Below are 62,807 nucleotides of genomic sequence, written 5' to 3' on the forward strand. Positions count from 1 at the left end.
CGCTAAACACTTAACATTCCGTTAGTACTTAGCCATGAGGGACATTGCATTTTGCATGGGAGAAAAGTCTTGGTAATTGACGTCAACATGTTATTCGTACTGGAAAGACACTGCCCAGCGAAACTGTCACGATTCTTATTACTCTGGTGAGTTGTTCTACTCAAATGTGGCCACTTCATTAATGCGTAAAAGAGTTAGGTGGGCATTTCTTATGAAAAATTTTGCTGCTACTTTCATTGCTCTCTGAAACAGGCCTCCAAAAACTAATATTGCTCATGGCTGCTAACACGACGGCGTGTCCTGTAGAGTATTTGCATAGTTAATTCACAAATACCATATAGTAGCAATCACTTGAAAGACAAGTTTCGTAGTTAACATAAAGAGCCAATCAATTTCAAGCGATGAAACGCTTCATGGAGGCCCTCAATAGCATTTATTGACAATATGGTACACCCCTCACACGACGGTAGCAACCGACTACGTTATGGAGAGGCACGCATTGTTCACGAAACCCATCAGTTCACTACAACTTTGAATTGAAACCATAAAGCAGTTTTTTATAGCGCCAATTGCAATGTCTAAAGTATTCTCGAGGTACTACAGCGAAGCTTAGGTTGCCTAGAAAAGTTAAATTCAAGCACATTCTGCGTCACTATATCTCAAAACAGCATTGTTTAATTATACAAACGAATAACTTTTCGCTTCGTCAGTACATAAAAGAGAACCTCGATCGCAAACTTTCATAAGGAAGAAACGTACCACAAGCCTTACATATTTCACTTGATTCTTGACCCTCCACCGGGGAGTTATATCTTCATTATGGCCCATACTTCTAATGAATGACGCTTCGGCTTCTTTCTGGCTGCAGCCATATGGTCCAAAAGGCATATTTCACTAAAATAATTGGGCCGAGCAGCCTGTGTCAGGGCGCCAAACAGATTCGCCACGTATATTCTTCAAGTAACAAGCACCAGCAAATTTCTCAAGTGAGTTGAACGTGTAGCAGGGAAAGGCAATATACAGTATGGTACATTCCTTTTCGTATTCTGCAAACAGCGTAAGCCTCAATTAGGTTTACTTCAAATTACCGCCACTTAAAATAAACACGTGACCGCCTAATTTTGAGAAGCAGTTAAAGAAGCAAGTGGCGCTGGTAGAATTTAAACTGCAGTGTTAAGTCCTGATGTTACTGCCGAGCGTTTCTGCGAAGAAATGCGAAACTTCAATATTATACCATGAACTACTCGCCGTGGGCAAGCCTGTTCTAGCGGATTAAAATCAAGGAAACTCTTGTAGAAGTCATATAGCCAGCGTTTGTGACATACTTGTTGCACCGCGGAAGGTATGGCACTATAACTTATATTTTCTTATATCCTTGTATGCCATGCTTTTGCGGTTGTCCATCCGCGCATGAAAAAACCGCAATGGGCTGGTCTGCGCTCCTTCGGCTGGCACTGTAGCGTTGCCTTTGAGAACTGCATTGTCGTCTAAGAAATAAGCGCTTTGAATAAATTTTCGCGAACGAAAACGTCGTAAAAATATATTTGAGACCACCGCCATAAGCATACAAGCATGCAGAGGGAACGTAGGCGAACAAACGAAAACACCGCAGAAGGCGCCCCGACACCACCCGAACTGCAGCAGACGACAGGCGATATTGATTGATTGATTGAACACTTTATTCCACCGAGCTGGGGTGCCCGCCTCTTAACCTACACGTAGGTAGCGGGGGAGGACGAAGCAGTCCCCGCGCGTTGAGGACGGTGAGCCTTCACGGCCTCAACGGCCAGGCGGATTGCTCGACGCTGGCCGTATTCAGCCTCGCTCTGGAGCAAGGCCTCCCAGGCTTCTCTCCTTGATGAACTTAGAAGAAATAAGAAAAACACATCGATCATGGGAGTCAGAAGACTTGGGGCGAAATCCAAATCTGTATTGATCATGTTTGAAGACTGGAAAGTGCCGATGCAAGTTTACCTCCGATGCTTCCACACACGCTGCTACCTATACAAGAAAAAATACGAAGTATGCGTCACCTGCGGAAAACTTGGACATCGGGCGGATGTTTGCTCGAACCCCGACGACGTCAGATGTCGGGGGTGCGGAGCTGAAAACCCCAAACCAAATCACAGCTGCGAGCCTCGATGCTTGCTATGCAAGAAAGCCCACTTCCTAGGCGACAAGTGCCGGGAGATATATCGCATGCCGTACATCATCAAGAAAAAAATTATGGGAGAAGAAGATAGAACAAGAGAAGCTCCAGGTGCAAGCCCTGACTCAAGGCAAGCCCCAGGCCACCACCTCGGCACCTAGAGAGGAGCACCGAGGCAGAGCAAGGGGAGCTACCAGAGACCAGGCGGGGCAGCAGTCGAGAGCGAGATCTAGCTCGAGTCCCGGAAGGAGGTCCAATTCGTGGTCCGGAGGAGGCCGCCAGCAGACTCCAGCCAAGTGGCCTGCTGACCAGGACCGGGGATCTGCTAACCAGGGCCGGGGACCCGGCTAGCCGCCCAGGGACCCCAAGGACCCGTGGGAAAAAAAGAAGAAGAAAATACCCACTTGGTAAGCTTTGGTAGCAAGGGCTCCCAGGCTGAAAAAGATTAGATTAGCTTACTTAAGAAAGAAATAGAGGAGCAGAAGAAAGCAAACATGAGGTTAGAACGATTGCTGAGGGAAACCCAAAATCAGCTGAGTGTGCTAAAAACAGAGAAGATACTTGCAGAGGCTCCCAAAAAATGCAACACCCACATCACTCCTCCTACTCCTGTGCCAGCTGCATCTGGTCAGGAGGAAGAGGATATGGATGTTGATTTTACGAGACAACCCCCTTCGAAACGTAAGGCGGGGGAGACCGACCCGCTGGCGAGCTGGAAAAAGAAAATTGAATCGTGGGTGATAAAAATGGACAAGGAGAACGAAATCATGAAAGCAGGACAGCTACAGAATGGAGGAGCGATTGCGCTAACAGGCGCAAGTGAACCAACAATCTTGCAAGATAGACGCCCTAAGCACGTCGATGGATACCTTAGGCACAATAGCTAGGCTGTGCGAGAAAATCGGCGCAATAGAAGCGATTTTTAATAGAAATGGATAAAAATTCGGTTAAGAAAAATGCCTCCACATTCTGGCAGTGGAATTGTAGGGAGTATCAGAGGAAAAGAGCGTTGCTGCAACAATACCTCGAGCTGCAACAGGAAGCACCCGTAGCCATAGTCGTGCAGGAAACGGGAAAGGCCCCTGTTAGATTATCTGGTTACCAAAGCTTTGACAGCGGCAAGGGGCATAAATGCCGAGTCGCCACCTTTGTAAAGCGAAACATTGCAACCATTGTCCATGATGTCTCCCCCAGCGAGGCAGAGGCTGTTCTCGTTGAGATTATCACAGGGAAGAAAAATAGAGATAGCATATTCCTGCTGAATGTGTACAGCACACCCAAGCAAAAGAAAATTAGATTCATTACTTTATTCCGCAAAGCACTCAAAGCCGCAGATGGGATACCTCGCATCATTATGGGAGACTTCAACGCGGCTCACAAGGAATGGGGATATACATACAGGGACCCCAAAGGTAGACGAATATGGGAAGATATACAAACGCTAGGGCTTACTCTACATACTGACCCATGCGTTCCTACGCGCACGGGCAGCAGTATAACCAGGGACACAGCACCCGACCTCACGATAAGCCATATGGCGGGAGCAGTAACATGGAAAAGCACAGGACAAAATCTAAACAGCGACCACTTCATTATTTCGCTCACGCTAGGAAAAGGCGTCAAAACTCGCCTCATCAAACAACCGAAAATAACGGAGTGGGCTAAATTCAGAGAGATAAGAAAGGAGGCCTCACTGCCGGACGATATCTACAATATCGACGAGTGGACACACCTCCTTAAAACGCACATAGGGGAAGCGACTACAACTGTACAGGATGAGGACGCACCCCCAGCACTAGACAGCAAACTGCTGAACATGTGGAGCAGAAAGAGTAACCTGGAGAAAAGACTCAAGGCACAAAGATGGAACAGGAATATCCGGCACGACAGGCGCGAGTCCGTGCCCTGACGTCACGCGAGCGGCGGTCGCAGCGCCCCTGTAGTTCGTTCGTGGGGCTAATAGTGGACCGTTATCAGTGCTGATAGTTATTATGACGGTGTAAGAAGAAGAGTTGCTCCGACGAAGTGGGGGCCGCTAAAGGGGCCGCTGGTGCGAAACGCGTCTCACTATTGGTGGTGTTTCACCTCTGCACCGCTGCATGGCAGCACACGTTCGGAGGATGAAAAAAAAAAACGGAAATTTTGAACATGTAAGCAATTGTAACTGCACCCAAAGTGCGTTGAAAGAAATTAAAACAATATTTTTCAGTGTTGCTGCCCTTCAATATAATCATAAAAAACCCTCAGGCGCTAATTACTCTAATAACAGACGATAACAACATACTAATAACAGACGATAATGATTCTGACAGTTCAGTCACGCCGCGTGCTCTAGAAGACGGCGTTTGTCGATCCTTCGAAGCGGTCGCCGACAAGCGCTGCGGGCAGACAATAAGCTATTAATTTAGCAATGTTCGCTTCACAATTGAGGAATCTATCATCGTCGTTTTTGGGAAGCACTTAAAAATTCAGACGAACAGTCTGAATCGCAAGTGATGGAAGTGTTGTCTTCATCTCGAGCTGTGACGTTGCCTGCTGGAGACGGATTGTAAGCGAGAAGTGATTCGCACCAATCTGCAACATCAGGTCTTGCATGTGCAAAGACAGAGTTTTTATGTTCATTGAAAAGAGTCGATTCCATGGTTCGTAGGATGCTCTCGAACATGGAAACCAAGAGTGTACGGGTGTGAGAAGCACTTTGACCCGGCGTAAGTCAGAAGTTCGTGGACAGCGGTACACAATAAAATTTATAAGGGTCTGCGGTCTGAAATTGAGCTTCTTGGTAAGGCTTCATTACGCTGAAACAACACGAAAAAAATAGGACAAGAAAGAGGGCAGGACAGGCGCTTTCCCGTTTGTCTTTCTTGTCTCACTTCTTTCTTTTTTTTTTCTGTTCACCCCGTAATGAAGCAGTGCACAATACATTTGTAACCGTCAGCATGTCCGGAAGAGCAAATTTGAGAAATATGGCTAAGCAAAGATGCACGTCAATGTAGCCCAGGCCTGCATAAATAATACGTATCGGAGTCACCCGCTACGGTGTACATCTTCACCAGAGTTTGGTGTTAGCAACCAAAAACCCTGAATTTATTTTTCAGCTTTAAAAATAATTCGTTCAAGAGCACGCACGTTGATATCATACCACGGCAGCATGGTTTTTAAGGAATTGGCTGTCTCGCAATTCCTGGCTTCTTGAATTTGGACCTTCTGCATAGAATCTGTATGCGAAACGTACTATGCATCATTTTTCTTCGTGTATAAACAGTGTATGAATGTTAGCTTATTTTATTAGGTGAAGGCGCTTCTATTTACTCAGAGATTAATCCTATGCTACTCTCCTCAGAACCCTGCTTCGTATGAAATGAGAGCGGGAACGCTGCGTATTGTGGAAAATAGTAGCGACCGTTTGTTGATGCAGAAGTGACGAAAGTAAATTAGGCTATTAGTGGATTCAGCAAAGGACGAACGGTGACTGCCGCATTGAGAGAAATACTATACACTTTTGTTTAGACAAAGTAAAAAAGCGCCTCAGCAATTATATATCACATTTTAAGATTTTGTAACGTAAAGACAGGGGCTTAAGGCTTGTCGCTCTATAAAAGGCACTCTAAAAGACACAGGCTGCCAAGCGCGCTCCCAGCGCGGTGGCCAGGGAATAGAGAGTCTTAGAATAGCGGCCCCAATAGTTCTGGGCCCCAAAGAGCTTTGCGGGTGTTAGCGTTGGGGCACGCAGGAGTGAAGAGTTTTAGAATAGGGCTTTTAGTTTGCGGATAGCGTCTTGCGCTGACAGCGCCACTACGGCGTCAAAGAAACGGTATTACAAATGATTAAATAAAATATACCATTTTATGATAGGAATAGTAAGTTTGACTTCCGTGTATTTGCGTTTAATTACAATTTAGCGGTTATTCTGTAAGCAGCAAACAATTAGTTGCGCTTAGTCTTGAGCAAACCAACTTTACGTGCCTTCATCAGCCAAGCTTAGCCGTGTTAGGCTTACGAGACATAAAATCCACAATCGAATTCGGAATCAGCCGTGTCTAATGAATCAATCTTCATAACACACGCTATAGTTGAGAGAATGCGATAACCGCAGTCACTTCTCCTAGCTTTAGAAGTTCACGCGTTACCACGAATCGAACTCAGTTTGGTGCTATGTTTAGGGCTGTCGATTCGATGGATGCCGCCATGTTTGCTGACGCAAAGCTTTTGGAACCGCTATTTGCGCTCCCGCTAAATCGGTGAAATAGCGTTCCCAACGCAAAACCCAAACGCAATTTGCGTCTCGCACATGCGCAGAGGCTTCGACGCTATTTCTTTGGGGCCCCAAAACGTTTGGGGTCCATATTCTAAAACTCTCTAATTCGGACACCGGCGCGCCAGCCCCATGCAGCCCCCTCCGGATGGATGGATGGATGGATGTTATGAGCGTCCCCTTTAGAACGGGGCGGTGTGTTGCGCCACCAAGCTCTTGCTATTATACTCTATTATACTGCCTAATGTCCTACCTAGGTTAAAAAAGAAATAAAGAAAAAATCACTATGAACTCCCACAACCAAATTTTCTGACCACCTAATGAGAACTTTGCTTTTGTACGTCTCCGTTTTCTGTCGTTTCCCTACTTTTCTTCCACCTTGCCAATCGCCTCTTCCAATCGCCTCTTACTAATCTCTATTGCGGACATGTTTACTTTTCCCCTGCTCTCGCTGAACCCAAGGGCTTCAAGGAGGCCAGTGGTGCCTAAATCGACCGCTAGGAAGATGTCTGCACATTCTAATAAAACATGCTCCATAGTTTCCCTAGCTTTACCGCAACAAGCACATGCTTCTTCTTCCTTCTTTTATCTCGCTTTATAGGTGCGTGTTCTAAGGCATCTCGATATCGCTTCGAAAAGTAGTGAGCTTCCCTTTGAGTTATCATAAATGGTTTCTTTCCTGATTTCGTTTTTTTTCTCTTAAATAGTTACATATGGCAGGTTTCTTTTCCATTGCCGCCGCCCATGAGATTATTTCAGCCTCCCTGTCTTTCCGCTTGACGTTCTTTGTTGCTTTGTTGCCCACCCTGCAGGCCGCATACTTGCTGGTACGCTTCCTAGTTCTTTTCCTCCACTGTGAATCAATGTTTTTCCTGTAAATATACCTGAACACTCTCCCAGCCCATTTACTTTCTTCCATATTCCTCAGTCGTTCTTCATAATCAATTTTACTGCGAGCTTCCCTCACTTCAAAACTAGTACAGCCCATATCACCCTGCACAGCTTCATTTATAGTCTTCCCGGGAGCGCCCAATGCGAGGCGTCCCACTGACCTTTGGTTCCCATCGAGTCCTGATTGTATCCCTGATTTCAAGCAAACAACCGCGTTTCGAAAAGTAAATCCTGGAACCATTACACCTTTCCACATACCTCGGAGCACCTCCTACTTATTGTATCCCCATAGCGCTCTGTGCTTCATCATGGCTGCATTTCTCTTCCCCTTTACTGTTTTTTTCCCTGTGTTTCCATATATCTATTGCCTTCGTTTATCCATATACCAAGGTATTTATATTCTCTTACCCGATTATATTCTTACCCGTACTTATATTCTCTCCGGCCCCCTAAAGCCCCTCAATCTCCCAAAGTAGTGCCATTCACTTCCCTCCTCCTCCGCTCGGCGCGGCCTCGACGGTGGCGCCGCCGGTGGTGGGCCTGCCGTAGCAGACGACGGCTAACACTCTACGGGAGGGAATCCGCAGAAAAGTTCGTTCGAGCCCTGCGGAGCAGTTTTTTCAATCGAGATCTTTCTTCGTCAGTTGGTAATTGGCCTTTAAAATTTCGTGTCGGAAATGCGGAAGAAATAGCGAAAAGGACCATTATTCAAGGCGTATTTAAGGCGTAAAGCGCGCGTCATTGAGAGTTCGTGTTGCTGAAACACGACGCAAGCACGCGGTGTACTCAAACACGCGCGTAATTACCAAAGTTTCAGGTGTTGACAGCGTGAGAGTATGTGTACGTGGTTTCGTAGGTTCATTTACGTACCTGCAGGATACTTTTGTTCGGCCGGCGCGTGAGAGATTGCTGACTGCACACAGCCATTCCGGCTGTGTGCGGTCAGCAATGCCTGGCAACAGGGCCGTTTTTTTTCATTGTGGGGTGCTTTGGAAATCGTGACGATTTCTTTTTTTTTTCTACAAGTTCTGCTCCAGGAGGGCACATGTAATGGCTAACGGAGGCCTCTGAAGAGCACGTGACATTACAATAATGCAGGCGTCGCAGGGAGTGTTCGCATACAAAATTGGCTGTCCGCGATCTTATACCCCCTTGGCATGCACAGGCTTCGGCGAGCCCCATCCAGCCCTGGTTCTAGCTTTGGTGTTCCCGTTCCCGCTTTGGTGCCCAGGAGGCGCCGTCAATAATACGAAATAATGACAAGGTGTTACAACTAGTACATAAAATTTATTGAAGAAATACAATCTCGCCGAGGTGCCAACTTCTAAAGCAGCGCTAGCGCGCCCGCGCGAGTCTTATGAAACGCCAACGAGGAATTTACCGGCCCACGTACGACTCTACGATCAAAGTGCACGTTAAACATCCCCAGGCGAGCTAGATAAAGTTATCCGGAGCCATGCACTACGACCTGCACCCTAGCGTTAGTCGCTTCGGAACGTTAAAAACGTTAATCACCACAAACCAAATCAATACAGGCGGGCGTACATTCAAAGCTAAAAGACTGCATCCTAAGTCATATTGAGCCCTGCAAAAGCGTCGAGAATGTGCTAGAGATTGTGCTGGAGCTCAAAAGGCACCCTGAATAAAGTCGCTCTGATGTCACAGGCCAGCTGCAGATGCGTGCATTTCACCGAAAGACGAAACTACATGAAACAAAGAGAGCACATTCGAGAAAAAAAAGTCATTCACCGCGCTAAAAACCACGCAGAGCATGAACACACACTTTTTCGAAGCGGAAGGCGTGAACTAGGCTCAAAATAAGAGGTTGTGAGTAGCCGTGGCCCTTACTTCACCAAGCCGTGCGTTCTTTGCCACTTCCTCGATGTCAGCCCGCCCGATCCTGCGAATCCACACTTCTTTTTGCGTTGCGCCCGCCGGACGGCAAAGCAAAAAGCTTTTTGCCCTCGCTGTGTCTGTTGCGGCAACCGAAGGCGCAGCAGCATGGCATCGCAATTAAGTTCTCGGCCCTACACATTCTATTACGCTAACGCATTCCGTCAGTGCGCCTGCCGTACTTTCGTCGCGCAGGCCCAACAATGGAGGTCGGCGCGCGCTGGAAAGAAAAAAATATACAAAAGCGCGGCGCCTGCTCCGCGGTAGCAAGAAAAAATATACTAAAGCGCGGCGCCTGCTTCCACGTGACACAGATTGGCCAGTGGGGGAGCAGAGGAGGCTGGGGCGACAGGAAGCGTGGAGGAGGAGGCGCCAGGGTGAGCGGGGTGGCGGAAAGATCTAAGAATGGCGCTACTTTTGAAAAATTGAGGGGCTTTACGGCCCCCTTACCACGCGCGCCACCTAGTGGCGGCCCAACATTAGTGACACGCGCTGCGCTCTTTCATCGGAGCACCTGTTCTTCTCACACCGTGGTTATTATAATAGGTTAGAAAACTCTCAGGAAAGTGATATGGTTAGGCAACTGATTCGAAAATGTAAAATGATCTAAAAAATGCATTTCATATATTGCTTATGCCAAAGATTGAAGGTGCTTGGAAACAGAACCACATAATTTGGGGACTTAAGTAATAATTACAGAATTAAGTGCGGAAGAGCTCCCATATTCAAAGACTGAATTATTCAGGACATAATATGCTCATTATTTGGAACATGAGCATTCTTAATCAGATCAAAACAAGATAAGTTTACCTTACTTTGTCAAGTATTGTGCCAATTGATCTGTGTGCTTTGACAAGCAAAAAGAAAAAAAAATCTTTTTATGTACAGAAATAGTTGTTATGCATTGAGGCTGTTGATAATGAAAGCTTCCTTTCACTATTACTCATTGCTTTATCATAAAAATGAGTTTTAGACTTAAGAAGTGCTGAGGGTTGGAGGAGTTTATGAGTAAAAGTTTCGTAAGCTGAAACAGTGATTTCTAAAGCCAAGGATCAGAGATGTTTTTATCTCATTTGTCTTTATCCTACTCTCTTCAGAAATATGTACTGAGCATCATTTGGCTCAAGAATATGTAAAGTAGAAAGTTTTCTCAAATACCTTATGTAGAGCATTCACAAATGGCGGGAGCTAAGTGGAGCATATTAATGCAGTCTTATGTACATTCTGTTCCATGGGGTCTCCCTAGAACGTTCTTGCTTGACAGGGTACCGATGCATATTTTTGAAGTTTTAAGAACTCGGCCGCACGCTTTTTGCACTTGAAAGGATGACAATAGGCAAGAACAAAGATTAGGAAATGAGCGAATTTAATGCTGAAGATGATCTCAAAATGCCAGGTCTGGCATCGTCATTATGGTGAGCAAAAGTTGCTGATGTCGTGCAGCAATAAAGCTCGGGCATGGTGCCGTTGCCAGCAAAAAGAAAAAAGAAAGAGACAGCTGTGCGTGTTTCTTCCAGCTGAACTCGTGTGTGGCAGCTGCATGTAGCAAACGCAGGAATGGAATGAGCCAGTCTATTGTGACTTCTTGATGCATACATCCATATTCTTGGTGCCAAAACTGAAACTAGTTCGTAGAAAAAAGCTTTATAGTAAATTTAGGGTACTGTGATGCTTCCAGTAGTTTTTGTACAGTTTTGAGGTCCAGGACCTTCATTTAACGAAAAAAAAAATAAGATGGAAAGCTTTAGTGAGTACTTCTTTGATGGCCTTCGATTGTGGTGTTTGTTACTGGGTGCACTACTAAGAGCTTTAGCATAGAATGATGCATTTGAGAATCACTTCAGATGCTGTAGTTACTTTCATGAGCACTCAGTTCAAATTAGTATAACTGGCCTATTGTTTCTTTGGCACCCTTTGTCTTCCTGTCACCATTTCTTGCCATTGAACCTAAGTATATATGATGTGGTCAGTTCTTTTCAGTGAAGGCGCCTTCAGATTCTTTTCATTACCTCATTAGTAGTTTCTGGGAAGAAGTAAAAGTCATGTTCTGTTTTGGCATGACAATGAGACGACTGGAGCAGCTCTTAAAGCTCTGTGGGTTCTTCTGGTAACTACATGTATTTCGCCTAATTTGCATGGGGACAGGTTTTTTTTTAAGAGTCAATTTAGTGACTGTATGAAGGATCAGGAAGAACTAAGAGGTCCCTAAACATGCAAGCAGCATGTGACATTCTTTCAGAAGAAGGTGGAAGAGTAGAATCATAAGTGTTGCATTTTGTGGGCGTTCACCCTGGACCTGATGCAAGTGACCCTTAAAAGCTTCAGCACAGTGTGTAAGGCCAGTAATGGCATTGCACAGGTGCCACTACAATGGCTGTAAGGAGCGGGGCCAGAGAAATCGTATAATTTTCATGTTATGGGCACTAATATTTTTTTTAATAATCGGAACATTTATGATAAAATGCATACATTATGAATGAAAGCTTTCATGACTTTCGTTGCATGCTACGACGATAAAATATAATTAGGATGAATAATTCCATCGAAAAGATAAACCTGGTCTGACCAACTTTTGCGATTGGATAATATAGCAGCTATATATATATATATAGCACACGATGGCAACGGCAGCACCGAAAATTTGCCTGGAGTGTCCATATAATTGCTATCACAGTAAAACTGAATGCTCGCGAAGCCTGGGCACATGGTGTTGTATTTCAAATTAAAAGTGTCAGTCTATAGTCGCTTTTGCGACCTACATAATGATCCATCAGATTAGAATCTCTGCCTTAATAGAGCAGAAATTCACATTTGCCGTGGAACCCATATCCTGTAAAGTTTTGTTGTTGACTGTACATACACATACCTTCATACATCTCTGCTGTACTGAAACTCACTATTGCTAAATTACCATTTTTTGATGTTTAAATGCTAAATATCTATGCTGTGTGGGCTGTTCAAGGTCTTTCATTTAGATGACTGGTATGAGGGGCTGGTCATGTAATGCAGGGATTGGCACTTGTTGCTAGTTCGATTATAAAGAATGCCACTTGTGTATTGATGGATGTGCCATCAATTTCGGCTCACACACAACATTTCAGCCATGTTGATTATGTACTGCATGCAATCAGTTTAAGTTATTTTGAGTTCACAACTGGACGTATGTGGAGGTGTAGGTCGGGTGTGGGCTATAGTCTGGAAAATATGGTGATTTCTGCTGTTTACGATGCTGTTGCGATGAAAACTTTTCTCCTTCTCTTATTATTACTTTCTTCCTTTTTTGCTCCCAACAAAATGGTTGTCAATCCCTGCAAGACACATTTTGACCTCTTGGGCTTTTTTGCCCTCGTGAACGTCTACACTCTTAGAGTGAGCTTAAGTGTGGCCATTGTGGCAATGGTGAAGCATCCTGCAGAAGGGGTGGTCACTATAAATGGAACAGGCTTCATCAATTACATCTAGTGCCAACCAGACGATGATTATCGTATGACCACTTCTGATCCACTAAGCAGGTACTGCTCAACACTGTCCGACATCACTATCTCCCTCTATCTCTTTCTATCACCACTTTTTTTGGAAAGCAAGCAGCTTCGCAATGACGACCTTCATCGTTACATCCACAGTCGCAGCAGTTGACTTCTCAACAGCACGGGAAAGGAGCCAGTGCCATCAGCAATTGCCTGGGGCCCCATGACATGCCGAAGCGGGATGCCACGGCTCTGTACAGTTACCTGCAGTGAATGGTTGGCTACCACAACCTGATGCAGGTGGTTGGTCGTGTTCGTTTAGTCTATGCTTGGCGCTTAGCCAGTTAAAGTCCTCAGTCATTTGCTGAGCAAAACAAGAACAAAGTAAAAGTGGGAACCAACGTTTTAACAAGTGGACTTGTCTTTTTCAAGGCGGCATATGCTTTCCTAGGCAGGTTTCTTCTAAAGGGGAGAGGGGGTAATGCGGGTGGGCGAGGGGCAATGACTGAGGGTGTGTTAGTGGCGAGGGTGTAGAATTGAAAAGAAAGGTGCGCTATTCCACGTCACTGGAGGGATGTGAGGTAGCGCCGTGTGTCAATCCAGCCGTGTCTTTTTTCGTGGAGGGGGCCTGGACGATGAGGGGGGGCGTAGGCAGATTATTTGCTCCGCTGGAGGTCAGTGAGCTGTCGTCTCTCTGAATAAGAGAACAAAAGAAGCGGCAGAAAATGGTGCTCGTGGAAAAAAATACTAAAATGGAATAAATATCAACGACATCGCAAATGGCATTGACGCAACAGTACGCATGTTCGCAGATGACTGCATTATTTATAAACCAATACAGACCAAGGATGATTAGGTTGTTCTGAATGACGCACTTAAAAATATCGAAAAATGGTGTCAAGACTGGCAGATGACGCTAAATGCAGAAAAAACTGTCTGCATGACAGTAATGAGAAAGAAAGCACCACTAACCTTTCCATACGAAATTCAGCAAAGAGAACTACGTAGGGTAGAAGAATACAAGCATTTAGGTATAATTATTTCTTCCGATCTAAAATGGAACAAACACGTGTCATACGTGGCAACAAAATCCCTCTCAGCTCTTTTTTCCCTCAAACGGTCCCTCAGATACGCTTCACCCAACACCAAACTACTCGCGTACACGTCACTCATTCGTTCCGTTATAGAATACGGCGCCATATGCTGGTTTCCATACACTAAATGTGCCATAGCGAAGTTGGAGAACGTACAAAGAAAAGCAGTAAGATTCATTTATAATAAATACCGTCGTCATGATTCCCCTACTGAACTTCTACGCTTAGCCGGACTCCCAACAATTAGCGATCGTGCTAGATATCTCCGACTAAAATTCCTGTTTATTCTCCAGAGCAATACCCTAAAAATAGACAAAAATAATTTTTAGTACACTCTAACGCTAGAATTTCAAGAACGAAACACGATAAACAATTATCTGAGTATAGGTTTCACAATAACACCTTCAGACATTCATACTTCCCACAAGCTATCAGAGAATGGAATATGTTAACACAAGAAGTTGTCGATTGCACAACCCTCGATTATTTTTTGTCTAAGCTGTCTAACCATATCTTTGTTGCTACATGATGAAATGTGGTTTTTACATTATGTTCTATTGTCACCATGAATGTGCATTGTCTATATCACTGTATGTGTGTATGTATAAGCTTGTTTTTTAGCCAAGGCCTCTTGTAAATGATTATCGTTGAACCCTGTGTGAATGATGTATTTTCCTTTTTATGAATGTACCCTTTCCTGCCAAATCCTTCGTTAAGGCTAGCAGTATGTACCAAATAAATAAAATAAATAAATAAATATATAAATGAAAGAAAATAACTGGAAAAATAAAGGAAGGAAGAAAAAGAAAAAAGAAAACCAAAACACTAAGCAACCCAATGAAAAATACTAACTAAATGCTGTTGCCTATTGCTTGAAATTTAGCATAGCGAATAGATTCTAAAGTTCCCTTAGCAATGTCTTGAACTTGTGGATGAGGTATGATTCTCTATAATTTCTGTCTCGCGCAGAACGGAAATTTGACTGTAGGATGTAGAGTTTACGTTTATGAAAGTTATGAGCTGGTTTGTTGAAATGCTTGGCGACGGCTTTGGGAAGCTTTTTAGCTGTGTCCTTGCGATGTCCATTTGACGTGGAATTCATTGATTGTCCCGTTTCACCGATATATTGTTTCTTACAGAAGGAGCATTCAAGCCTATTAATCACTTAGTAAAGCAATCACATCACATTAATCACATCGTAACTAGTGCAATTAAAGCTAATTTTCACTTCGTGTGTATAACTATTTGTGGCGCTTTTAATTTCAATGTCACTTCGAAGGTGCCTGCAGGTTTTGCGCCTGGGGCGACAACATGCTTTTATTACGGGGGATGATGTTGGCTGACTTTTGCGTGCATTAACATCTTTTTAAAGTTTTGGTTGCGGCAATAGGTCACCCTTGGTACCACCGGGAATGCTCTTCTCACATGCTCGTTATTTGATATTTATTAGGTGGTATTTTCGTAGGATATTGTTTATGTTTGGGAGGGCATTATATTATTTTGTTATAAAGGCTGGTGGTCTCTCAGATTCTGGTGCAGGCTGTTTCTTAGCTAATTCTGACTGCCTCTCCAATCTTGACACGACGTCATAAGCTCTGTCGAGAGGAACTTGTGGATAGTTTCTTTCTGCTAGCATTGCTTTAAGGTCATTTAGGTCGTGGATGTAATCGTGGTCTTCGCTGCAGATTCTTCTTATTCATTTTGCTTGACGAAAATTCCTTGCTTGCAGTGTCAGGGATGATGGCTGTTGTACTCTAAATATTGCTGGCTATCCGCAGGCTTCCAGTAAAGTGTGATTCTCAGTTTTCCATTTTCTATATAAGCCGTTGTGTAGAGGAAGGTGATTTGACTAGTAGAGTGGTGAGCAGTAAATTTAATACTTGGGTGAAAGCCGTTTAAATGCCTAATTAGGTGGGTTAATGCGCTTGTGCCATGTTCCCATATTATAAACATGTCAATGTAACGCAGATAGGTGTGGGGTTTTAAAGGGTAGGATTTTATCAGGTTTGCTTCAAGCTGTCCCATGAAAATTTTCGCATACGTGGGAGCGAATGGTGTTCCCATGCTAGTGCCAAAAGTTTCGAGGTAGTGAATAAAATCGAATTTGAAATAGTTGAGCATGAGAACTAACCCAAGGAGTGACAGGTAAACTTGAGGAGCGTGCGCTTGAGGACTGATAGCGAGGGATTCTGATACGGCTTCAATTCCTTCACTCACGGGAATGTTGGTGTAAAGGACAAACATCTAAAGTGACTAGAATAGCGCAGTTGGAAAGGATTTTGTTGGAATTAATGCTGTCGATAATTCAAAGGAAGCGGGCTTGTCATCAACAAAAGGTTGGAGGGTCGTGGGCAGCTTTAACATGAGGTGATTTAAGAATTTAGATAGTGACTCAGTAGATGTGTTGGTATTAGACACTATAGGCAGACCTGGGATCTCTGATGTAATTATTTCTTCTACAGGAACTTTATGCATTTTAGGAAGAAGATAAAAACGGTCTGCTTCTTTGTTCTTGGGCATCATGAAGCGATATTCAGATTGCGTTATTAGTTCCTTGGACAGTAGCTCCGTTATTGTGCTCTGCACAAGATTGCTGTAGTCTGAAGTTGGGTTAGCGTCGAGTTTTCTGTAATGTGTGCGGTTTTTCAGTTGTTTGGAGGTTCTGTACTATTCTATAGACCAGATTACGATACTTCCACTTTTGTCTGCTGGTTTTATTACAATATCATTTCTTTCCGCGAGTTCTTTAAGAATTTGTTGCTGAGCGGGGGACAAATTTTTGTATTTGGGCAATGCCGCGTTGACTCTAGAATTTCCATCGAGATTAGCTTCGTGTATAAATCAAGGTCTGGGCACTGTTTGGTTTCCGGTGTCCACGTGCTATGTGGTCTAAGAGAGTCTGTATCGTGTTTTCCTACGACTGGCCTATTTAAAAAGAACTGTTGGATGTTCATGCGTCTTGAAAACTTTGTTATATATTTGTGGAGTTCGTATTCATTTGCTGCATTGTTCATGGGAAAAAATCGTTAGACCAAGTTTCAGGAGATCAACATCATCAGGACTTAAACTAGTGCCATCGCTATTTTTTAATATGCAGAGATTATTTCTTAATTATGTGTATGTGAAGCATTCAGCTCTTATTTGCTGGTTTTACTCTAAATGAGTGCTTTTTTTTCCTTTTTTTGGACTGGCGCAGATTCTTCAAAAGCCGCTGGGCCTGCCACCAGCTGACGTGCCTTTCTTTGTCCTCCTTAGTCCTGTACCATAGTCTAATTAGGATGCGGATGCTGGTTCAGTTTTTCTAGACATGCTATTCACAATATACGCCTTCTAGCCAGTCATTGCAAAGTATGACGTGTCATTCATTACCCATATATAAATTCAGTCATAATCAATGCAAGACAAGCAGATGTACATAATTTGCGTGAATAAAAATTTTTATTTTGCGGATTTTTTGCCTTCTAAATATTGTTATAAAATGCTGACTATAGAAAAGGCATATTACAGTATTTTTACAAGATGTCTTCAATGTGCCTCATTCAGCACCCTTGTGTGCTGCATGTATTTTTCTTGTGTTAGCAGTATACACAAATTTCTAAAGTGCTGTTCAATTGCAAAGTGTTACGCTGTTGCGAGGCTACTCATCCATGAAGAGTTTCATTTAGGTGCAGAAGTGACATGGCTGCCATGTGGCTGCCAAAGGGTGTAAACTTATTTATTATAGTGCACTCTCACACTCTAAACAAAGTTTACGCCCTTCGGGGTGTACATCTGCCACACAACAATAATCGTTATCTGCCTTGCTTGCGTTTCCTTTCTTGAAAACACCGCGCCCACTACTTTCCTGTGGAGAACGCTATGTCATGCTGATAACGAGCATGCCATTCGTTACTGGGAAGTACCGGGCTTGCCGCATTAAAGAAAGGAAATGCGGACAAGAAAGATGACGATTATCGTTGTGCGGTAAGATACAACCCAAACGGTGCAATTTTGTTTTACACTCTTAAAACGGTTGCACCCTTTGGGGTGTATATTTTTCCCACAGCAATAATCGTCATCTGCCTTGCTTGCGTTTCCTTTCCTGAAAACTCGGCGCTCGCTACTTTCCTGTCGAGAATGCTGCGTCACACTGATAACGCGCGAGCCGTTCGTGACTGGGAAGTACGGCACTCGCAGCGTTAAAGAAAGGAAACGCGGGTAAGACAGATGACGATTATTGTTGTGGGACAAGATAAGCCCCAAAGGGTGTAAACTTTTCTAAGAGTGTAGAGTGGGTAATCGTCATCTGTCTTGCCCGCGTTTCCTTCCTTTAACGCTGCGAGGGCCGTACTTCCCAGTCACGAACGGCTCGCGCGTTATCAGTGTGACACAGCATACTCGACAGGAAAGTAGCCAGCGCCGAGTTTTCAAGAAAGGAAACTCAAGCAAGGCAGATGACGATTATTGTTGAGGGACAAATGTACACCCCAAAGGGTGCAACCGTTTTAAGAGTGTTTAGTATATTTTTACCAGCGTTTCCAAAATTCTTGAAAAAACAAAAACAAATTTATAATTTATTTTCACGCCTTCAAAATTGCCGGACGCTTAAGATGTCCACCTTTTCACGCGTTACAAACAGAATCGCAGGAAAGCTCCCGGTTTCGCTCCATCAAATAGCTCGCTGAAGTTAGCAGATATAAATAATTTAGACAAGGCAAGTTGTGGTATATAGTGCGCCAATGCATATGGCCACAGGTAATCAACACCGTCGGTTTGAAGATAATCTCTGTACAAATCGTGCCTCGACATCTTAACCCCATGTCCGAGCTGTTCTCGCCTTGCCGACGTGTACCACTTTTCCCAAGGACGGACCCTACTTGTTCATGGCGCATTTTGCTTGCTCTGCGCTAATCACTCATGCGCGTCAACTCATTCTGCGGCACGAGCAGTAGCTTTTTTTGGGAAGGTAGATTGCGTACTGAATGTAGCTACTCACCAGCACGGAGCAAATTTATGACACAAGGAGTTAAGAAACGCGTCACAAAGAATAAGCACAGAGACCGCACAATTTGTAACATAAGCATGCAGGGTGGTCAAAAGCAAGATAGATGGCTGGAAATTCAAACGCAGCTGGATGACGAAGCTATTAGTGCTTGCACCTTGACCGAAACGCATCTTCGAGATTTGGAGCATCCGCCGGTTATTGAAAATTTTATGTGAGAGGGCTGAATGCATCAGATTGACTAGCTCAAGGAGAGGCGGAGGCGTAGGCATGCTCACTAGGCGAGCTATGAAGGGGGAAACGTTAAAACGAGACATGTAAACATCATCTGTAGGTTAGCTACACATGAGAAGGGGAAAAGGACGGGGCTGGGAGTAGCTCACTTACAGACAGGTAATGATAGCAGGGATCAAAATAGAAAATTTTTTGGCTGCATTAGAAACGGTATTATTGAGTTCAAGAAGATCAGGCCAGGTAATATTAGGATATGTGAATGCGCACATGGAGGATCGAGACAGATGTACTGATTGCAATTATTCTCTAGTGCCGGATCTGTGCGAGGAGCAGAACCTTATACAGTTAAGAGAGAATAAGTGTTATAGACATGTAACGTATCAATGCGGAAACTGGCAGTCGTGTATTGGCTACGCCTCAGTCCCAGAAATGATTTATGAACGACTATAGACCAAATGACAATCGATGAACAAGAAACGCATAGCCTGTGTCGCAATTGTAAACGTATAACCTTAAAATTTTGGAGAGACCGACGCAAGACAGGAACCAATAGCAGCAGAATGCTTAAAGATTTATGAAGAGCAAATAGCAGAGATCGCAAAAAGCATAGAGAAGAAAATGGAGGCGCTTCCTAGAGCAGACTGAGATTACAAGGAACTGGTAGACGTCATGCAGCAGGAGATAAGCTAAACACGGCTAAAAAATTGTCGAAGCGGAAAGAAGAAACCACGTAAGGGGTGGAGCAGGCTGGCTCGGCAGACTTGAAACACTGTGATGCTTTATTTGACATGGTATTTAGCAGAGATCTTACGCAGGTTGTTAATGAATCAACTAGAATTGGACCAACCACCCAGTCAGTACTTGACCTTGTATTTATAGATAGCAGGATTACTGATTATGCCGTTTCTGTTCACGACGGATTCAGACAACAAATTTGTCCTACTGTGCATAAAGAAAGTGTTACCAGTCAAGCTTCACAGAGAAGCAATACACGTAAGAAATTTTGCTGCAGCAGATGATGTCAGCATCCTAGATTACCTGTAGATGGCATTGGAGACGTTTGATGAAGCAGCTGAGGTCAATACGTTGTGGCATAAGTTTAAAGGTATTGTCAATTATTGTTTGCATAACTATGTTCCAATGAAGATTAAAAAAAGTGAAAAAGCGAAATCCTTGGGTGAACCGAGAAATCATTTAGTTAAAGCGGGAATTAAAACGTAGAAGGAAAATTAAAAATAAAGATCATAATGAGATTCGAGATCTTTCGATAATACTAAAGGAAAAATTATCTACTGCGGAAGAACATTACTATTCCCACACTTTATCACGGTTTATGAAAGATTCGCCACAGCGTTTTTGGCGTCACTTTGTTCCATCACGTGAGGATGTGAGGTATGTTACCAGCAATGAATGTATAATTATGGACTTTGCGCAAATTGCTGATATATACAACGAATTTTTCCATTCCGTGTTTGACCCTCCCCTACCATTGCCTGCAGAAATAAAAGAGAAAATGACTAATGCTCGTTCAGACATGCCAGACATTACCTTGACTGTAGAAGGTATACTTTCACTTCTTTTAGGTCTAGACACAAAAAAATTATCCTGGCCCAGATGGCATCCCTAATGAATTCTTGAGACGATATGCTGAATGGATCGCGAAGTATTTTCTGGTAATTTTCCGTGTGTCTCTTGAACAGCACAATTTACCAAATGATTGGTTAATGGCGCGGGTCGAGCCAGTCCATAAAGCTGGGGACAAACATAGAGTTCAAAATTACAAACCCATTTCAATTACATGTGCTTGCTGCAAGATGTTCGAGCATATCCTATCAAAAAGCTTTTTTAACTATATCGAAAGCTCAAACATATTTATTTCTAACCAGCACGGATTTAGGAGCCGATTGTCCACTATCACCCAGCTTGCAGAAACAGTACACGATTTTTCTCAGGTAATTAATGAAACAGGTCAGGTGGACGGAATCTGCCTAGATTTATCAAAAGACTTCGACCACGTTTCACACTAGGATTTGATTGGTGAACTACTTGATATCGGAGTTAATTTAAATATAGTTAAGTGGATTCTTTCATACCTTACTAACAGATCGCAGTACGTGGAAGTGAAAGGAAACAAATCGAAAATTCTAAAAGTAACAGGTGTCCCTCAAGGGTCTGTGTTGGGACCAGTATTGTTTCTGTGTTATATTAATGACATGACAAATGGCCTTAATGATAAGATAATGGTTCGTTTATTTGCAGATGATTGCTTAATATACTCTAAAATCTCGTGTCATGAGGACCAATTAAAATTAGATTCAGCACTACAATCAATCACCAATTGGTGCAAGCGATGGAAAATGAGAATAAATTACGAAAAAAACTGTTTATGCGCTAATAACTAGAAAAAACATGAAATGTGTTACATCGCAATTACAAGTTAGATGGTAGACCAATAAAACAAGTGAGCCACTTCAAGTATTTAGGCATCACGATATCAGATGACTTATCTTGGAAAAAACACATCACTAATTTATGTAATGCCGCAGAGGTTAAACTTTGCTCACTAAGACGGAGGCTTAACCTTGCTGCCTGAGATGTTAAAATAACTGCATATCTGGCATTGGTACGTCCCGCGATAGAATATGCTAGCATAATATGGGATCTGTATAAGAAGAATGAAGTAAATAAAATTGACAAAATACAAAGGCGTGCAGCAAGGTAAACCTTGCTGCACGCCTATATATGTACCTATATTATGTCAAAATATAGGTACACGGATTCTGTGGCTGAGATGCTCACTCAACTAAACTTGCCCGAGCTTTCATTGCGGCGAAAAGTGGCTAGACCAAAATTTATTTATTTAATGAGATATAACCACTTCAATTTCGACACTCAAAGCTACTTACAAAAGAGAACGTCACGGATATCACGGTCCGTTAGGTCTAGCCACGAGGGCCAATATATGCCCATACCAGCAAAGGTTGACTCATTTAAGTACTCCCTCTTTCCTAAAACGATTGAAGATTGCAATGCGCTACCGCATAGCATAACGGAAATTGATTATCTAGAACAGTTTGAAAAAGCGGTACTGGCCTATGATTCTTCTATGTAACCGTCATCTCACATTATTAGCTTTTTTTGTGCAATTATAAGCAGCATGTGCAACATGGCATGATTGAAATGATCCTACGGGATATTGAAGTTTCTGTTTGTGACGTTGAAAATATTATTTTGTATGGTACATTTGTTGCTTGTAATGTTCGGTGCCTGTTATACAATGCTTATATTCTTGTGTAAAATTGGCACACCTAAGCAGATGTATTTTCTGGATTGATTTGTGTAGCGCTCGGGTTTGTAGCGATCTTTGAAGCTTATTTTATGATTACTCCACCCTGTATCGGCCTTTGGGCTAACAGTATCAATAAATAAATAAATAATAAAAAACCCCAGATTTTCTCTCTCACGCCCGCTCTTACTCGCGCCTGCGCACAAACGGCTGGCGATCCCTCAAATGAACGTCTCGTAGGAAAAACTGTTTTTTTTCCTTAGTAAGGTGCTGGAAAATGGTCCTCGTGTGGACGACTCTATAACGCAGAGACAAAATTTAGCGCGGACACGGTGCGCGGGCTAATCATCGTCTCTCCCCGCAAAATGACTAATTGGCGGAATGTGACACAATAAGCGGTATACCGGCTGACATACAAAGATTTGGCGGTTGTGCACGCTGATCTGTCACTCCACGTGGCGGCTCGAAGCGACACCATATTGTTGCACCATTGCGTGTGTCGCTGCCAAACTTAAAGTGCCCCTCACCAGGCCCTATCAGAAATTTCGGTTACACGCTATAAGTTGCGTAGAAAGCATTTTACCGCGAGAGTTTTTTCAAATTGGTTCTTTATTGGAGGAGATAGGAGAAATTGAAATGTCACTTCGCCATGCTGCTGCAGGAGGCGAGCTTCATTGCAAACATTGACGCACTCTTTCTTTGTCTTAACTAGCGTAGAGGTGGTCGATTATATTTTTATTATTCGATTAACCATTAATCATTCATCATTTTAGCCTTTAATCGGTTAATCGCTTTCGATGAAGGGCTTTTCATTGATTAATTGACTAATCGAAAATTTTATCGTGCACTTTTAGATAGGTTGAAACAGTTGTCTACATTTGTAGGACCCTCTTTTAACGTTTGAGAGGTGGAATCAAGCTTGAAACACAATTATAAACGTTTGATAAAAGATAATATTTGTTAAAGGCTTATAGCTGGCACTAGTGGCCTTTGAAAAGATAAATAATATAGGTTGTAAAATGACACTTAGTGCAGAAATAAATAATGGTGAATTCGGCAAATCGTACCGGTGCGAACTGGGGCGCCCCAATGCGCCCTTTCATCCTATCGTCGTCGCCCCGGTGCGCACCAGTGCGATTTGCCGAATTCGCCATGAGATACGTACATGACACTAGTAAATCCATGTACAGTACAGTTAAGCAAGAAATAAGAAAAATGACAAAAGTGAAAGGTGAAGTCCAACTGAAATATGCAATAAATTGCAATATGCACAGGGAAAAGAAAATTACTGGTTTAGGATCTGAAACCACAAGGTTTCTTCTACAGAGCGAAGGGCCAATGCATTTCGTCGGACACATTCAAAATTAATATCTCGGAACTGGTGATGTCCAGAGAATGCTATAATTCGTAGATTGAAATATGTGGCGTAAATTAATTATTTAAAAAGTTGATTCGCGTAATTACGTTAATTATTCAATTGAAGATTTTGATTTCTCGTAGAAATAATTGCCGCCTCATCGAGTAATTTAGATAAAGGTTTAGAGTTGTGCTATCTGCCATACGCAATCTTTAAAATACTTGGTGCAGCTAAAAAAAAAAAAAAAAGAACTCCACTCTGTATATGGAAGAGCAGGCCAAAGTTGGACCGCTCAGAAGCTGTACAGTTCACTCGCTGACTATCAAAATGTCTCATTTCCTGTAAAAAAAATTTTTCTCTCTAATTTGCACCAAGAAAGTTTGCCTTCGCTTATATTTAAGAAGCGTTGAACCGTTTAAACGGTTATGGAACGGCACATATATTAACTCGATGGTACATGCACTCCGACCTGAAGCGCATCTAGTACGTCAAGCATACTCAAGTTAAAGTTCTATATGAAAGTTCTGAACCGTTGCACAAGCGATGCGGTCTTTTGGCACGACGACTGCATTCTGTTCTTATTAGATCACCATGGGGCAGGCTCGCGGTTTACGGCTGCCGAACGTGACATTCTTGAAGATATGCGACTCCGAAGCAAGTACACGTGATGCTGTTTCCGCTAAAGCCCCTCCATACACGTTTCCGCCGACCAGGTGCGGCGGTGGCGCGTGGATGTAGGGGCTTTTCCGCCGCTGCTGCCTTTCGTTAGCCACGTGCCTACTTCGCTACTTCTCTTCCACATTTGCGTCACCTAGCGGGTTTCATTTAGCAATCTGGCTACCATGAGCCTGGCTTAAAGCCGTCTGCTGTTGGACGGATGGCACGGAGATATGCGAACTCTTGAGACAAGTGTAGTTTGCAGCGTCTGTGCAGCTGTCGCTCACTACTGACCTATTTTGTACTCATAATTAATTGTAGTAAACTATGACGTCCCTCTACAGGAACGTATTTTGGTTTGCGAAGGGCATGAAAGAGTACAGCAGGTAAGAAAGCTGCGTGGGCATACTGGTGTGACACTTACACGGCGTAGTTTACAGTTCTCTTGACCATTATGGAATCGATGCATTGAAGAGAAGAATTATTTGACAAAGTATGTTTTACGGCCAACCCTTATATAGCGCGGATGGGTTGCAGTTCTACTTGACAGTCGCGCGTTTTGGGCGTGTCCGCGTATGTAAGTACGTTTCGTTGTTTCACGTACGGTTACCACGTAGCATTTACCAAACTCTGTCTCTGGGACCTCATTATTTGTACCAATAAATTTTACCGCATAAAATGAAGTGAGGACCTTTCTGTCTTGCTCTCCAATTTTCAGGAGCGGGTTTCGGTCTGCTTGCCGAACGTTCAACCTCCCAGACTTGGACGTTGATTGCACCGGTAAAGTTTTCATGATTACCGGTGCCACGGGTACGCTTGGGAAGGTTGTTGCTATCCAACTTGCGCAAAAAGGTGGGACATACATGTTACTGTATTTATTTTTATTTGAATCACCCGCTGATATTTGATCGAAGCTTCGAACCTAGTTATTAGCATCTGTCAAATATTGTATAGGTTAATTAAGGCATTCATCTCTGTAAGACCCTGTGCCCGTAAATCGCATGTGCTGAGCTAGAAAAATTTTAACGCGGGCACCATGAGCTGGCAATGATACGACATTGTAGAAAGCGTACGTTCGCTGATATATGGGACTCGTTGTTGTGTGTTGTTGTTCTCGTTGTTAAAGTTGGCACGTTTCCACGTTGGGGTACTGGCCAAGGTGTGCCGAGAAAATAACACGACTCTATCAAGCATGTGACAAACTTTTTCAAACAGGTGGTACAGTGCACCTCGTATGCAGAGATGAAGAGAAGGCGGAAGTTTTGAGGAAAACAATCACTGACATAACAGAAAATGAGGTATGCGTTTGCCGGTATGAAATATTTCTCACGCATTATACATTTGTCATGAAATATTGATGCAGCACTGCTACATTATTTTTACAGAATACAGTTGTTGTGCACATAGTGGACATGTCTCGCCCGCAGGATGTCTTCAGTTTTGCAAAAAAATTTAAGCAAGACCATGAAATCTTGCATGTTCTGGTAAGCAATTGTTGCTTGACATTTACCTTTGTAGCTTTCCAGGCGCTTAATATGTGCGACCCAACATAATTGACAGGAACCAAGATCACACATGTGGCACAGGCATATATAACTTTAATGTCAGCTATGTCTGCAAAAACATTTTACTTATTGTCACTTTTACCTAGAAGTAATATCTTGAACAATTTTCCTTCAGTAGCACTAGTTGCATTTGTCAGCATCTTCCTTTTAATTTATGAAAAAAAAAAAGAAAGAGCTGGGCATCATGCATGCTGAAAATAAGTCAACAGTAATTGTAGTGGCACAGTAAATTTTGTCTTCTTCGAGTAATGAGTAGAGCCCTTTTCATTTGTTAACTCGCATATAATGAATGATTCAAAAAATTTCATTGAGGGGTTCTGTTTTTCTGTAGGTGTGTTCCCTAACTTAACATAGAAGTTAATAGCTTTGCTCCAGCTCTGGGTCCACCATAGGACTTGTGCAGCTCCACACTGTGATGAACAGCATGTTGTTAGGTGCAGCTTTCCCACTTGAATATTTTTATGTTAGTATAGGACATGGTATTATACACTGTTTCTGGCACTATTAAAGGCACCCGCCATAACTTACAGACAAGATTTTGCAGCCTTGCACAATCAAGCAGCGTTGCCTGTGAAAAATACCACGTCGATTGTGTGCATCATTTTTGGTGTCTTATTCAGGGAAGGTTTGGACACTGGAAAGCATTTTAAGGCTCAAGAATGACTGAAAATGCCCCGGAAGCCACCAAATGTAACAAAATTCTGAATTGTTGGTCCCCACATATGTTCTCTTTGAATGTATGCTGCTGATTGTCATTGACCAAAAACTGCTTGCCATTTATCACCGACATTCTTATGTCCATCTTTTTGAGGGACGCAGAAGAGCAACAAGTCAGATTAGTCTTGTAAAGCATCCTTTAGAGACTCAAGCGGAGATTGGGCCTGCTGTTATGGCATTGTGATTACCGAAGAACAACACACATTCTGTGTTGATACTTTAAGTTCAATACAAGACTTGTTGTGCATGCGTTTAGCTGAGAAAGGTTGATTGTTAGTGGATAAAATGGATGGCAAAGTTTGCATTCTTGAATTTCTCAGCCAAACTGTAGTGACAGGGCATTAGTATGATGTCATTTATTTCAATATATCTTTGTGTGTTTGTGCTGTTCGTTTTACTTTTTGGAAAGAGTTCTCAAAACATATTAGGTTGAGTCTGGCTCCTTTATTATATACTGTAGTCCTTGTTTGTCAAATCTTTTAACTAGTTCTGATTGGATGCTATCCAGATCTTGCAATGTCCTGAGGAGCAGAAACTTCAAGGTCATATTTTGTTATTGCATTTTTTTCTGGCTTACCAGAACTCTGCTCATGGGAAGGTCTGACATTTCTAATATTCCAGAATGATTTACCAGTCCAGCACAACCTAACCTTACTTTTCAGTGTCCATTTTTAAGTTCCTAAAATTGCTGAGCCATCTGCTTAGCACGGCATCCATTCAGAGAACTTCCTCTGTACATCCATGTCGTCATATCATTGTAATTTTTTTTACTATACTATTTACCATACCACACAGCTATACCTTTGATGAACTTGTTTAAATGCTTTGCACTGCACTTTGAGATCGAAGAAATGAAATTTTGCTCCCATCATGTGTGCAGTGAGCAGAAAATGGTAATGTGCAGTTTTGTAGCTGATAAATGTGTTTGTAAGTTTTTTTCATGTTGTGCCATGTACTATAACCCAACACAGGTGAACTGTGCTTCAACAATCACACAAAACAGGGAAATAGGGGATGATGGTCTTGAAAAAACCTTTGCCACAAACACACTTGGTGAGTGTTAAAAACTGCCATTTCCTCCTTTTGTGATAGATTTTTATTGCCTTGTGCAGCATTATACTGACTTGCTCGTAATGGTGAGAATGAATAACTGCTTGCCGTTACACTTGAGCCTGCTATCTGCACTGCAGAAAGGGTATTGGTGAACACCATTACGCAAACACATTCAAGCTGCATGAAAAAGGAATGGGCACCCTTGTCGGAACCTTGCTCCATTTTGTTATGGCAGTGTGTGGTAATATTTAGTGTGCAATATATAGTGTGCAATTCTATTAAACAAAAAGAAAGACATGCCTAGAATTCAAGACAGTCCCAAAAGGCATTGGAACTTGGAAAATGGAATGTGTTTTGAGTGTGCAAAGTGAAGATGTGCACGGATAATGTGAGCCCAGGTGTTATCAGTCAACGGCTTGCGTGCTACCAGATAAAGATAAAGGCTAACCACAGAACACTGTTGAATTGCAGAGGGAGCTCCAACGTGCTTTGAGGAGGCCTTTCTTGAGTGTACACATCTTGGATATATTATGGTATTTATTTGTTTTAAACTTGGCACATGCTTTTTTTTTCGTGCTTTTCTGCAGAATTTTCTTGTTTTGGAGAACTGTTTTAACACCGTATTCATGAAGCAAAATTTTTAGGTACTTTCTTCGCTAAAGTTGATATTTTCTTGTTCAGTGCATAATTGTGCCTATATAGTAATGGTGAAAGAAACTGAGCTATGTAGGCATGTTTTTTTCTTTTTTTGTGTGTGTGTGAAACAAACTTTAATGTAATTGCTTCTTTCCATATTCATGTGCTGTAGACATTTCTGTAATTAGTTGCTGGATAAAATTGAGGAAGTTTGCTATATTTTGAAATGGCAGCTTCTCTAAGTTAAACACACTTATTGAAGTTTTTATATTCACAACTCTTTAACAGCTTGCAGTAGAATAAAGTATATTTGCATAGATACATGCAACACTCGAATCAGCTAATGGTCAAAAATTTATTTGAATCACACATGTAGGTCAGAATTTCACCTCTTTTCCTAAATAGTCTCCAATAGAATGTTATTTTTGAAAATGCTCATTGTGCATGTCCATCCATTTTCAAATAATAACAGCTGTTAATATTCAGTTTGCATATTTTTTGTGAACCAAGAACCTGGAGCTCATGATAAAGCACAAGAATTCGTACATGTGTTGACTGTTCACTATTTTTGTTGAGCATACGTGACCGGTTTTCATCTCTGCATATTGCATACTGGCATTGGTTTATTACCTGCCACTTTCTGTATATTGACACCAGCTTGTGGAATGTGTTTGCTTATTTAATGAGAATGTGTATTTAGACTGTGTGTGTCGTATACCAAGTGCTCATCATAGAAATTGGGTAAGGCAAGATTTGTTTGCAGTGATGATTGTCTTCAGCTTTGCATTTCAGTCTTAAGTATGTAAGTAAATATCAGAATGCTTCATGAAATATATTATTTTAGAACATTACCATGGTGCCTCATGTTTGCAGGGTCAAATAATCTAACAAAAACAATGGACTATGTGTGTTGGCCTAAATATCTTTCTGTAAAAATTCTTAAAGAGCACAGCCCTAGCCTAGTGTACAATAATAAGTTTCACACACAGCTAACAAAGCAACTTTTTTAGCATTTGAAAACTCCCAATTTTGCTTTATTCGACCTTATAGTATCGAGCTCTTGAGTCTTTTTTATGAGTTTGTCAGAGTGCAAGACACAAATACATTAGTGCTTTTTTTCTCTCGGTTGTTCTAATGCAAAGCATTCTTTCCCTCATATCAGGTACATTGTGGTTGGTAGGTTCCTGTCTCATCTCATTTCTGGCCTCTTCAATAAAAAATATGTGTCCAACTTTTGAACTGAGGACCAAGATATGAACCAGGTCACAAAATTTAAACCAGGTTCCCCCAACACATGATCATGATCCTCCACTCATTAAGATGCATTAAAAAAAATTACTGCATGGGAAAAAGAGGCCAGTGGCTTTCGACAAGTGCTAAAGCTCTATATACACACAGTTAATATTCAGGCAGGCATACACATGTATCTTGAAAAGACATCCATTCAGGCTTTCGAGTTGTTTACACAGTACATACATATGGTACAATTTTCAGAAAAATTGATTGTGTTGACCACGCCGCAATAGTATATCTGTCACACGTCCTCCTTTTCCAGAGGCTATGGAAAATTTTAGTATAAACATATCATATAGAGAATGTTCATGATTATTTAAAGGTAAAAAAGAATTGAAAACATTTTTATATCAACATCCTTCTTGAGAGTTGTTTGAAGGATGTCCAAGAAAAATGGTGTTTCTGTTGTTGTCACACACAATTGGTCACCCTACAGAAGTTGGTCCATGTGGTAACACTTTGTAGAACCCCAAATAATACAGGATTACCAGCCACCTGCAAAATGCTTCGCATAACATATGGATACCCACAGTGCATGGGATCTGGATAATTTTTTCCTGCCATCTGTTTGTTCATTGTGTTTAGCTGATACAGAAATGGCTTTATATGTTTGATATCTGGAGTTTTATGGCTCTTTGTAGTGGGTTAGGAGAAGCACTAAAAAGTGTTTGAAAAGTGCTCTCATAAGGACTCGCACCAATCTCAGTGGGCACCACGTTGCAAGAGAGTTTGCGGGTGCATATTCCTGTGTCTTGTTTGCTCACTGGAATGTGCTGTTACAATATTTTGGTTTAGAGATGTTAACACTTGCCGAAATACATTTGATCACGCTTTGTAATTTTGAAATATATTATCTTAATCGTTGTTTGCCATGTCATAGTTTATGAACTCGTTGTCCAGTTTAAAAAAATCACATTATTGGAATCTTATCGCACTTGCCTCCTTGTAGTAGGTCTCACTGACTGCTTTCTCCTTATGATTATTCTTATGCTTCTGCAGGTGTCCACGTCCTGATCACCAACCTCATTCCTTTGTTGAACCAGAGCTGTGAGCCACGAGTGGTGAGCTTAGGCAAAAACTTTTGTTTCCCACTTGTCTTTGTGTTCTATGGGCTTGCAGTGTGAATTATTTTTATCTTGCAGAGCTACATCTGGGGCTGTGAGTGCAGTTTGAAGCGTTTAGAATTCACTTTAAATGCTGCAAAAGACATGCCACTTCTAATAAACTAATATGGCAGAACTTGAATATGACAGTTCTGGGAGGTGACAGACAAATTTAGAAATTTGTTATGGCTGCTTACAATTTTTCAAGGCAGGTCAGTGTAGTGGCAACAGCAAATGGCCACCAAATTCAATGGCCAGCTTGCAAGAATTGGCTGGAGATTGCAGTGCTGGAGGTGTGCATTTTAACCATAACTTTTTCATTGCTCATTCCTCCGTTTTTGTATACAAATGGCAGGAATGAGGCTAGAAATTTCAGTACCCACTTTTTGTGATTTGCCATTATAACTATTGAGGAAGTGATGCTGGAGATGGGGGGTTAAGGAAGCAACAAAAATTGAAAATTGCATGTTTTACGCAGTGCTGGACATGATCCAACCTGTTTCTTTCTTATAAATACACTAGCATGAATGGCTATGTCCTTCAGATGCAGTGCAGTTGCCATTATTTTTCTTGAGTCGCGAGTGTACGCATGGCATCCAGCTTCTGTCAGATCACATCGATAGGTAGAAAGAGTGCTGCCAGCTCCCAGATGAACACCTTTGTGACATTGTTTCAGTACAGGTGAATGCTTTTACAATGAATGTCAGTATCGTGAAATGACCTGTGTAATATTGGGGAAACTAGAACCCATCCAATGTCTTACTTTTATTTGTATTGTGGGCACTGCTACAACACAGAATAGGCACTGAAGTTATCTCTATAATAAAATAACCAGTCTCCAGCCCCTTTTTTGGGTTTGATGATGAACATCCTGCATCAGCAGTGTGCATGCTTATTTGGTGTTGTAGTACATGTGATGTCAGGAGCTATACGAATGAGCACATGATGCTGCACTCAATGAGCACATTATGCTGCACTCATAGTTGCGGTGGACTACTTTTTAAAGTTGCACGAGGTGGGACACAAGTCCTTATGTTCCTCATGCTGTTCACTTGCCTTTTGTCTGCCAACTTCAATTGAGATGTGTAGTCACTGCAAGAGTGAAGATAACTCGTAAGAGGGGCAAAAGCGACATTAAATTTTTTGTAGCTTTCTTGCATTATTGTCAAGACTTTTAGTGGCCCTGACAACATGAGTGGATAATGACATGAATCGACGCATCTCGAAGGAAAGGATTACTTCTCAGTAAACATCTTCTGAGCCTGCATAGAGAGATCTTTTTATTATTTCAACATGTTTATTGTGCCTTATTGGGGCTACGAGAGAGGCACAATATAACAGTGATCTATACATGAAAGATATTTATGCTCCCATGCACAAAATAATGTTAATAAAAAATGTTTGTAATTTTAATAGCACTCAACTTTATTATGTGCTCTTTCTTTCCAGCTTAAAACACATAAACTTTTTAATCGAAATGTACCAAAAATACCAGGTGGTACATTCATATTCCAGGGGTTCATCTTCCTGGCTTAAGGAAACAACAACAAATTTAATCTGGAAAACAGCTTAGTCTCGTGTTTCTCAAGCTTCTCAATGGTTCTGGATCTTTTTAGCATCTAATTACTGAGTGACTAATGAAATTGCTAAAATGTATACTAGTACCAATTTTATTAGTTTGAGACTGTAAAAAAATATTGCTATGGAACAGTTATTTCATTGGCCAACAGCAGGCGTGCCATGATTGAAGAGACGATGAGGATGATGTTATAAGCTGGCACAGGCTGTCTGTTCTGAGGAGGGCTACATGCATATGCACTTGTAGATATACCCGTATATAGTCATTCCTGTGCATCTTATACGTAACATATTTGGTGGTGGTTGCGGTCCCTGTCCTCGCCATGGAACTTCGCAGCGGAAGCTCACTCGAGGTTTTCACCATGGCTTCCGGGCAATCAACCTCAACCACACTGGCCGCCCTACCTACCATGACTTTCGGCACACTTTTTGCCCCCAAAGGTCCTGGCGTCTTTTCAGGCCTGGACGGTGCCGATATCGATAACTGGTTGAACCTCTACGAATGCATCAGTGCTAACAGGTGGGACCGTACTATCATGCTCACAAACATTATTTTTTACCTCGGTAGAACGCCTGGAGTATGGTTCCAAACCCATGAATATGACCTCACAAGCTGAAACAGCTTCAAGCAGAAGATCCGCGACTTATTTGGGAACCCCTTGGGTCGACAGCTCATTGCCAAGAAGGAATTATCTACTCGTGCACAGACGTCAACAGAACCGTAGGTAACCTACGTGCAAGATGTCTTAGGTCTCTGCTGCAAAGACGACATAAGCATGGCTGAGGCGGACAAAGTTGCGCACGTCCTCAAGGTATTGCTGACGATGCACTTGCTTGTGTTTACGAACATTACAACTGTTGACACCATCATTAAAGAATGCCGCTGCCTGGAACAAGCCTAAAGCCAATGCATCGCACATCCGTTACAGCACCTGCCGAATACTGCAGCAACGTCATCATGTGATGATCTCTTTCACCTGGCCAGCACCTGTGATAATGTTACATGTATGTATCGGTGTGAACTTGAGGTGGCCGCTCCAACTACTGTGCAACCTAAGTCCTTCGGCCTGCCTTCGGTTCCTATACCGCTTATCCAAACCTTCATCTGACAGGAGATCACCAATATTGGTATCTACTCCATTTGCTCGGCTCCTCGCTCCGATGTTCAGCCACGTTTTGCAACTCCAGCTCGACCCACATCAGACTTTCCTCCACAATTCCGGAATCTGTCCACATGGCAACCTCCCAATGACAAACTTATTTGTTTTCATTGTCGCCGTGTCGGCCACATCTCTCGCCACTGCCAAAGTCACTGGGATTCTACAGCACAGACGAATTTTTCAAGTTACTTGAACCTGGTTGCCATCACTCGTGTATGCCCAACTCTGACCACGTTGCCCCTCAAGAACATGGGGTTGAGCCCCACTACTCCTGCTCACCTTCAGTCCAATGCCACTAGTCTCACTCACCCTCAGCCCGACCAACCGTCCTCCCCGACCTTTCTATGATGCTCCCAGACAGAAAACTAAGCAATGCAGCTCCTAGAGATGGCGCTGCATGCTTTAACCGACCAAAAATCCTCTCTGGACGACCCCTACCAGACAGGGCCTCCTGGATCTACAGATCGACTGTGTGCAAGTCACTGCACTCATTGATACTGGAGCACACCTTCCTATCATGAGTGAGCATTTTTGCCAAAAGCGCAAGAAAATTCTGATGTCTGAAGTCATCCATGTCACTGATGGCTGAACAGCTGCCATCGTTGGAATTTGCGCTGCTCGTGTTTGCATAGCTGATTTCCAGACAGTTGTTCTATTCACCGTCCTTTCCAAATGCCTGCATGACGTGATTTTGGGCCTCGACTTTTTTGCCGCGCACTCCGCCCTTATCGACTGTTCAGCCAGCACCCTCCGTCTTGATCTCGCCCCTTCTGGACCCCGCTGACCCACCTCCAAGGTGCTTCTGTTCCACTGAGTACGCCCGTTTGCCATCGCAGACGTTGACTTACGTTGACTTCATGTTGTTGCTGCCAGTTCCTGACATGACTATGTTTTAATGCCCACCACTGACATCTTCCTCACCCACGATATCACAGTACCCCATACTGTTCTGTCTACAGTAGTAAACTGCATCTGCCTTCCTGTCCTTCCAGTTGTGAATTTCACCTTGACACTGCAAGTGCTGCCACAAGGCAGCACTTGCAGTCCAAAGAAAATCAGCCGGGTTTATTTTAAATTCGTACAGCTGGCGCACATCCCCATCATCTCTTCTAGAAGCTGCAGAACTGGAAAACCTTGCAATAAGGTGTTACCGGGACAGAATGAAATTTCTCTTCTTACTCTATAACAATAAATTAGGAATAGATAAAACATTATATATTCTACCGGCTAGTTACCGCTGCACGCGCTCTTATCACGACAAAAAGGTTAGAGATTTTTCCTGGAGGACCAACGCATTTAAAAATTATTTTTTCCCGCACACGATTTCCGAATGCAACGCACTACCTGCCACAACTGTCAACTGCCCAACGGTTTCATCCTTTCTTTCTGCACTTTGTGAATAAACCATAGTGTTCATCCCTCATTTTTACCAGTCAAATCATGATTGTGAAAGGTTTCTCTTATGTTGTTTGTTATGCGGATTCTTGTTCAGTGTCTGTTATATTGTTTGATCTTATTTCATACTTGTTTTTTTTTCCAAATGCCTACTCCTGCCTAAGGCCTGGTAGCAAGGCTGGCAGTACTTGTAAAATAAATAATAAATAAAGGCATCTCACTCGCCCTCATTTGTGCCTTTGATGGAGGCGAAGCGGAGGCTTTCACATTGGCTGCTTCTCCTGGTTCCCCGACTCATCAGTAGTCCAATTCTTGCCCTGTCAGCACCATAAAGTCAGTGGTCACTTCTGACTTAGCACCTTAGCAGACTGAAGAGCTACACCACATTCCGCTTTCCTAACTTGACATCTTTCACATTAGGGGCTGCCCTTGGGCCAAGCCACAGGCATGACTCATCGGTGCCCATATCGGGTGTCTGCCCCTGAGTGTCAAATAATTATTCATAGTGAAGTTGACGAGATGCTCGCCAAGAACATCATTGAGCTATCTTGCAGTCCCTGGGAATCGCCTGTTGTAGTAAAAAAGAACAGCACATGGCGATGCTGTGTGGATTATCGGCACCTTAACAGAATTATGCATTGATTATGTTCCTGACTGCCTGCACAGTGCCCGCTATTTCTCCTCCATCGTCTTACGCTCTAGCTACCGGCAGATTGCTGTGGACAATATGGACCGCGAAAAGGTGGCATTTGTAACACCCTGATGGCCTTTACCAATTCAGTAATGCCATTCGAACTTTGTAACGCTCCAGCCACCTTTGAGCACATGATGGACTCTCTGCTCAGAGGCTTCAATTGGTCCACGTGTTTATGCTACTTGGACGATGCCATAGTTTTTTCACCAACTTTTGAGACTCGTGTAGAACGCCTCTCAGCTGTCCTCTGCATTTTTCGTTGGGCCGGACTGCAGCTGAACTCGTCCAAATGTCACTTTGGGCACCGCCAAATCAGTGCTTGGCCATCTTGTAGATGCTAATCGTGTACCATCAGACCCTGGAAAAATCTGCGCAGTCAAGAACGTCCCTGTTTCCCGATCTGCAAAGGATGTCCGCAGCATTCTAGAGCTGTGCTCATACTTCCGCCGCTTCATGAAAAATTTTGCGGACGTAGCGAGGCCACTCAGTGAGCTTTTGAGGCTAGACATGCCTTTTTCGTGGGGCCCGTTAGAGGCTTCTGCATTCTCGCACCTCTTCAGCCTGCTCACGACTCCTCCGATAGTTGCCCACTTTGACCTGGCTGCGCCTGCCGAGGTCCGTACCAATGCTAGCGGCCACGGAGTTGGTGCAGTACTAGCCCAACGCCAACGTGGCCATGACTGCATTCTTTCCTATGCTAGCTACCTCCTATCAGCCGCTGAGTGCAATTATTCCATTACAGAGCATAAGTGTTTGGCCCTTGTTTGGACGGTTCGGAAATTCAGACCCTACTTACATAGATGGCCCTTCTCTGTAGTTACCAACCACCATGGGCTGTGCTGGCTGTTCTCTCTCAAAGATCCTTCCGGACAGCTTGGTCATTGGGCCCTGTGCCTACAAGAATTTTCATATTCAGTTGTGTACAAATCCTACCACCAGCACCTGGATGCAGATTGCTTGTTCAGGTATCTGGTCGACAACCTTGAGAATGCTGCGGACACTAACAACTCAATATTTTCCATGCTGGACCTGATTCACATTGATGAAGAACAAGACCATGACTCTTCATTGTGAGAAATCAATCGCCTAGAATCATCACCTAATGACGCATCCATCCACAAATTTGTAATTCAGGAAGGTATCTTATACCGGCATAATTTTCAACCTGATGGACCTGACCTCCTTGTTGTTGTGCCTAGACACTTATGACGGAATGTCCTGATAGAACTTCATGATGCACCCACTGCCGGACACCTTGGAGTATCTCTCACCTATGAGCGGGTCTGGGGCTGTTTGTTTTCATCAGGCCTCGCATGCTCCATCCACCGTTACGTGACCACTTGTGAATCATGCTGTCTCAAAACACCCCCGATACTACCTGCTTGTCCACCTTCTGCCATTCGACATATCCACGAAACCTACCTTTCGCATTGAACTAGATCTTCTTGGCCCTTTTCCCACATCCACATTGGGAAAAATATGGATCGCAGTGGCTACTGATTATGTAATTACCTGAGCTCTGCTGACCAGCTGTGCAACTGATGTCGCGGACTTCTTGTTACAGGACGTTATATTACTTCACAGTGCCCTGAGACAGACAGTTGCTCACTGACCATGGCCGTTACTTTCTTTCTCAAGTAATTTCCGACATACTGCATTCCTGTTCCACACAACACAAACTGATCACTCCTTACCATCCCCAGACCAACGGCCTCGTGGAACGCTTGAACCGCACTCTCACAGGCATGCTCACTATGTATGTTTTGCCAGACCACCGTGATTGGGACCTTGCTCTTCCCTACGTAACTTTTGCGTATAATTTCTCTCGTCATGACACAGCTGGATTTTAGCCTTTCAACCTATTGGGACGAGAGCCGACTTTACCTTTCGGCACTATATTCCCACCATCTGCCGCCTTCACTAGCGAGTACGCACGTGATGCCATCATGCAGGCTGGCCACACCTGTCAGCTTGCACACTTGTGCACCTCTTGTCCCCTTCCCGCCGCGTGGGCCTCTACGTAATGCTTCTGTCTCAGTACATGGCACCATACCATGTGCTGCAGGAGGTTACACCTGGTGTTAACAGTGCAAAACGTAGATGGGACACGAGACGAGAAGACGACACCACAAGCGCTGTGCTGGGAAGTCCAGAGTAAAACATTGAAAAGGGCCCAAGGTACAAGAAATGTATTTCGCTAGAATAGCAGCTTGGGGGCTTGTTGGTTTTCCATCCTGGTGTTAACAGCACAAGACGTAGACGAGACACGAGACGAGAAGACGGCATCAGCTGGTGTCGTCTTCTCATCTCGTGTCCCGTCTACATTTTGCGCTGTTAACACCAGGATGGAAAACCAACAAGCCCAAGCTGCTATTCTAGCGAAGGTTACAGCTGTTACCTACGACCTTGCCCCTGTCAGTTCCAGCTCATCGTCTCTCCTTCCGTCCAGTGACGTCGTTCATGTATCAAGGCTCAAGATCTACCACTGTGGTACCGAAGACTCCCTTTAAAGCTCTGGGACGGTGCTTCTGCCACCATAGGTAACGCTACGGAACAGTTACTATTGCGATAGCAATTACACCTAAACCTCTATATAACGAAGTAGGTAAAATCTGCAATTTGCATCGTGAATCGAAATTTTGTTGCATTGAAATTCGGCCTGTTATAGAAACAAGTACAGTCGCCAATCGATTTTTCTTACAAGGAAAGGGGCTGCAGAATTTTCTGAATTATTGGGCAATAAAAAAAAAAAAGCAAATTTGCATGAGAAAACAATTTATTATGATGAATTTGGGAGTCGGTGACGAATGATATGGTTTCATGCCACGTCGACAATATCTTCACATCAGCAGTACGAATTAAGTGAAGCCAGCCACGCTTTCGCACGCACTCCGCCCCTGCAGCTCATAGCATCGCCCGTACTGGGACGACACTATCATGAAAAGTGCCATCAGCGGGAAGCGAATGCTTCATCTGCCTCTCGCTCCAACAAGTCACCGAAACTCGAGATTACGCAGACTCCAATATTAAACGCACAGGAAGACAGCTAACATGATGCCACGCCTTCTCAGCATGCCCACTCTTTGCACACGTGTCAGATTACCTCTAAAGCAGTAGGAAAGGGGGGGGGGGGCACATTCTACTCCAGGTGGCCTGAGTGGGTGCGTGTGGCCTACCGGGCCACTGTATTTTGAAAGACATCTGCGATGGAGACAGAGTCTTCCTCAGGCTATGTTTCCATGGCTTAGTTTGCGTTGATGTGAGCTGCAGCACGAAGGTCAATTCACTTGCTGCTGCTGCCATGCTTCCTCACTCCAGTGTCTTGACAGTGGGTTTCCGCAGTCATCGAGTAAGATGTGTTCATGTTTGCTTATGTGCGCATGACATCATGCTTGTTAATTTAGTTACTATGCCTATGTTTACAAGTTTATGCAGCCAATAAAACTGCTATCCTTACTGCATATAGCTGTCCAATAATTTGCTATTGTAATCGATGCTTTGACTTTCGGGCGAAATTGCAACCTTATTCATTGACCAACAGAAAGCCTGTCAGGATTGAAGAGATAATGAGGACAACGGTATAACCTGGTATGGGCTGTGCGTTCTAGGGAGGGCTACATGCATATACACTTGTAAATATACCCATGTATAGTCATTCCTGTGCATCTTTATACGTAACAATATTGCCAACTAGCATATGCAACTGTTACCAATACTCAGTTTATACCATTTGCCTAGTGCACTCTTTTAACTTTTAAAATCTGTGGACATTGAGTTTATTGCTACAATTAAATTTAAAATTAATTTACCTCCAGGGTAGTTCCAGCCTGTGGTAATGGATTTAAGCAGGAGTGGCTACAAAACTATGATAGACATACAGAAAATAATGTAACAGCAAGATAGTACTGAATACAACGAGTGCAAATAACAGAAGTTGTGCAAAGGCCTGAAATACATGACATTGGGAAAAAAAGGCATTGCAGCTTCACTTTGTGCAAATAGCTGCAACTTAGTTATTTGAGCTTGGGAGCTACTAAAGGAGTAGTGGCAAAGGTAGAATTGGGTTCAGTTCCCCTTCCCCCTTGAAATACAATCCTGATAGCACCATTGTAAAATGTGCAATGCAGGTGCTGGTCACCTGTGGAAGCCTGTTGATGCAGCGGCTGGACCCAGTGGATCTTCAGTTCGAGTGCATGTTCCCTTTCAATGGGCTGGCAGCCTTCACACAGACTAAACGTCACCAGGCTGTGCTGGTGGAACACTATGCTGAGACTTACCCAGGCATCCACTTCTCAGCCATGCACCCAGGCTGGCTTGAACCCCAGGGTATGCACGTAAAGAGTGGCTGGCAGGGTTAATTTTTCACATCGCTGCACCATTGCCTTGGTAGTCACTTGAGGTGCACACAACCTGAGTGGCTCTTTTGGTTTAGTTCTTGGTCTAGTAGTTTTTTGGCCAAATAAGGCGGCTACATCAGAGCTGCTTTGCAGTGTATAATGTCTGATGGTATGTTAGAACTGTTGTATTCGCTTAAAAAGGACAGCTTTAACAAACACTGTAATGTAAAAGCATTGTTCACTAGCAAAACAGAGCACAGATAAATAGAAGTTTTCTTTTTCATACAGTGTGCATTTCATGGCTGCTTGTGAGCACAGGTTAGCATCTGTTTAGGCCCCTGTGCCATGTTCTGTATTGTCCTCTCCTGCCTGCAGACAGTGAAACACATGAAAAGTAAATATTTTACAAATTTCACATTACTCCATTAAGAGAGATCAAAACAGGACACAGGATGGAGGCTCGAAGTGAAAAACAGTAGTCGTACAAGGAATGTTGCTGGAGCCATTGAATTTCGTCAAGAAGATTTGTCTTTGTCTGTGCAGCAACTGCTTTCTTTGGCAGCCATTTATATGCGTGTAGCTCACCCTCCTTCTACCTCTGTGGTGGAGAAGGAGGAGGAGACCCCCTCCTATTTTTTTAACACTTTGGCTTTCCTTACCCTACTCTACACACAAGCTTATTCTGCTCCTACTCCCCATTGAGGGTCGTGGATAGTGAGCTGTGCTGGCATAAATGCTGCTAAGGAAAGCAGTTGCTGCCCTGACGAAGACAAGTACCCTGGTCAAAACGTTGACGCCGGTGCCATTCTTTGTTCTACTACTGGTAACCACAGTACTAAGACAGAGGGGATTGATCCTTGCCCTAATGCCCAAGTTGGAACAGCAGAAGACGAAATCCTAGAAAGAAAGCAAATTTTTGGCTCATTGGGTGGGTATTCAATTGTGCGCCCTTTGGTGTCACTCAGGAAATCAGTGGCAACCGCTCATTTACACCACAATGCTTTAAGAGCGCAGCTCACTGGTGCCCGTTCCTCTGTAGAGCGTCGGCGTCAAGGAGCAAACGAGTGCAGCGGATGAAAGAGCAAATGCGTGGGATGAAAAAAGTGGTGAGAGCAAAGAGAGTGTAAAACTGAAAGTGAAGGAGGAGGGTGCAGCAGACGCATGAGGCAAAAAGAGGAGGAGGAAGGTATAACAAAGTGCGAGAAGAAAAACTTAGTGCCATGCAACATGCGCACTGCGGTGACGATGGCTACGAAATGGTGCCAGAGTAGTGCGTGTTGTCTGGGAGATCTGTTTGCGGCAGCTGCTGTGAATTGCGCCCACGCATCGCCCATGCACTGCTTCTCGCAATCTCCCAATTAACAAGGCAGTCATGCCACAATTTGCTCCATTTGCAATGTGCCGCACGAGACAGATTGTCTGCGCCAGCCACTATATTGTGAAATAAAAACACATATAAAGTTGCGCTCAAATGTTTCACTAGGGAGTATCGTAATCGTCCATGAGTTTTATTTTACACTGCAAATAGTACTAGATATTTATGTGCCACATAACACACGATTGCATTGCTTCATGAACTTGAATTTACTAACTGAAGAATGTGTTTATGCAAGAATATTAAGGCTTGCACTTTCATAAGGTAATATGTCAACATTACAAAGAAGTGGGTAGAGGAGTGTGGTACCAGAATGCTTTGAGGCACTAGAGAACAAAACTGAAATTGCACTCTAAGTAACTCCTGCAGCAGTCACAATTGCAAGACATTCACACAGTCAGGTGCCAGTACGTTGAAAAAAAAAAAAAAGCAGAACTGATAGAAAGGGATCCTCAGCTATGCAAGACACCTGCATAGAATTTATGAATGTATACTGTTTAATGTGACAGCTATAATTCATTCGTTGCAGGGCTTTACAATTTAAAGCCCAACTCTGATGAAATTTTGGACCACGTAAAAATACTAGTTTAAGATAGTGTAGATATAGAGCAGCCTTCATGCAAATTTTTTTTTGAAATGCTGATAGGTGTGTCATGAAAAGATACCAGAAATAGACCTTTTTGATACCAACACTGAAAAAAGAAGGAAACAAAATGCAGTCGTTACCACTCGTCAAAAATGATGCAGAACCCAGAAAGTCAAAAACCTGCACAGCTCCTCGGTATGACCTCCGAGGTTAGGCAGCAGCTGTGACACGCTGAATATCTTGGAGGGGATGTGCTGGTATATGCATCACACCCACTAACCACCAGGTGCATGCATCTGCTTAGGTGCTATTTAAAGGCTGTTCATAAGTAAATTGTACAATTTCAGCACTGAGGCTTTGTCAAGATTGCTTCGATAGTGTATACTACCCACCTTGATGGCTTTGACGTTGCGCCGCTAAGCCCGAGGGTGCAGCATCAAATCCGGGCTGCAGCGGCCGCATTTTGATGCGGGCAAAAGCAAGAAATGCCCGTGTACCGTGCATTGGGTGCACGTGGTCAAATTAAACCGGAGTCTCCCACTACGGCGTGCCTCATAATCATATTGTGGTTTGTTACGGTTGGCGTGTAGCACCCCGGGCAAAAGGATGCTTAACCACCATGCCTCATCGAAACGGAGGGTGGATTCCTAATTTGCTATGGTTGTCTCGAGTGCTTGCCAGTTTGGCAGGCGCCCCGCAGTGTTCACAGGCCCCTTTGTGTGTGTGTGGAAAACCCTTTCCGCGAACTGTCCGACGCCCCTTTCCGCAAACCAACGTCGCCTAGAAGAAAGGATCAGCCGCCCATTGCAGACCCGCGGGTTGCCACCAGCGGAGGCAAGCAAGCCCAACGTCGCCTAGGAAAGTGGGAGCAGCCGAAAAGCAACAACAGGGACATACGACATTGCCCATGAGAAAAGGAGCAGCTGCAAAGCAACGAGGGGGACTCGGTGCATGTCACGTTATGTTGACGTGAGCAAGATCCTGCCTATGATTTCAGTGGGCTTATTTAAGAGGCCTTGCAATGTACTTTTTCATCATTCATTCTCTTTTTTTACATGTTTTACGTACCATTGAATAAACAGTGCAAGTTTCACACTAAAAATCGTCTCGTCCCTACCTGGTCGCCATGGTCTACCGGACGCCTGCAGCCTGCCGACAATGCCATGCTTGGTTAAAACACGCTGGCGGGCTAGTTGGTTAGAATCCATGGTAGAGTGTATAAGCGCGACTGGACGAGGACGAAGAAAGAAACAGATACACAGACACAGCGCTTCACTTTCAACTATATATTTTATTTTTGCACGCATTGGTAAATATATACCGTGCGAGCGGAAACAAACGTGACAGCAAAAAAGAACATTGAGTGGTACATTTCGTTGAACCGGACACGTGTGCAAGGCAAGGGAAAAAAAGAGAGAAAAAAACATGTACTACAATCGTCACGAAGATAAACCAAGGAATCGTATCTCCTTTTCCGAAAGTGATACCGAAGGCTTGCTTACGCACTTTTGCTGTAATTTTGCTATCTCGTATGCCTCTACAATCTCCCTCGTCATCCTGCTATGAGCCTTATACAGAACGGAAGTGCTTTCAAACATGGGCTTGCAGGAACAATCTCGGCAGTGAATACCCAAGTGACCCGAGATTACCTTATTGACATTGTATTGATGCTCCCTTAATCTCTCGTTGATGCATCTGCCGGTTTGACCAATATACGTATTTCCGCATGAAAGTGGGATGGCATAGACAACGTTATGAGTACAGGTTACAAATTGTTTGCGATGTTGGGTAGAACATGAGGGCCTTTTGTTATTTTCTGTGTTAACCTGTTTGCACAGCTTCTGTAGACGCTCAGGGGCAGAGAAAACTACGTCTACTCCCGATTTCGCCGCTATTCTTCTGAGATTATGAGAAATGCAATGAATGTATGGTACCACAGCAACTTTCTTTGCTCTAGCATTGGTACTGCTTGCATTCGACGCGTTTTTGCACTTTTTGCTTAAGCCCTCCCCGACAGAAGTTAGCATGCGCATCGGGTAACCAGAATCTGCCAGGCGCTTGGCCTGCTCTTTGAGACTGGCTTCCATTTTGTGGTCACATGACTTCGTCAAAGAATTGTTGAAACACGATGCCACTACTGCGCGTTTTACAAGTTTTGAATGAGCAGAATGAAATGGTAGGACTGTCTTATTGCCTCTCGGCTGATAACTCCAGCATGTCATTTGTAGATAAAAGTACAATCCCAAGTCTAAAAACCTTATGAAATTGCCTATGGGGACTTCATGTGTCAAAGACAAAGGGGACAACACTTCAGTGAATGAGGTTACGGTTTTTGAAACCAGCGAGCCAAAATTGTCTGATTTGTTATTTAGAATGATTAGAAAATCGTCAACGAATCTGAACACTTTCGCGACATCGGTGTCATTTTTTAGGCGTTCATCAAGAACCTGGTCACGGTTAGCTAGAAACAAGTCACTTAAGCGTTCTGTATAAGGCTCATAGCAGGATGACGAGGGAGATTGTAGAGGCATACGAGATAGCAAAATTACAGCAAAAGTGCGTAAGCAAGCCTTCGGTATCACTTTCGGAAAAGGAGATACGATTCCTTGGTTTATCTTCGTGACGATTGTAGTACATGTTTTTTTCTCTCTTTTTTTTCCCTTGCCTTGCACACGTGTCCGGTTCAACGAAATGTACCACTCAATGTTCTTTTTTGCTGTCACGTGTGTTTCCGCTCGCACGGTATATATTTATCGATTCGTGCGAAAATAAAATATATAGTTGAAAGTGAAGCGCTGTGTCTGTGTATCTGTTTCTTTCTTCGTCCTCGTCCAGTCGCGCTTATGCACTCTGCCATGAATGCCATGCTACCCAATAGTAACGCCAGTCGAGCTTCAAGAAACAGGTGTCGCAACAGCTGGTTGGCAGCGATAGGATACGCTACCCTGGAGACCCCAACTTTGGACGACATCTAAGAAATTGTCTCCTCTTCGTCCTGTTGACAACGTTTGGAGGGAAGGTGTCAGGATTCATGACTGCATATGGCGAGTGTATGGCTTTTTTTCACTAAGATATCACTTGGCTTTACATATTTTTGGGGGAAGTACAGAGCAGTGATTTTTCTTTAACCATTGACGGAAGTTTTGAGTATGTCGAGGTTGTTGTAGATGGAAGAGTTAGCAGCTCTAAGGGCAGCCATGAACTTGAAGGCACTAAAGAAGCCGGAATTGTTTAGCTTGACCAGAGAGTTGAGCCTCCAAATTGCCGAATCGAAGAGAGAGCTGGAGATCATTGAGGCGATTGAAGCGATCGGGGCAGATGGTGATGAACTGAAGGAATGCCTAGAGAACATTGCGGAAAAAGAAGAAGAGCGTAAGCGCCTAGAAGAAAGAGAAGAGCGCGACCGTGTTGCGTGCGACGCACTCGAAATGAGGTGCCTAGAGATTGAGTTTCTGAAGGCTCAAAATGCTGAAAGATGTAGCACAGAGGCACGAGGAAGCGAGCGCAGAATGACAGACTTGATGGCACCCTACCCAGTAGGAGGGGACATAGGCCTTTTTCTGGTGCAGTTTGAGCGCACGTGTGAGAACGTAAAATTTGCAAGAAACACGTGGCCGCAATGCTTGCTTACATTGCTGCCACATGAGGTAGCTGATATCATTGCCCGCATGGGAAAAGAAGAAGCAGAGGACTTCGATAAAGTCAAAGTGAATCTGCTTAAAAAGTATAGGTTATCAACAGAAGCATTCAGGCGAAAATTCAGGGAGTGCGAGAAGACCAAAAGTGAGTCATACTCAGATTTCGCATACACCTTGGAGGTAAACCTGAAAGAATGGCTCAGAGAAGAGGGTGCACTTGGCGACGCCGAAAAGACAATGCTTTAGAACAGTTCTACCGCCGGCTGCCAGAAAACATCAAGTATTGAGTTCAGGATAGACCAGGCGTGGACGCTATCACAAGAGTGGCCGATCTCGCTGAGGAGTACATAACTCGCCGTGCGTTCGAAGGCAACAAAGCTCCTAAGAAGGAGATGAACAAATACAGACCCTGCAAGCCAGAGCGATGGTCAAAGTCAATTCAGTATAAATCCAAGGTTTGATATGGTGAAAATTAGTGATGAGAACAGCAAGGGAAAGGAGGAGTCACCCAAACAGAGAGTAGAAATGCAAAAGAAAAATGCTTTGGAGGCAAAAAAACCAGTAGTTTGCTACAATTGCCAGCAAATGGGGCATCATCGAAACGGAGGGTGGATTCCTAATTTGCTATGGTTGTCTCGAGTGGTTGCTGCTGTGACAGTTGGCGTGTAACACCCCGGGCAAAAAGGATGCTCAACCACCATGCCTCATCAACACGGAGGATGGATTCCTAATTTTCTATGGTTGTCTCGAGTGGTTGCCGGTCTGCAAGGTGCCCTGCAGTGTTCACAGGCCCCTTCGTGTGTGTGTGTGAAAACCTTTTCCGCGAACTGTCAGACTCCAGGGGAGACCCTTTCCGCGAACCAACGTCGCCTAGAAGAAAGGATCAGCCACCCATCGCGGACCACGCGGGTTGCCACCAGTGGACCCAAGCAAGTGCATTAGCGCCTAGGAAAGTGGGAGCAGCCAAAAAGCAACAATGGTGATGTACAACATTGCCCAGGAGAAAAGGAGCAGGCGCAAAGCAACGAGGGGGACTCAGTGCATGTCACGTTAGGTTGATGTGAGCAAGAACCTGCCTACAATTTCAGTGGGCCTATTTAAGAGGCCTTGCAATGTACTTTTTCATCATTCATTCTCTTTTTTTACTTCTTTCACCAACCATTGAATAAACAGTGTAAGTTTCGCACTAGAAATCATCTCGTCCCTACCTGGTTGCCAGGGTCTACCGGACGCCTGCAGCTTAATAGTGACGTCGGTTGAGCTTCGAGAAACAGGCATCGCAACAGGTTTCGGCATGCAAAATCTCAGAATTTGATTTCTTAATATAATATATAATATAATGTATTTATGATATATACTACTTCAGTGTACCAGTTTAGGCAATGTGATAATTTGCTGCAGTTGGCCTTTATTACAGCTACCAGTCTGCATTTTATAGCCTGTGTGCATGTATGGTACGTGTTGTGCAATTTGAAGCAGCACAGTGCAGGTTGAAATGGCAGAAGTGAGCTTTATTATAATACTATAGTAGTACTTTCAGCAATTAGGACATAAGTGTTTCTGTGTAGGAGTGTGTGCTTAGTGAAAACATGATTTTATTGTGGGGTTAAAGTGTAAATTTTGCATTTTGCAAAACGCTTTAGGTGTGCACACATATGTTGATTGCAGTACTCATTTTCACCGTTATCTTAGCAAACTGGCCTTGCAGGAAAGCTAGCTTTACTATTAGGAACAGGATCTATTAGTTTGACCGTGAGCAGCTTTGTAATAAACATATATATAAGATAACTTTCCTCTCTGGAAGAAATTACTAATTTTTAATTAGGAGCAGGAAGCAATGGCATATGGTAGATGAGAAGCGTGAGAGAGTGAAAGGCAGCACTGGTATGAGGACTAAACCACTTTGAAAGAAAATGCCAGTTAAAAGAAAATACCAGTGTTCTGTTATTCTGAAGAGAAAAGCTTTCTTCAAAGAGGCATTTTTCACTCAGGATATTAGAATAGGCTGATAAACTACAAAGTTCTCCTTTCCAACATGGCTTCAGGAAGGGGCTCTCAACAGTCACCCAATTAGGCACAGTCATTCACTCGTTTGCTTCTATCCTTGACAAGGCTGGCCAAGTAGATGTGATATTTTTAGATTTTCAAAAAGCATTTGATGTTCCTCATGACAAATTAATTAGTAAATTAAAATTCCTTTATCCTGTCCTGGGTTTCTGCTTACTTGCTTACTTAACGCGTCGAAAACAGTACGTAGTGATTGATTGGCAGCAGTCCGATTTCCTTTCAGTAATCTCTGGCGTGCCTCAAGGCAGCGTGCTCGGCTCACTTCTATTTCTTATTTACTGTAACGACATATTTGATGTAATGGAGGCCCCTGTCAATATTTGTCTGTTTGCAGACGACTATTATTTTTAACAATATTAATACAGTTAATCATCAACTATCTCTTCATTTAGCCTTAAACAACATTCTGAGTGGAGCAACAAGTGAGGAATGAAACTTAACTCAGATAAATCTGTGCTTCTATGTATAACAAACAAAAAACTACCCCTAAGGTTTTCTTATTCTATTGGCCAAGATCCCTTGGCCGAAGTGAGCGAGTACAAGCATCTTGGAATTACAATTACTAACAGCCTAAATTGGAATAGCCACATTGCTGCTACCGCCTCTCCTGCTTTCAGAAAGCTATGTCTACTTCACCATAAACTTAAACACGCATCCCATGAAGTAAAATCATTAGCCTATACCACTCTTATTCGACCCAAATTGGAATACTCGTGCGTTATTCGGGACCTGTTTACCAAAATCAACATTAACGCCCTTGAAAGGATACAGAGAAGAGCCATACGTTTTATTTTTTCCAAATACGGCCGAGAAGAGTCTATAACTGAATTACTGCGGACAAATGGTTTTTGCACCCTTCAAACGAAGTGAAAAATAATACGCTTGAAGTTCCCTTATTCCTTCATAAACTGTAAATTTTCTTTAGATCTTAGTCCATACATAACTTTTTCTGCATCCAGGAAGACCCATCATTCCCAACCCCTCGCTTTCTCTCCTTACGTTGCCAGGACAAACCTCTTTAAATTTTTTTTCTTTCCTCGAACTATAGAAGAATGGAACCTCATCCCTTTCCATCATCTGAACTCCCCTGAATCAATTCACTCATATTATTAGTATTTCCTAAGTAACATTGCTGTTTTGTGCTATATTGTTTCATTTCTTAAGTTTCATATTTTGCAATTCTGCCTTTTGTACACATATTTTTTTATTTGTTATCTTGCCCCTCCTTCTTGGGCCGCATGGCCTGCAGTATGATGTAAATAAATAAATAAATAAATAAATAAATAAGTAAATAAATAAATAAATAAATAAATAAGTAAGTAAATAAATAAATAAAATTTGTGTCTAGGCATTTCTAGACAAGTACCTGAAATGGCAAAGCGCTTGTTAGAAGAGACTACTTGTAAAGGCAGACACTAGTGCAGTGTTGAGGCACCCACATCTCTATTAGCACAGCCTAGGTGTAAATGTAAGGGTTCATTGAACATTAACGCCGCTTGAAGTGTTGTTCTTGTTTTCTTTGTCAGCGATGGCAAATGGAAGTAATTGGGTGAAAATTTTGCGAGCTGCACATCTGCATGTGGTGTGAGCTTCCAAGTCTAAATAGAGGCAAGTACAAGATTGGCCCTAAAATTTGTGTCGAGTGCAGATGGGCTGTATATGGTCACTGTCCAGTGTCCACCCTCGTTCAATCAGTAATGACTGAAGTAAAACCAACATTCACCTCTTTCGAACACGAAAATCTCGTGAATCAGCTGTGTTAAAAAAAAAAAGATATATACGTATCTAGTCACAAGCTGCACTGTACATGCAAGTGCCATTGTGAATCTTATTAGCTTGCAACGCCTGTTTGCATTGTGCTCTTGTAACCGATTGACAAAAAGGAATTACAACATGGTGCTCTGTTTACATAATTGTTTCAATTTTTTTGTCATATTGTCCGAGCAGACTAGCTTGACTAGCTTTAGCTACTTTAAATAGAAGGAAAAAAAGTTAATAAATAAAACAGCTAGCATTTTTCTTTTGTGAACACTATTTGCTGCAATGTGAGGTGAGCTCTCTGTTTTACAAAATGTGGAAGTGAAACTTGAGAGCAAGTCTGTATTCAAGGAGGCAGGGTAATGATTCTTTTCTATGGTTTGTGGGAGTAAACTGCAACCACTCCATATTGCGATTAACAATCTACCAATATTAACAACAAGAACAGGCTAACAAAATGCTACACCAGCTGGATAACTGAGGAAGAGCAGTACTTAACCATGGCAGGTCACTTCAACTGCATGTCACTGACAGATGGCAAACTAAATAGTGGCCATGTTGAGCAACATTCTTGATAAACTGGACTCTTAACCGTTCTGACAGTGCTACATTTCCAACATGCTCGACAGGCCGAGGGCTTTGAATTTTGGGAAGAAGTATGCAACAAGGAATGAAATGTAAATGCCAATGATGACCAAAAGTGGGCATCTCGCATAAAGATAAGCATTTTTGAGTGTCATGTGATCGTACAGAGAATTTTCGACTAATGTCTGATACGAGAAAAGAGCGCATTTAGTATGTCGTTGATACTTGCCCCTTGGTTGAAAGGAAAGCTTCTTTTCGACTCTGGCGTTTGGGCACCAGCTTAGAATTAAGGTTGGCTTTGATTCAAGTATGTATCAATGCCATGACACTGTTATTGGAGAGAGCACCTAGACTTGGTCTGAAACATAAGATGGGGGCTGCATGTGCTCAAATTGTGGCACCTAATTATGCACCATTTTTGAGCTACCTGTTTTAAGAAAAGGAATAACCTTGAGCTTTATAACTCATTGCATGTGTTCTTAAGTGTGGTATTCGGAATGTTCAATGCAGCAGCAACACTTTTATGCGCAACGAGGGGGATGGCACCAGCTTGGGATTTCTTTACAACAATTTGTCTGACCTCCTTATCCTCTATTCCTTTACCCTATATTTTTTCCCAAGTCTGCGGGACGGTTCTGGTGTCCATTGGCAAGTGACACAGTTAGGATGTCCGTGGCCTTTCTCTATTTTTTTTTCTATGAGTAGAATAGCTTAACACTTGAATTCAATCAATACTGCAATAATGAATTCATTTATTCAGGGAGTACTTAAATAATGAATGCAATTAATCACTTCTACACAGGGGTCAAGGATGCTGTTCCGAAACTGCTGCGTAAAGTCTCTGTACGGTGCCGTTCGGTGGAGGAAGCAGCAGACACAATTTTGTGGCTGGCCATCTCGCAAGCAGCCCTCAAACACTCAAGTGGCATGTTCTTTCAAGGTATGTGAAGACATCTATCCCCCATGATTTTTTGTTCTCAACCTGCATAGTCTAAGAGACCTCCAATAAACATCTCGAAAGTGGATGAGCTACATGAAAAAAAAAGATTTTTTTCTTGCACCCTGCAAATGACAATGGTCTACAGTTGTGTAGACACTGTGGTGTGTCATGTCTCTCTCAATTCCCACCTGCACTTCCAGTGTTACACAGGCTTTTGTTCTTGATAGTTGATGATCTTTATTTTTTTGCATAAAGGCTAATGAAAAAAAAAAAAACTGGATGCTATAAAAGGGGCAACAAATAGGCAATCTTCAATGAAATCTGATAACTTTAGAATCTGCACTTGCATTCTTCTGTGTTGCAAAGGCAATAACTGCTGTGATGTGACTGGCTGAAATCATTGAGGATGAAACTACAGGCCATCTCTGCCCAAAAGAAAGGGTACCTTTGCACCTTTTGAGGACAGATTGCTGCCGCAATGGCAAGTGTCTGCGTTGAAACATTGCCATGCTAACTCGCCACTGTAACTCAGAACATGAATCTGAGTAATTGTGCAGAATTTAAAAATGTTTCTACAGTTTTTCTCATGCAATTAATGACCAAGAGACATTTTCTCTTACTTCCCAAAGACATATACATTTTTGGCCTCGAGTTTCACCACTGGTGAGGCTGGTACTGCTGTTGGCATATCATTTTAGGTAGGATCATGTGTCAATGGCTCACTGCAGCCCTTGCAGTGGGAGCAAGTGGAAAACAAATCTCTGTCGTAAAACTGCACTCTTGCTGCATTTTTCTTGCTTGGTGCTGTTGAGTACGGCTGATGTGCATGCTCGGAGGTTTGCACGAGTACAACCACTGCCATGGCCTTGAACGGTGCTGGTGAACACCCCCAGGGCTACTCTTGTAGATATACGCAAATACCAAAGAAAGTGGCCAGAAGGGTAACGCTGCAGTGGCTGAATTGGTAAAGCACAGCCATGTATAACGCAGAAGGTGTGACTGTGCCTCCCACATTCGGCAAGTTATCTTATCATCCTCTTTCATTTCCCTTTACCTCAATATTTATACATTTCAGTGCAACATAATTAATATTCCCTATGCTTTCTGTGGCTTCACTGTCTATTACTTTGTATGGTTGTGACCAACAAAAAAATTGGGCCCCTTGGATCCCCCTTGCTCTTCTCACTAATTATATTAGCAGGAGGAATTTGTCTGTGAATATGTCCGACATGGTGGTGGTTTACTGTTGTGTGCTGCAGTGTTGGATGTATGTTGCCAAAGCTGATGTTTCAAAGGTACTCAGAAGACAAGGTGCCGTAGTGAGCTTGGCTATTTGAGCAGGTAAATGACCCTGCAATATTGTTTGAGAAAGTTCTTCAACAAGAAATATTTTGTGCATAAATTAGACACAATACTCTGTGCATGTGTGTGTGTTCCTCTTCTTTTGTGTCACTTGATTCAATGCACTTTTATCACAAATTAAAGGGAAGCTGAAGAATTTTCCAGAACAAATGAGTGAAGAGCTCTACGTGATGATTTTCAACCCTCCGAATTTGAATATCGCATCGAAATTTAGTGTAAGAAAGCGCAAACACATTTTATTTTGACGAAAAGTGCAGCAGCAGACTCGGGCGGCTCGCGCGCCTCGTTTGCGCCTGTGATTGGTCGGGCGCCTCGTGACGTCAACATTGGTGTTCGTCCGGACCGGCCGCTGCCGCCACACATGAAGCACAGTGCAAGGTGGTTTGGCGCTGTGGTTTGGTGAGACGGTAATGGTAAATTTCGAGAGCTTGCGTTTCTCTGAGGAGTTCGGTGTTGCCCCCTGCATGTATACGTAGCCGGCCTCTCCAAGAAACAAAAGATGCTGGTAGCAAGCAGTACTTTCGATGCGAATGAAAGCGAAGTGTTAGCATCTCCTCATGTTAGAAATGTTCTTTGGCGAGTATGTTTTTTTCAAAGCTGTATTCAGTGATCCAGTGAGTTCGTTTCCAGACAAACAACTGTACTGTTATGTTCCTGCATGCCTCCTCGTGGAACGTAAGGAGGGATGTCATCGTCCGAATTTGTGTGCTGCCCCAAAGCTGTCTGCCATCTACGCAGACAGTTTACATGCGGGAAAAGTTTTCCGGCTCTTGTAGCACATGTAGTGGTCTTCATCAGCGCGCCATCCGCACGCTACTTGTAACCGGAGCCATAAAGGCAGCGAATTCCGTCGGCTATGTGAGACTGCCGGTGTCTCTCTGTGCACGAGGGGGAGCGCAGTGTCCTGGCGTGCGCTGGCTTTCAAACACATGAAAACTTTACACTTGCACTGCATTATATTAGCTCCATGTTGGCTGTTTCACAACACAAGTGCGAATAGAAAATTAACGGCGGTTTGCGACGAAACGTGCATCAAGGGTGGGAGATGAACATGTACCTTCTGTTCAGCGTGCTAACACGAAGGAGCTAGCAATAACTCAAAATCCAGGTTTGGACGAGTTTGTGTATTCATAAGGTCTTCCAACACCAGTTACCATCCGTCCGCCCGCACCCGTCCCGCCTTTGTGCATTCGTTGCCCCGACCTTTTCGCGCTGTGTTTAGAAAGCCTGCTAGCAGAAAGTCGCACTCTCACTCATTCACGCATTATTGATAAACTCTGGTAGTAACCGTCGTCACGGAAGTGGTTAGAGCACAGCACTGTTCTTGAGCACTTGAAATTCTTTCGATTCACAGCAGCCTCCCATTTAGCTCCAAGCTTCTTGTCTTGTGGGGAGTAATGGAACATCGTCGCGGCCGCTGGTGTTTGTGCAACCGTAGGCTGCACAGAACGCCGGCATGATCGGCCCACCACTTCAATTGATGCTGCGCACGTCAACTACCACTCTACATACACACAAACAAAGGAATGCAGGCTCGAGCGAGGCAGATTATGACGGCACGAACACAGAAACAAGCGTGGTTAGGCACGGTCGCGGAGACTGCGAAGGAGTGGAACACCAGTGCTGACGTCACTACGCCGCGGTTTCCGGTCTCCGCTCGCATCGTCAGCGTCAGCAGCAGCGCACAGCGCTCGACGTGGGATGGAGCGACAGCAAAATTTTAACCGGCGATTACATCGTTCTTAAGTGAAAAATCCCGCCCAAAATTTTATGTGCATGGTTTATAAGGTTCTCGCATCCGCATATGAGCATCTTATTGAATTCGACAGATTCTTCGGCTTCCCTTTAAGAGCCAATGTGTGTGTAGCAGATAGCATTAAATACTGCTAACATGTGTACGTTAGTCTACCCTTTTTGTCTTATTTTAGCCACTTAATTATTTCGTTACCACTAGAAATGTAAAATTTTTGGTGCTTTTATTTTTTAACATTTTGAATGCGTAGTAGTCATACCATATAGCACTGCAATACATAAAATTATAGCCTGATCACTGATGTTCTGGATGGCTGTATAGCAGTAATAATTGCTCAAACAATTTTGTAGTATTCTTATGATAAACTTCAAAGAAGCACCTCAAGGAACACAAATTGAAGTAATAATTTGCTATTTTTAGTATTAGTACCCAAAGTAAAAAAAGAAAAAAACTGAAATATACAGAACATGCACCTAGTTCCTAGTTCCCAGCATTTGCAAGTCACATCACACAAAAACATTAAGATTTATTGGCATCAATACTAGCCATAGTGATGCTCATGCTATGCTTTCCCAGGAGAAGCAGTAGCTTTGCAAATGTTAAACCAGGTAAGTTCCTGTTGTACAGGGAACATTTGTTTTTTGTCATTGCAGCAGGTACCGCGTTCATTTTTTACTGCATTCTTTAGGCTCGCGAAGTAATGGTTGTCAGGTCAGTGAGCATGCAGAAGCCTCCTCACACTAGGTTATTGCGTTCGATCGGCTTTTCTGTGCAAGCAAGGTGGTCTAATGTGCGTTCAACTAGCATTGGAGCCTCCACGTGCTTTGTTCGATTTGTGCACCATGCTGTACAGCAATGTGGAGTGTTGCACGCTGTTGTACAGTTATGAATAAGGGCACAGGCGGTGTTCAAAATGTTAGTTTAGACGGCTAGTCAAGGCTCGGTCGAAGGTTGGTTTGAGATCACTTGCGACTCTTGTGCGAGTGAAAACCCCTACACGATGGGAATGATTGCTCGTAATATTTTATACATACAGTGTCGAAGCACTGATGGATAAAAACAGCCTACAAGGGGGTGAAAGAGAGGGAATAAAGTTGCACTTGATACTGGTCAAACAAAATTATCAAAATCACATGCATTCACGAGCATCTACCGTTGTTTGAGTCCTTGTTAAAACAGCCTATACGTCGGATTGGACAGTTGACAACCTGAGAGAAGCTTCTGTGTCTTCCCTGCTGCTGTCATTTAAGAATGATATTACCGAGTCGACCAAAGCAGAAATTTAGCGTCTTTTTATTGAAGAAGTGCTAGGAGCTCTGGAGGCTAGCTTCGACAACACTGCCAGTCGAAGTTTTATTTTTCCAGACTCTCAAATCTGCCAAAAGTTGTAAGTAGTTAAAGTTTAGTCGTCATTTTAGACGGTGCATGATGTTGCCAGTAAAAGAATTTGAACTGGAATGTTTAACAATGTGTAGAAAAACTGTTTATCAAATTTATCGATTTCTATAGGTGCGGTAATGAAAGAGTTAATGCAGCTAATGGAATCTACCTTGCAAAGGTTGGTAAAGAATAATCAATATAGATAAAGCCATATCAACCCAGTATGTCATCATCATCATCATCAGTATATTTTTGTGTACACTGCCCAACAAAGGCCTCTCCCAGCGATCTCCAATTACCCACATCTTGCGCTAGCTGATTCCAACTTCATCCTATAAATTTCCTCATTTCATGACCCCACCTAATTTTCTGCCATCCTCAATTGTGCTTTCCTTCCCTTGGCAACCATTCTCTAACTAATGGTCGACCAGTTATATGCCCTACACATTGCATGGCATGCCCAGTTCCATTTTTTCCTCATAATGTCCACTGGAGTATCGGCTATATATTACCCAGTATACATATTAGAGCGACGAGCAAAACGAGAACAAGGTAAAAGCGAGCGCCACCGTTTCGACAAGTGGACTTGCCTTGGAAAAGACAAGTCCACTTGTCGAAACGGTGGCGCTCGCTTTTACCTTGTTCTCGTTTTGCTCGTCGCCTTGAATTTCCATCTTCCGCTTTCCTCGTACTTTCCCAGTACATATCAGTACCTTAATAGAGCCTTTCAGTATGGCCTCTACATTGCCATGAGCCCTTTATGAACTGTCGGCTTTAGGTGGGAGCACATATCTCTGGATGACTGTTTTGCCTCCTGAATGCCTCAGTGAAATGATCTTGGTATTAGTTGCACTGACGATGTACAAGTATTACACATGGCTATAGCAATCGTCTGCCTTCAGCAAGAGCATCAGGTTTATTGGACTGAACTGCTTCTACAGCAACAGTTACAACATGTGGTGACACAGTGAATGCAGTCATTACAATGCTAACAGCCTTTTTGCACAGCCCATGACCAGCTGTGGGACAGTGAGTGGTTTGATTATTGATCAAAAACTCAAGTTTTTTAAAAAACACTTTGCCTGTGTGCAAATTGAGTTCAAGCCTACTGCACTTTGCTTTGGTGTCCTACTCACGACTATGCAGTACGTGCCACTACGGCTGTGAGTCAGCAATGAACCTTGTCAATAGATGTGCAAAAACTTACAATCTCAAACTTAATGGTATATACAAGTAGAGGCCTACACACAGCATAGCGCACCTAGCACAACTAAGCCATGTTTATTTGTGGCTTGCACACCCTTACTGGCAAGTGGAACAAGAAGGCGTTAAGCCAGTAGCGGTTTGTAAGCGTGCACTTGGGGGTGCATGCACATTTGCATTGTGCAAGGAGGCGCTGAGCCCATAGCAGCCAGCAAGCGGGCGCATGGACATGCACGCGCATCAGTGTCAAACTCTACGACTTTGAATGCCCTCGTATTTGGCCTTGGCTCTGACTACGCAATAAAATGCTTCACATTCAATAGTTAAACGTTTTTGTCAAGGCTACAGGGGTAAAAACATGTGGAGTGCCAGAGCCACCCTTCTGGCATGAGTACATTTTTCAACAATGCTTGCTTCTTCATTGGTGAAAGCTAGAAGCAACCTGTACAGATTAAAACAAGATTAACTCGTTATAGCCAGTGCAAAAGTGGCAATCATAAGAAATGAATTTCCAATGCATTGTAACACGGTGTTGGCCCCACATCAGTGGTTGCTGATTCACTCTGTGATCACATGGAACACATTTCGGCCGACGTTACAGCATTGTCATCTTGCAGCACGAAATAGACGCCGGGTGACAACACATTCAGAATCGGAATCAGAATCATGGAAGATATGCAGGAAATTCCTTTCTTCCAGTTGCCACTTCATTGCGAGCAGAGCTTTCTGGAAACTTTGCCCCCAGAAGACTTTGCTCCCAGGAGACTTTGCCCCCAGGAGGCTTGTTTGATTGCCACCTGTGTCATGCTTTGAACTCCTGGTATTCCAGATAGGAGGACAACTTGCCCCCACCTTCCCTTTGGCAAGACAAAGACAAGCTTGGATGACGAGAAGTTCTTTATGAGGAACTTAGAAGACTTTGTTAACAAGTTGGGGCTCTCTTAGCCTCTACACAATAAGCAACCACAAAAGTGGTATGCCTGTAACCGCTACGGCAGCTTTGGTGCCCGACTTACTTAGCCGCCCTTTCATGTGCTCAAGAATGTCCCTGGCTGGTTTCTGCTACAGAATGTGACTAGGTACAGTTTTCATGTTCAAGCAATTCTTGTACCTGGTATAACTGTTGCAATTTCTATGCATTTTGTGCAAGTTTTCAGTGTCTTAAAAGCTGTGTGTGTATGCAACTTTCCAGATAGACTTTTGATGTTAAAAAGATGAAACTGCATACTGTATACTGTGTGATCCTAGTAGAATAATTTATTAGTGTGTCATATGTGCAGTCAGAATGAAAGTAAGTCTGCGAAAGTTCCCACCTGTTCAGCAGTTCAATGCCAGAAGAAATGCCATTTCCTTGATTTAGATTTAACTGTAGAGATGCTTTTTTTTTCTCTGTGCTTTAGTACTTTTTTTAAAACAGAGTTTCTGCTGTGTTGACATAATTTTGTAAACGTATGTGTACTCAAAAATGTCCAGTGAGTATATTAAGATGCTATGTAAGCACCTACTTCAGTTATATCTGTGTTCAAGATCTTTCCTCAAACAGCAGTTATTGTTTAAATGCTCAGTGTCTTCATAGACATATTTATTCGTGACAACGACCACTACTTGTGATGTTAAAATGCATATAAAGGCTACAGTTTAAATGTGTGTGTATATATGTGTGTTTGGTGTCCCGTGGTATGCAAATGCATTGATATTATTACATGTACAATTTTGTCCTTCTTTATTTCGGTCACAACTGCAATAGAAAAAAAAAAATGCATTGTTACCACTGAAGAACTCTGCAATCTTTATGAAATGCAACGAAGGAGATGCCATTTCTGTGTGAACTTGTGCTGCATTGCATAACTACGCACAAATGAGATTCTTTGTGTCACAACATATAACACATATTTTTTAGGACACTATTTTCCTGCAACTCATCTCTAAACAGCCTGGAGTGAATTTGCTGTGCGAACGCCAAACAAAACTGGTTTATGAAAAAAAAAATAAGTTGCAGTTTTGCCAGAAAAGCGAAGCATTGATTGCAATAGCAAATTAGCAGACAGCCATATAAAGTAAGGATAGCTTCTTTATTGGCCACATCAACTTGTGAACATTTGCTTGCTAACTATACTAACAAGCATAGTGTCAGTTCGCACAGCAAACATAAACACATCACACTCGATAACCATGGACACTTGCTGTCGAAACGCTGTCGTGAGCAAGTGTGGCAGCAGCAGCGAGTGAAGTGAGCTTCGTGCAGCTGCTCACCTAACCGCTAAGTGGCGAAAGCTCAGTGCAGTGGGACTCTGTATCCGTCGCTGATGGCTTTCAAAATACAGTGGCCTGGCCGGGCATGCGCGGCCTGCCGCAGCGATGGTGACGCCGACAGCAGAAATGCGCCTGGAGTGTCCATATAATTGCTGTCGCGATAAAATGAGCCAACTGAATCTGGCACTGGCAAACTGGCAGTGCTTTTTAGTATACAGGATATGCAGCCCGTGTTGAAAGTATGAGTAAATGGTTGTTTGAAATGCCTCTTGTAAGGGATGAATTTGTAATAGCAGCAAGTAAAAGAAATAAATGTGGCACAATTATTGGTTGTTTAGTTTTACACTTCAGTGCATTTCTTAAATGGGTCCTGCAGCAATTTTTACAAACGGTGAATGTCTGATTGCTATTGAGAAGGCACCTCCTCACAAATTTGTTCCAACAAAAAGCTTTTTGATGTGTCTTGCATGAATGCAGTTCCAGTAATCAAACGCTGCCATGGCTATGCAGAACTAGGCCCCACGTGCTCTGTCCAGCGTCGAGCCATGCTTTCTTTTTTTTTTTTTTTTTTATTGACCTCAAGATTGTGTAGTGTGAACCTGTCATGCTGACAAATCTATGATGTTGCAGCGGTTATGCAGTGCTGTTATTCTCCACCACCAGATGGCACCACTCTCTTTTGTTTATTTAATGTATGTATGCATTGATTTGTTTACATTTTAATTTTATCCTTTTTTTTTCTCTAACGCCTAGGGTACTGTGTCATAGCCTGCCTGCCTATCCTAAGAGCAAAGCGACACATCCTGAGATATCTCAGTCTTTACCTTTGCTGAAGGCACTGCTTAGTTGTGGTGTCTAAAGGAATCCAGCAAATGGCCATCATGATTAAAAGCACATAGGAACGTACACAAAAAGCAGCAGGGATTTCAGCAATTTAAAGAAAAAAGCAGGTGCTCGCTTTGAGTGAAATTGTGGCTCCTTGCTGCAAGGATTGCAATAATAGGCTTAAACCTATATTCATGACAGCATTGTCTAGTGACCAACCATATTTTTTTAACCATGTTCAGAAAGTGTTGCAGGACCCATTCCTTGGGAGCCCTTAATCATACAAAAGTGCGAAGAAGCATTTTTCTTTGTACTCAAATGGTTACACACCGCACAGATCAAGAAGAAACCATCTATATTATTCTGTAGGGTATATCTGTCCTATATTTTCCAAGGAAATTATAAAAAAATTTAAGGGCATTCAAATAGTGAAAGTTACAAGTCACTTAAATGTTGAGAAAAATGATGCTTGTATATTGAATTGTCTTATTTCCAAACAAACTAAAAGTTTAAGGTTACAAGAGCCCATTTAAATAAGAAAAGGCTTAGTTACATCATTTCATGCATGTAAATGCCATTCACTACTGGACAACCAGTCTATAGTGGAACTTGTAAATCGGACACAATTTAAAAGCAATCAAACTGGTGCACCATGACTGTGACTAATAAAACAAAGGAACGTTCGGCATATCAGCAAATGTGGGTAGAATGTTATGTTCCTTGCAGGAGTTAAAGGAAATACTACAGCACAGCACGTCGTTTTAAAAGGACACAAACACTGAGACTGGCTAAAATACCACCGCCCCTTCCAGTCTGTGAAGATGGTCGAACAGCAAAGCTGTGTTTGTTACATTGAGTGTTACACCATGGAAGTCAAACTTTGCAAGCAGTCTGTATTGTAAACCTTTTGTTTCAGCATTATTTCACCTCATTTTCGCTTTTGTGTGCTTCAAGTGGTGAGCATGCTTTAGGAGTGCTGTGTTTTGCAATTCTCCCAGTGTTCTTTTTCTTTTTTCACGTGAGGTTTCTGTCTGTTTTGTCGTGCTTTCTTTTTTTTTCGTGTGCAAGTTGCGCTGCCCCTTTTTTGCCCTGGCGCTCGCTGTAGGCAGCTTCTTCCTCAGGAGTATGCACTACTCGTGGTCTTACCATAGTTGTAGCTGGGATGGAATGTGCGGAACCACTAATCCAAAGCTCCATATATTGGGCGCAAAACCCACCACTGAAGATGCAGGCGCTGCAATCGTTTTGTCCATTGGTTGGATTGGTTTGACAATTGGCATGGCTGCTGGGACTTCTTGCTGGCACAAAAAGTACCAGCAGCCACACACTCCTAGTATCGCGTTTCAATCGCTGGGCATTGTTCATTGGCTGCAAACTGCCAGCGTAACGTTTGTTTCACGGCAGGGTGGAATCACTCGTCGATAAATACGATGCCAATCTAGCTCAATCATCGAAAATGCATCATGTGACAACCGTATAAGATTCATGCATAAGATAACATTCTCGCAGGAGAAAAGGGGTCACTCCAACCCTGTTCCCACTGTTGAGCTCTTTTTCTTCTCTCTCGCTAGGTCACGAGGCCCCTTTTTAGCGAAGTCCGACAACGACGGTGCAGGGTTCGCATAAACAGCTTTGCTGTAAAGAAATTGATTTCTTTGTCTAAATCAAGACAATAGATTAGTATAGGCTGTCTAAAGACAAGGTATTTTTGCTGAATGACTGGAAAATGTTGAAGATATGTTAACTATTTCACACGTTCATTTAAGAACCCACAACCTCCTGCTTTGGCTGCTGTAGGTTGTGAGTTCGATTCCCACCACTGCTGAGCCCCCAAAGGTTCAAATGGGCAAAAGTGTACCCAGGCCTGGCGTTTGGATTTCTTCAGGGTTGATACGCTTGGAAAAGGAGCCTGAGCCCCGAATTCCTGTTAAAATCCTCGTGAGCACAAAAGAGAAAAGAAAAGATTCAAACAGAATCATCCGCAGCAGTCATTATTTGAATTAATTTTTCTCCATGCAAACTTTAATTAAGGTGTTGCTCTTATATTCGAACAGAAACAAATATTCAACAAATGTTGATGATGCGCATTCTCAACTCAAATGGAAAAGAATATTTTATTCGTATTTGCTCAGGAGGTATTGATGGGCTAGTTGGTTGGCTATTATTGTTCTATGGGCGGTGCATTTGTTGAGACATGGACAAACATAAAATCAAATACAGCACTTGCGTTTGTGTGACATAGTGTTCATCCATGTCTCTACAATATGCACTGCCTTTAGAACAATGATTCATATTGAACATTCACACACCCCAAACAAAAATATAAGTTTACCTTAAAGTTACATCATGAAAGGAAGCAATGGGATAAATAAAAACACGATGTTGCAATATGCAAGGGCATACTGACAGGTTGGTGCTTAAGCAAGGGGCAAAGAAACTCTTGTAGATAACTGGACTTCGGTACAGCCTTAGAACTCTCTAGTCTCTCCAGAAAGGATTGTGGTCTTTCATAAACTGGTCGTTTGCAGAAATGTAAGCAAAAAAATAAATAATAAAAAGTAAAGTTTCAAGAATCCTACAGGTGCTAAATACACCTAGTCATGTGAACTTTGCATTATTTTGTAAAGAAACAGCACTGAATTCAACTCTCCCAGGTGTTTCTTGACCAGACCATGCCTCATTTTGCCCAACAGTGATGAATAAGGTGCTACCACTTCTCCACTTCGAAATAATCCATAAACGTATTCATATCTCTTAGAAACACAGATCCTAACACCTTGCATTTAAGCTCCTTTACAAAGCAGTTTTTCTTTCTTTTTCATTAGGGTGACAGTGAATGCTGCCACTCCTTGGTCATTATTCACTATGGGCAGCACATGAAAATCAGTCTTATCTATCCAAACCAGTCCAATAAAAAATTTGCAGAAAAAGAAAACCTTACCAATGCCGAGGAATAGCTTCGAAAGATGCCACATTTGCATTTTCTGACTAACACTGAATATTTGGAGACATTAGCTGAAACTGCTGATGACCACATCAGTGAAAACACTACCTAAATGCTTTCAGGGTCTCCAATGTGCATTAACCTGAAACCCTTCTGTTTTGCAAAACTGTTTGGTGAGTATTTCTCAGATTTACCCAAAGGGGCACTTTCACAGGCCTCCTAGGATGCTCTTCCCATCTGCTGGAGTGGCTGGTCCAAAGCCAAGCCAAATGCTTTAGTGCTATCACATAGCCGCTTCAGGCACAGCATACACAGTTTTGCACGCCAAGATAGTCCTCCACAA

The 62,807-nt window shown here is 43.0% G+C and overlaps 1 protein-coding gene across 3 annotated transcripts; it reads left to right on the forward strand.

The window, feature by feature from the left end:
* Positions 1-24,450: 24,450 nt before the first annotated feature.
* Positions 24,451-59,027, forward strand: LOC142584109 (dehydrogenase/reductase SDR family member 12-like). Of its 3 annotated transcripts, XM_075694297.1 has the most exons (10): positions 24,451-24,650; positions 24,983-25,116; positions 25,480-25,562; positions 25,650-25,748; positions 27,518-27,599; positions 30,528-30,589; positions 39,586-39,784; positions 50,607-50,744; positions 55,369-55,417; positions 57,272-59,027. In XM_075694297.1, exons 1-10 carry the CDS (start codon positions 24,592-24,594, stop codon positions 57,273-57,275), a joined length of 909 nt encoding a protein of 302 aa, XP_075550412.1. In that variant the 5' UTR covers positions 24,451-24,591; the 3' UTR covers positions 57,276-59,027. The 3 variants fall into 3 exon arrangements, with proteins under 3 accessions (XP_075550412.1, XP_075550393.1, XP_075550403.1); XM_075694278.1 differs by lacking the exon at positions 55,369-55,417 and having other exon boundaries at positions 24,452-24,650; XM_075694288.1 differs by lacking the exons at positions 24,451-24,650; positions 55,369-55,417 and adding an exon at positions 24,705-24,841.
* Positions 59,028-62,807: the final 3,780 nt, after the last annotated feature.

This window comes from Dermacentor variabilis, chromosome 1 (genome assembly GCF_050947875.1).
Source record: "Dermacentor variabilis isolate Ectoservices chromosome 1, ASM5094787v1, whole genome shotgun sequence".
NCBI lineage: Eukaryota > Metazoa > Arthropoda > Arachnida > Ixodida > Ixodidae > Dermacentor > Dermacentor variabilis.

Coding starts and splice junctions, on each gene's coding strand:
- LOC142584109 (XM_075694278.1), top strand. CDS start 24,592: ATGACGTCCCTCTACAGGAACGTATTTTGGTTTGCGAAGGGCATGAAA. Junction 25,563..25,649: donor CTGACATAACAGAAAATGAG/GTATGCGTTTGC, acceptor TTATTTTTACAG/AATACAGTTGTTGTGCACAT. Junction 39,785..50,606: donor AGGCTGGCTTGAACCCCAGG/GTATGCACGTAA, acceptor ACTTCTACACAG/GGGTCAAGGATGCTGTTCCG.